Source organism: Salvelinus fontinalis, chromosome 36, assembly GCF_029448725.1.
Source record: "Salvelinus fontinalis isolate EN_2023a chromosome 36, ASM2944872v1, whole genome shotgun sequence".
Lineage (NCBI taxonomy): Eukaryota > Metazoa > Chordata > Actinopteri > Salmoniformes > Salmonidae > Salvelinus > Salvelinus fontinalis.
In genome coordinates this window covers 19,423,906-19,494,573 of record NC_074700.1, presented here as the reverse complement: position 1 = coordinate 19,494,573, position 70,668 = coordinate 19,423,906, and the positions used below count along the sequence as shown (strand labels likewise).

At 43.0% G+C, this 70,668-nt stretch overlaps 4 protein-coding genes and 1 pseudogene across 11 annotated transcripts; 2 read left to right on the top strand and 3 right to left on the bottom strand.

Moving 5' to 3' along the window:
• The first annotated feature begins 538 nt into the window (after positions 1-538).
• Positions 539-11,454, top strand: LOC129835371 (SLAM family member 8-like). Its single transcript, XM_055901007.1, has 7 exons — positions 539-749; positions 4,460-4,756; positions 4,866-5,135; positions 6,422-6,541; positions 6,774-6,805; positions 10,733-10,804; positions 10,953-11,454. Exons 1-7 carry the CDS (start codon positions 683-685, stop codon positions 11,028-11,030), a joined length of 936 nt encoding a protein of 311 aa, XP_055756982.1. The 5' UTR covers positions 539-682; the 3' UTR covers positions 11,031-11,454.
• Positions 11,455-11,539: 85 nt separating this feature from the next.
• On the bottom strand, positions 11,540-18,317 carry LOC129835372 (uncharacterized). Of its 2 annotated transcripts, none has more exons than XM_055901009.1 (6): positions 18,234-18,317; positions 15,818-16,126; positions 15,220-15,492; positions 14,872-14,982; positions 14,723-14,756; positions 11,540-14,434 (listed from the first exon to the last, which is right to left on the bottom strand). In XM_055901009.1, the coding sequence occupies exons 1-6, from the start codon at positions 18,280-18,282 to the stop codon at positions 14,326-14,328; spliced, it is 885 nt and encodes a 294-aa protein (XP_055756984.1). In that variant the 5' UTR covers positions 18,283-18,317; the 3' UTR covers positions 11,540-14,325. The 2 variants fall into 2 exon arrangements, with proteins under 2 accessions (XP_055756984.1, XP_055756985.1); XM_055901010.1 differs by having other exon boundaries at positions 11,540-14,404.
• A 4,314-nt stretch (positions 18,318-22,631) lies between these two features.
• On the bottom strand, positions 22,632-35,127 carry LOC129835370 (vang-like protein 2). The gene is made up of 8 exons (XM_055901006.1): positions 35,043-35,127; positions 30,309-30,570; positions 29,721-29,844; positions 28,804-29,411; positions 27,807-27,943; positions 27,373-27,508; positions 26,960-27,206; positions 22,632-25,411 (listed from the first exon to the last, which is right to left on the bottom strand). Exons 2-8 carry the CDS (start codon positions 30,377-30,379, stop codon positions 25,151-25,153), a joined length of 1,584 nt encoding a protein of 527 aa, XP_055756981.1. The 5' UTR covers positions 30,380-30,570; positions 35,043-35,127; the 3' UTR covers positions 22,632-25,150.
• Positions 35,128-38,388: 3,261 nt separating this feature from the next.
• On the bottom strand, positions 38,389-64,577 carry LOC129835368 (rho guanine nucleotide exchange factor 11-like). 7 transcript variants are annotated; one of them, XM_055901001.1, is made up of 43 exons: positions 64,509-64,577; positions 62,081-62,334; positions 60,249-60,263; positions 59,433-59,524; positions 58,753-58,857; positions 58,613-58,662; positions 58,443-58,500; positions 58,015-58,208; positions 57,620-57,691; positions 57,032-57,139; positions 56,849-56,897; positions 56,110-56,147; positions 55,873-55,956; positions 55,596-55,658; positions 55,369-55,473; positions 55,179-55,277; positions 54,984-55,026; positions 53,580-53,676; positions 52,746-52,868; positions 52,116-52,139; positions 49,926-50,055; positions 49,650-49,743; positions 49,429-49,458; positions 49,015-49,144; positions 48,696-48,902; positions 48,450-48,500; positions 48,186-48,334; positions 47,770-47,910; positions 47,420-47,496; positions 46,013-46,138; positions 45,805-45,922; positions 44,814-44,962; positions 44,327-44,402; positions 43,785-43,967; positions 43,469-43,550; positions 43,223-43,303; positions 42,979-43,037; positions 42,642-42,812; positions 42,281-42,514; positions 41,878-41,979; positions 41,206-41,537; positions 40,976-41,108; positions 38,389-40,790 (listed from the first exon to the last, which is right to left on the bottom strand). In XM_055901001.1, exons 2-43 carry the CDS (start codon positions 62,113-62,115, stop codon positions 40,732-40,734), a joined length of 4,368 nt encoding a protein of 1,455 aa, XP_055756976.1. In that variant the 5' UTR covers positions 62,116-62,334; positions 64,509-64,577; the 3' UTR covers positions 38,389-40,731. The 7 variants fall into 7 exon arrangements, with proteins under 7 accessions (XP_055756976.1, XP_055756974.1, XP_055756973.1 ...); XM_055900999.1 differs by lacking the exon at positions 64,509-64,577 and adding an exon at positions 63,739-64,354; XM_055900998.1 differs by lacking the exon at positions 64,509-64,577 and adding an exon at positions 63,787-64,354.
• Positions 64,578-66,073: 1,496 nt separating this feature from the next.
• LOC129835369 (myeloid-associated differentiation marker homolog) lies at positions 66,074-70,460 on the top strand (annotated as a pseudogene).
• The last annotated feature ends 208 nt before the right edge of the window (positions 70,461-70,668 follow it).

The window sequence follows — 70,668 nt, the reverse complement described above, 5'->3', positions numbered from 1 at the left end:
ATTATATACTATTATAGATAGACTAGAAGAGAAATGTCAAACATGTATTTAATCCAATTTAGAATAAGGCTGTAATGTAACTAAATGTGGAAAAGGTCAAGGGGTCTGAATACTTTATACATTCAGACAGACAGACTGACTGACTGACTGACAGTGTGTCTGTGTGTGTGTGTGTCACGGATATCACCAGACAGGAAGTGACACAAGATGTTACCTGAAACGTAGAAGGGGACCTTTGTCAGTATCTAGGACCCACTTCCTCCCAAAAACACACAAGTTGCCGGGTTTTTCAAGTACCTCAACCACACTGAACAATGAGCATGCAGGAGAACTCATGCAAACCCTGCAGGCATGCAACACCTACATGAAAATACACACACACACTGCTCTGATACCATCAGTCTGATCAGCTCAGTAACAGACCACAAACACACCCACTCCTGATGGTCTAACTCTCCAGCTGAGTGAAGGGGGATTTTCAGAGAACGACTACAGTGTGACTTCCTTTTCAACTAACATACAGCGAGTCTATTCTAGAACAGCAGCCCTCAACAAAGGAAGTCTTTCTCTTTTCTTTACTCTTCTCAGTGTGTGTTTGTGGGTCTAGCTAGCTACCAGTCAGTCACAGAGAGATAGGGAGGACGTACAGCCAGAGGAAACAGACATACAACTCCTAACAGAGATGTCTGGTGGTCCCCTCTCCTCCTTCTCCAAACAGGGAATACTCCTACTCTCTATCCTCCACTATGGTTAGTATTGTATGGAATCTTTACTTTCTGTTGCTCATGTTTTGTATCAATAACATTTGCTTGCTTGCATGATAAAGTTAGGATTAAACGGTTAACTTCCTTGTTGGTTTTAACTAACTTTAACCTTAACCTTTACGCTAATTATTATTTTAAACCTAACCTTAACTTAACCTTAGCAAGCAGATGCTTATCAAATGATAGTTTGTTGATAGTATGACCATCTGTAGATCATCTACAGTGCATTCAGAATGTATTCAGACTCCTTCCCCTTTTCCACATTTTCTTAAGTTACAGCCTTGTTCTAAAATGGAATAAATAAATACAAATTCTCATCAATCTACACACAATACTTTATAATGACAATGCGAAAACAGGTTTTTAATTTTTTTTTTTAAATATATAAAAAATAAAGAAACGGATTCCTTACTTACATAAGTATTCAGACCATTTGCCATGAGACTCGAAATTGAGCTCAGGTGCATCCTGTTTCCATTGATCATCCTTGAGATGTTTCTACAACTTCATTGGAGTCCACCTGTGGTAAATTCAGTTGATTGGACATAATTTGGAAAGGCACACACCTGTCTACATAAGGTCCCACAGTTGTCAGAGCAAAAACCAAACCATGAGGTCGAAGGAATTGTCCATAGAGCTCCGAGACAGGATTGTTTCGAGGCACAGATCTGGGGAATGGTACCAAAAAATGTCTGCAGCATTGAAGGTCGCCGAGAACACAGTGGCCTCGATCATGGCCTTGGTCATGGAGGTGACAAAGAACCCCATGGTCATTCTGACAGAGCTCCAGAGTTCCTCTGTGGAGATGGTTGTCCTTCTGGAAGTTTCTCCCATCTTTGCAGCATCTCACCAATTAGGCCTTTATGGTAGAGTGGCCAGACAGAAGCCACTCCCCAGTAAAAGGCACATGACAGCCCTCTTGGAGTATGCCAAAAAAAACACCTAAAGGACTCACAGAGCATGAGAAACAATATTCTCTGCTCTGATGAAATCAAGATTGAAATCTTTGGCCTGAATGCCAACCACCACATCTGGAAGAAACCTGGCGCCATCCCTACGGTGAAGCATGGTGGTGGCAGCATCATGCTGTGGGAATGTTTTTCAGTGGCAAATACTGGGACGCTAGTCAAGATCGAGGGAAAGACGAACAGAGCAAAGTATAAAGAGATCTTTCATGAAAACCTGCTCCAGAGTACTCAGGACCTCGGACTGGGGCGAAGGTTCGCCTTCTAACAGGACAACGACCCTAAGCACACAGCCAAGACAACGCAGGAGTGGCTTTGGGGCAAGTCTCTGAATGTCCTTGAGTAGCCCAGCCAGAGCCCGGACTTCAACCCGATTGAACATCTCTGGAGAGACCTGAAAATAGCTGTGCAGTGACGCTCCCCATACAACCTGACAGAGCTTGACAGGGTCTGCAGAGAAGAATGGGAGAAAATGCCCAAATACAGGTGTGCCAAGATTGTAGAGTCAAAACCAAGAAGAATCGAGGCTGTAATCGCTGCCAAAGGTGCTTCAACAAAGTACTGAGTAAAGGGTCTGAATACTTATGTATTTCAGGGGGGGGGGTTATATATAAATTTGCACACATTTATAAAAACCTGTTTATGTTTTGTCATTATGGGGTATTGTGTAGATTTGATGAGGGGAAAAACATGTTTTTATCCATTTTAGAATAACGCTGTAACGTAACAAGTGTGGAAAAAGTAAAGTGGTCTGAATACTTTTCTGAATGCACTGCATATGGAACTATCCAAATAAAGTGTGACCAAATAACTCTTGCGTAATAAGTTACACTGCAGGACAAGAACAACTGCTGTTATGTCCTACATACTAAAGTTTGCTTCATTGTAACTGTATTCTTTAATTCTTACTTAATGAAAGAAAACATTGTTTAAAGGTTAATAATATATGATTGATTGTAGACTGCCATGTATTTATAATGTTGCCCATGCAGTGTATGATGCATTTCTGGTGCATAATTACACTGTAAACACATTATGTAATAATAATAATAGTTCAAATAATAATAACAATTATAATAATAACAATAATAATATCAACTTTGGCATTTATATAGCGCTTTTCAAGGATCCAAAGTCTTTTACATGTGGTGTTTGCATTTCCACATAAACTCAGCAAAAATGAAACGTCCTCTGACTGTCAACTGCGTTTATTTTCAGGAAACTTAACAGGTGTAAATATTTGTATGAACATAGCAAGATTCAACAACTGAGACATAAACTGAACAAGTTCACATAGTGAACAGTGACTAACATAAATGGAATCATGTGTCCTTGAACAAAGGGGGGGTCAAAATCAATAGTAACAGTCAGCATCTGGTGTGGCCACCAGCTGCATTAAGTACTGCAGTGCATCTCCTCCTCATGGACTGCATCAGATTTGCCAGTTCTTGCTGTGAGATGTTACTTCCACAATGGCACCTGCAAGTTCCCGGACATTTCTGAGGGGAATGGCCCAAGCCCTCACCCTCCGATCCAACAGGTCCCAGACATGCTCAATGAGATTGGCTCTTCGTTGGCCATGGCAGAACACTGACATTCCTGTCTTGCAGGAAATCACGCACAGAACGAGCGGTATGGCTGGTGACATTGTCATGCTGGAGGGTCATGTCAGGATGAGCCTGCAGAAAGGGTACCACATGAGGAAGGAGGATGTCTTCCTTGTAACGCACAGCGTTGAAATTGCCTGCAATGACAACAAGCTCAGTCCGATGATGCTGTGACACACCGCCCCAGACCATAACATACTCTCCACCTCCAAATCAATCCCGCTCCAGAGTACAGGCCTCGGTGTAACGCTCATTCCTTCAACGATAAACGCAAATCCGCACATTCACGCAGATGAGCAGGGACCCTGGGCATCTTTCTTTTGGTGTTTTTCAGAGTGAATTGAAAGGCCTCTTTAGTGTCCTAAGTTTTCATAACTGTGACCTTAATTGCCTACCGTCTGTAAGCTGTTAGTGTCTTAACAACCGTTCCACAGGTGAATGTTCATTAATTGTTTATGGTTCATTGAACAAGCTTGGGAAACAGTGTTTAAAGATCTGTGAAATTATTTGTATTTTTACTAATTATCTTTGAAAGACAGGGTCCTGAAAAAGGGAAGTTTATTTTTATGCTGAGTTTAGTTGATTTGTACGTGAGCAGAGGAGCATATATTTATAAAGATCCACCCCCACTTCTCTTTTCCTGTAATCTCATCCTGTTCTGCTGAATGTGGGGGAGGAGTGGACTTTAATAAAGTAAAGTATGAAACCCATTAAATAATGAAATCTGTCACGTTCGTCAAATGGAGGAGACCAAGGCGCAGCGTGATATGAATACATTCTTATATTTATTTAACGAAGAAACACTAAACAAACTATACAAAACAACAAACGAACGTGAAGCTATATATGAAAAGTGCAGACACAGGCAACTTACACAGACAATAACCCATAACCCACAATAACTTACTCATAGACATACAAAACCCCTAGACAGGAACAAAAACACATACATCACCCATGTCACACCCTGACCTAACCAAAATAATAAAGAAAACAAAGATAACAATGGTTAGGGCGTGACAGAAATCCATTATTATCTATACACAGTAATAAGAGCCCTGTAGTGTAAAGTGTAACCATTGATCAATGTCAGGATGTCATGTTGTGTATTTGTGTGTTTCAGGTGTGGGTATTTCTCTGTTCAACAAAGCAGTTGGGGACTCAGTGGAGCTGCCCTCAGGCTTAGAAAGGGAAGGTATCAAGTCAATGGAGTGGAAGTATAAAAAAATGGTCATTGCAGAATTTGATGGGAACGTTTCCTTACCAAGATCACAGTTTAAGGGGAGACTGGAGATGAACGACAGTAACTTCAGTTTAATAATAAGAGAACTGACACTGCAAGACTCAGGGGAATTTCTAGTTTCTGCCGCATCAAACAGAAGCCAGATTCCAACAAAGACCATCCATCTTCAAGTCCATGGTAGAATGCTTTGTGCTTTCTCAAGGTTTTATCTTGTATAGTCTTTCTCCTGAATTTATGGTCCATTTAGAATGATCTCTCTCTCTCTCTCTTTCCATCTCCCTCTCAGAACCTATATCCAAGGTGATGATCCAGAAGGAGATCAAGCTATTGGCCAACCAGTCCTGTTCAGTGTGGCTGCTGTGCAACGTGTCAGTCGGCTCCAACCTCTCCTACACCTGGGAGAGAGGGAATGAGACGTACAGGCATGACCAGCAGATACACTTCTCTCTGTCACCAGCAGACGGAGACATCAGTGTAACCTGCAACGCCTCCAACCCAGTCAATGAGAAATCTGCCTCAACAACAGTAAAGTGTAGTAATGACACAATCACCCCAGGTAACTAAATATCATAATAATGACATTGGGTAGATGTAATATACATTATTATGTAATACATGTGATGAAATTGGGTAGATATAATATACAGTATTGTGTAGAACTTGTGATGACATTGGGTAGATATAATATACAGTATTGTGTAGAACTTGTGATGACATTGGATAGATAATATATACAGTATTATGTAATACATGTGATGACATTGGGTAGACATAATATATAGTATTATGTAATACATGTGATGACATTGGGTAGATGTAATATACATTATTATGTAAAACATGTGATGACATTGGGTAGATATAATATACAGTATTGTGTAGAACTTGTGATGACATTGGGTAGATATAATATACAGTATTGTGTAGAACTTGTGATGACATTGGATAGATAATATATACAGTATTATGTAATACATGTGATGACATTGGGTAGACATAATATATAGTATTATGTAATACATGTGATGACATTGGGTAGATATAATATACAGTATTATGTAATACATGTGATGACATTGGGTAGACATAATATACAGTATTATGTAATACATGTGATGACATTGGGTAGATGTAATATGCAGTATTATGTAATACATGTGATGACATTGGGTAGATGTAATATGCAGTATTATGTAATACATGTGATGACATTGGGTAGATGTAATATACAGTATTATGTAATACATGTGATGACATTGGGTAGATGTAATATACAGTATTATGTAATACATGTGATGACATTGGGTAGATGTAATATGCAGTATTATGTAATACATGTGATGACATTGGGTAGATGTAATATGCAGTATTATGTAATACATGTGATGACATTGGGTAGATGTAATATGGAACTGTGTAGGCTTTGGCATATTGCATAGTCTAATCCAGTGGTTCCCAGCTCCAGTCCTCCAGTAGCCCCAACAGTACACATTTTTATTGAAGCTCCGGTGACAAGCACACATGACTACTTGTCATTAATCATCAGGCCCTCAATTAGTTAATTAAGGAATAGTTTTTCTGGTGCTACAACATAAAATGTGTGCTGTTGGGGTACTAGAGGACTGGAGTTAGGAACCACTGGTCAGTGTTAATCCTGGTCCTGGGGACCCAAAGGGGTGCACATTTAGGTTAATGCCATAACACTACAGGAGTGATTCCACTAAGGTATGATGATGAGTTGATTAGTGGAATCATGTCTAGGGCAAGAAATAAAACGTGGACCCCTTTGGGTCTCCATGAGCAGGTTTCAGAAACACCAGTCTAATCACATCTGTGTTATAGAGTATGATACATGGATGAAGTGGTATAGGATCTACATCGTGGTACCAGTAGGCGTCACTGTGGTGCTGATCCTCACTGTAGCTGTGGCAGTGTATTACTGCAGGGGGCGCTGTAACACAGGTATGTACAGCATAGGGGTCTCATCTATACTTAAAGTGACATTTAAGGCTCTGGAAGTATTCTTAGTATCCCTTAACCCAAAATGTTGGCCTTGGGAATATTATGGATATCGGAAAAAAAAAAAGAGTGTGGAACCTCATAAGTGTGTAATATATTCATTCTTGGGTATGTTTGTAGATATCCGTTTTGGTATCTATCTGATTGGTTGATATTTTGTTCTTGTCATACACAGCTGATCTAACTGACGACACAAGAATAAAAGATGTGAGTATGCATTGCCGTTATTATGTATCTGAATGTGTCTAAGCCCATGTGGGTCGTTCCACCCACGGTTGCAAAGGGAGGGAATATTGCTGGAAACTTTCGAAGTTAACCAGTAAACTACCAGAATTTTGATCACTTTCAAGATTTTTATGTAATTTATGTAACTAGTGCCCCTTTTGGGTATTTCAGATTTTCACAGGTGTCTGTAATTATCTCTGGCCCCCTGTGTGGCCTTATAATATGTTAAAGATATGAAATAATTAAATAAGATGATTTTAAAATATAAAAATCGAATCACAAAGCTGTAAAAATGTATCTGAAATATAAACCATCAACTTAGTGAATAACATTGATGTTTAATATGAGGGTTTCAGCATGAAATATCCTTAATATGTGAGGAGTGAATATTTAATTAATAACAGAACGACGTAAATGCAGACACGGGAAGAAACTGAGGAAGTGACAGATATAGGGGAGGCAATCAATAAGTAATAAAGTCCAGGGGAGTCCCATGAAACACTGACGCGAGTAACGATGGTGACAGGTGTGCGTAATGATGGGCCTGGCACCCTCGAGCACCAGAGAGGGGGAGCTGGAGCAGGCGTGACATTATATTTGTTTTACACACTTTAAAAATAATAGGGTCATACTGTTGTCTGTTGTGAAAAATGTTAATAGAAGAGTTACAGAGTTAATTGCTATTTTTTTATTAATTACTCTATTTTCTCTTGAACCATATGGTCTATCCATTAGAAACTCACAGACAATATGTACACAGCAGAGGTGTAAAGTACTTAAAAGTACTACTTAAGTAGTTTTTGGGGGTATCTGAACTTTACTTAACTATTTATATTTTTGACAACTTTTACTTTTATTCCGCTACATTCCTAAAGAAAATAATGTACTTTTTACTCCATACATTATCCCTGACACCCAAACATACTCGTTACATTTTGAATACTTAGCAGGACAGGAAAATGGTCCTATTCATGCACTTATCAAGGGAACATCCCTGGTCATCCTTACTGCCTCTGATTTGGGGGACTCACCAAACACAAATCCTTTGCTTGTATTATGTCTGAGTGTTGGAGTGTGCCCAAGGCTATCAGTAAATTTAAAAAACAAGAAAATTGTGCCATCTGGTTAGCTTAATATAAGGAATTTGAAATTATTAATACTTTGAATTTTGATATTTTAGCAATTAGATATTTTAGCAATTACCTTTCATACTTAAGTATATTTAAAACCAAATACTTTTTATCGTAGTATTTTACTGGGTGACTTTCACTTTTACTTGAGTCATTTTCTACTAAGGTATCTTTACTTTTACTCAAGTATGACAATTGGGTACTTTTTCCAGGGACACAGATATATATATAAAAAGGAATACTATATGTAGTATATCTTTTTTAAAGTTATTCAAATATAAATTACCAAATTTACCATAGATTGACATGTATTTTCTGTTGACTACCAAATTTACTGAAGATTCAGAAAGCTTTGGTAAATTACCGGTAGTTTTGTAACCCTAGTTCTACCAATTCAGTGCCTTTTGAGAAAGCGTATCTTGGTCAAAAGAAAGTTGTAGATTTCACAACATTTTTCCATCCTGTCATAAAAAGCATGTTCAACTCCCTGAAAAACATGTTTCCAATCTCAAGAGGTATTTTTTTTAAATAAATACCATAGTAAGTGCATATTAAGTTTGTTTCCTCCAACACGTTGTTGCGGCTGGATTCCGGGTTAAGCGAGCAGTGTTTCAAGAAGCAGTGAAGCTTGGCAGGGTCGTGTTTTGGAGGACGCATGGCTCTCGACCTTCGTTTCTCTAGTCCGTATGGGAGTTGCAGCAATGAGACAAGACGGTAGCTACCAATTGGATATCACGAAAAAGGGGGTAAAAGTAAAAAATAAATAAAAATCTCCCTAGAAGTCACAGGGTGCACGAAGGGACATTTTCAATTTTGCCACTTTGGCAAATTTGTATTCATATAAAAATGCAGATTTATGGAATTCTCCACGTAGTCTAAAGGGTATTTCATGTAATATGAAAGCCTTTTAAAATTAAGATTTACAATTTACAATTTCTACATAAAATATTAATGGGATGTTCCTCTGGATTATACAGTTGAAGTCGGGAGTTTACATACACTTAGGTTGGAGTCATTAAAACTGTTTTTTCAACCACTCCACAAATTTCTTGTTAACAAACTATAGATTTGGAAAGACGGTTAGGACATCTACTTTGTGCATGACACAAGTCATTTTTCCAACAATTGTTTACAGACAGATTATTTCACTTATAATTCACTGTATCACAATTCCAGTGGGTCAGAAGTTTACATACACTAAGTTGACTGTGCCTTTAAACAGCTTGGAAAATTCCAGAAAATGATGTCATGACTTTAGAAGCTTCTGATGGGCTAAATGACATCATTTGAGTCAATTAGAGGTGTACCTGTGAAACTCACTGCATGACATCATGGGAAAATCAAAAGAAATCAGCCAAGACCTCAGAAAAACAATTGTAGACCTCCACAAGTCTGATTTATCCTTTGGGAGCAATTTCCAAAAGCCTGAAGGTACCACCTTCATCTGTACAAACAATAGTACGCAAGTATAAACACCATGGGAACACGCAGCCGTCATACCGCTCAGGAAGGAGACTCAGAGATGAACGTACTTTGGTGCGAAAAGTGCAAATCAATCCCAGAACAACAGCAAAGGATCTTGTGAAGATGCTGGAGAAAACAGGTACAAAAGTATCTATATCCACAGTAAAACGAGTCCTATATCGACATAACCTGAATGACCGCTCAGCAAGGAAGAAGCCACTGCTCCAAAACCGCCATAAAAAGCCAGACTATGGTTTGCAACTGCACATGGGGACAAAGATCGCACTTTTTGGAGATTTGTCCTCTGGTCTGATGAAACAAAAATAGAACTGTTTGGCCATAATGACCATCGTTATGTTTGGAGGAAAAAGGGGGAGGCTTGCAAGCCGAAGAACACCATCCCAAACGTGAAGCACGGGGGTGGCAGCATCATGTTGAGGGGGTGCTTTGCTGCAGGAGGGACTGGTGCACTTCACAAAATGGATGGCATCATGAAGGAGGAAAATTATGTGCATATATTGAAGCAACATCTCAAGACATCAGTCAGGAAGTTAAAGCTTGGTCGCAAATGGGTCTTCCAAATGGACAATGACCCCAAGCATACTTCCAAAGTTGTGGCAAAATGGCTTAAGGACAACAAAGTCAAGGTATTGGAGTGGCCATCACAAAGCCCTGACCTCAAACCTATAGAAAATTTGTGGGGAGAACTGAAAAAGCGTATGCGAGCAAGGAGGCTCGCATCTAACCAGACTCAGTTACACCAGCTCTATCAGGAGGAATGAGCCAAAATTCACCCAACTTATTGTGGGATGCTTGTGGAAGGCTACCCGAAACATTTGACACAAGTTAAACAATTTAAAGGCAATTCTATCAAATACTAATTGAGTGCATATAAACTTCTGACCCACAGGGAATGTGATGAAAGAAATAAAAGCTGAAATAAATCATTCTCTCTATTATTATTCTGACATTTCACATTCTAAAAATAAAGTGGTGATCCTAACTGACCTAAGACAGGTAATTTGTACTAGTATTAAATGTCAGGAATTGTGAAAAACTGAGTTTAAATGTATTTGGCTAAGGTGCATGCAAACTTCCGACTTCAACTGTATGTATCAACTGGTAACTATGGAGACTGTCTCTGATGTCCAGGCACTCTTTCGTGGAACGACCCATGTTTGTGTACTGTATTACACTATACTGTGTACTGTAATTGTTGATTGCTGTGTATTTTTTAGCAGTATTTTTATGTTTTTGTGCAATATTCATCCATTTTGTTTATGGGTTTAAGTACCTTTTGCTGTTTTTATTCCAGACAAGATCAAACAGTCAGGTAATGTCCATCTATGAGACCGTAGAAGATCTGGCTGTCCCAATACTGAACACGGTGAGAGCGAGACATGAATGGTCATACCTGATATCTTTGAACATAAATAAAGCAGTCTCTGTGAAAGGGAGACTATGTAGTCTACTTGGAAATTGTCTACATTTCATAATGCTGAAACAGTTTGTTCTTGGTTGCTTTTAACATTTAGCCGCAGACTCTGTATGACAAGATCACATTTGGACGCCAGCCCGAAGACCCCTCTTCCTCCTACCAGGAAGTACTGTGAGCTGAACAGGATGTGGTCATAAGCTGGGGTTCTATAGATATAGAACCCTCTGCATCCTCTGCATCCTACATGTGTACCTTCTGTAACAGATGTTTCATTTCATCACAACCTGCACATTTCTGTTTTTATTTTCTTACTTGTTCAGAACTGCAACCTTGTTCATGGTCATTGTGTGGTACAACTTGTTATTTTCAAGATATTCAGAGTTACATAACTTTTTGTTAGGTTCTATTGCATTCTATTGTTGCATTAACTGTTTATATTTGTGTAATAACGACTAATGGCAATTCAAAACTATATTCTTAAAGATGACCGGTGTTTCTGTTTGAAAACAAGTTATTTATGTTTGTATGTATTTTAGTTTAGATGTGCCTATTGTACAGTAAAACATTTTACATTCCACAGACATGCTTTGTAGAAATCACATAGGCCACATTCACATCAATTCATCATATGCTCACAAACCATCTTTTGTTGTTGTGTGAAATCAGACAGTGAATAGACCTTAATAATACAATAATACCATCTTTACATATTGAGAAAAGGGAGAGAACATCCTAATAAATACAACGATTTGTAGCAATCATAACGCATAAATCACATAATGATTCACAGTAAAGAAAAAAAGGCAGTATTTGAGAAAAGCTACCTTCAAGTGATAGAAACACATGAATTACAACAGAAATAAAAAATCAATTTTTCAGGTGTGTGAATAATAATAATATATGTATTATATACTGCACTTTCATTTAAGAACCTCAAAGTCACTGTAAAAAAGAAACACAAAAACAAAAGGATCTGGTAGATTCTTGGGCGATTGGCTTCAACAGCATCAGATGATAAGGCATTGAGCTAGTATGGGTAGGCAGTAGCTTGAGTGGGGGAACATACAGTGGCTTGCGAAAGTATCACCCCCCTTGGCATTTTTTGTATTTTGTTGCTTAAAATAGATTTTTGGGGGGGGTTGTATCATTTGATTTACACAACATGCCTAACCCTTTGAATATGCAATTTTTTTTATTATTGTGAAATAAGCAAGAAATAAGACACACAAAAAAGAAAACTTGAGCGTGCATAACTATTCACCCCCCCAAAGTCATTACTTTGTAGAGCCACCTTTTGCAGAAATTACAGCTGCAAGTCTCTTGGGGTATGTCTCTATAAGCTTGGCACATCTTGCCACTGGGATTTTTGCCCATTCTTCAAAGCAAAACTGCACCAGCTCCTTCAAGTTGGATGGGTTCCGCTGGTGTACAACAATCTTTAACTCATACCACAGATTCTCAATTGGATTGAGATCTGGGCTTGGACTAGGCCATTCCAAGACATTAAAATGTTTCCCCTTAAACCACTCGAGTGTTGCTTTAGCAGTATGCTTAAGGTCATTGTCCTGCTGGAAGGTGAACCTCCGTCCCAGTCTCAAATCTCTGGAAGACTATAACAGGTTTCCCTCAAGAATTTCCCTGTAATTAGCACCATCCATCATTCCTTCAATTCTGACCGGTTTCCAGTCCCTGCCGATGAAAAACATCCCCACAGCATGATGCTGCCACCACCATGCTTCATTGTGGGGATAGTGCTCTCGGGGTGATGAGAGGTGTTGGGTTTTCACAACTAAATTTTAGTCTCATCTGACCAGAGTACCTTCTTCCATATGTTTGGGGAGTCTCCCCTTTTTGGAGTTTGTGCTACAGGATGCACATTTCTGATTGAAAAAGCTAGCCTTTGCTTTCCTGATTAATGTCCTCCTTGCCTGGTCCGTGAGTTTTGGTGGGTGGTACTCTCTTGGCAGGTTTATTGTGATGGCATATTCTTTCCATTTTTTATTAATGGATTTAATGGTGCTCCGTGGGATGTTCAAAGTTTCTGATTTTTTTTATAACCCAACCCTGATCTGTACTTCTCCACAACTTGTCTCTGACCTGTTTGGAGAGCTCCTTGGTCTTCATGGTGTCGCTTGCTTGGTCGTACCCCTTGCTTAGTGGTGTTGCAGACTCTGGGGCCTTTCAGAAGAGGTGTATATTTATCTTTTATAAATGTTTTATTTATTTCACCTTTATTTAACCAGGTAGGCCAGTTGAGAACAAGTTGTCATTTACAACTGAGACCTGGCCAAGATAAAGCAAAACAGTGCGACAGAAACAACACAGAGTTCCACACGGAATTAGCAAATGTACAGTCAATAACACAATAGACAAGTCTATATACAGTGTGTGCAAATTAAGTAAGATTAGGGAGGTAAGAAAATAAATAGGCCATAGTGGCAAAATAATTACAATTTAGCAATTCAACACTGGATTGATAGATGAGCAGAAGATGAATGTGCAAGTAGAAATACTGGTGTACAAAGGAGCAACAACGAAAAAATAACAATATGGGGATGAGGTAGTTGGGTGGGCTATTTACAGATGGGCTATGTACAGGTGCAATGATCTGTAAGCTGCTCTGACAGCTGATGCTTAAAGTTAGTGAGGGAGATATGAGTCTCCAACTTCAGGGATTTTTGCAATTTGTTCCAGTCATTGGCAGCAGAGAACTGGAAGGAAAGGCAGCCAAAGCAGGAGTTGGCTTCGGGGATGACCAGTGAAATATACCTGCTGGAGCGCGTGCTACGGGTGGGTGCTGCTATTGCGACCAGTGAGCTGAGATAAGGCGGGGATTCACCTAGCAAAGACGTATTAGATGACCTGGAGCCAGCCGTAGAAAAATGCTTCTTGAAATTCTCGATTATCGTAGATTTATCGGTGGTGACAGTGTTTCCTAGCCTCAATGGGCAGCAGGGAGGAGGTGCTCTTATTCTCCATGGACTTTACAGTGTCCCAGAACTTTTTGGAGTTTATGCTACAGGATGCAAAATAAATTCTGAAAAAGCTAGCCTTTGCTTTCCTAACTGCCTGTGCATATTGGTTCCTAACTTTCCTGAAAAGTTGCAAAAAACTAAAAAGATCATGTGACAGAGGCTGGAGTTTTGGTTTGACTGCTTCGATGTTCAGCTCCTCTCTATAGGTAGGCTGGAGTTTTGGTTTGACTGCTTCGATGTTCAGCTCCTCTCTATAGGTAGGCTGGAGTTTTGGTTTGACGGCTACAATGTTCAGCTCCTCTCTATAGGTAGGCAGGAGTTTTGGTTTGACAGCTACGATGTTCAGCTCCTCTCTATAGGTAGGCTGGAGTTTTGGTTTGACTGCTACGATGTTCAGCTCCTCTCTATAGGTAGGCTGGAGTTTTGGTTTGACTGCTTCGATGTTCAGCTCCTCTCTATAGGTAGGCTGGAGTTTTGGTTTGACTGCTACGATGTTCAGCTCCTCTCTATAGGTAGGCTGGAGTCTTTTTCAACTCCCGAAAGTGTAGGACCCACCTTGTTGATGCTTTGACTCCTGTAAAAACGCCCCAAAACACCAACACACCTTGGTACAGACATGTGATGTACATAAACACTGGTCAAACACTGGTTGAATCAACATTGTTTCCAAAACAGTATGTGTGAGGAGATTGAATCAATGTGGAAAAGTGATTGGATTTGCAAAAAATCATCAACGTAAGGGCATTTCATCTTTTTTTCCCGCCTAACTTTGAACCTAAATCCAATAACATGCAGATTTTTAGGGGTTGATTTCATGTTGAATTCACATTAGTTGACAACTGATTGATATCTGTGCCCAGTGCGAAGTAGATTCTAAAGAAAAGCTACTTACTTGTTGAACCTGGTTGATAAGCATGTGAGGGACTCTATGATAGACATAAAACAAGGCAGTCAGTGATATCTGCTATTTTGCACCTAGTACACAAGGCACTGTGAAATTTGATAGAAATTAAAATGTGTTGTCATTTAATTCCCACTCACCTCTGAAAATATATGTTAAAAGACATCCGAACAGAAATCCTAAGAGCAACTTTACGATCCCGGGGACGCGGTTCTCTCCCTCCACCACCACGTCAGGCTTGGGCTGTTCATCTGAAGACATAGAGAGAGAAAAAATAGTATGGTAGCAAGGTAAGAACACAAATAAGGACTCACTTTGTTCAAAAACTCAACCGCAAGCATGACAAGCATCTACAATAATTCCTTCCTGTCTCACTGCATAGCTGGCTGGCGTAAGAATTCCCCGCCCAAAGGTTGATGAATAAACCAGTTTTTCCTGGTCAGGTCATGTGTTACTGAAATAAATCCTGGCCCTAGAAATGACTGTACCTTGGCATATCTCCCTCACAACCTTAGATGCGTTAGTGAGCCCGTTGCTGGCAGTACAGATGAAGGTGACATTTCTGTTGGGGCTGTAAGACATCCAGACAACAGAGACGTTGGCGTTGGGACTCCCCCTCCAGAAGGAGTCGTCAAACGAAGCCTCTGGTTCCCAAGAAAAGCTGGTGTCCTTCACCGAAGAGGAGCACTGAAGAGCCATCACACAGTGTCCGTCCTTCAAAACGCTGAAGACCTTTCGAACACTAGGCTCAACGAGACGCTCTGGACATTTGAAGAGAAACAAAGGAAGGTCATGTAAATAGATAACACATTTTAAAACTGGCAAGGAAATTTGAATAAAGTAGAGATAAAAATGAACAATTTGAAATTATTTTAAAGAACAGTTTTGCCTATAATAGGCTGGCAAACTAGTGAAATGTACAAAATGTAAAATTCCCAAACTGTGGAGGGTGATTTATGTTCAATTAGTTACATTTTTGGGGACCCTTGACATTTTTGCTCACTTTACGCCCCTAGAGGCAAATCTTGTATAGATCTTACAGAGTACACCTTTAAAACCGGGTACAGTTGTGATTGAGAGCCTTACCTGTCACAGTGAGCGGTACCTTACTGATCTGCTGCTCCCCCTGACTGTGTGTGAGGAGGACAGAGTAGACCAGTTCATCCCCTCTCTGAACATCTCTGATCTCCAAGTCACCAGACGAGGTGTTGAGACTCAGTCGACTCTTAAACTGCCTGAACCATTCTGTGTTGCTATTTTTGCCCTTGAATGTTGCGATCCAGGTGTCGTTGTTGTATATGGACCACGTTATCTTGGTGATGTGCCAGGATGGATTGGCTCCAGAGGATAAGGTGACAGACTCTCCCAGGTAACCAATGGTATCTCCCATCACCACTGAAACATAACAACCAATCTGTTACTGTACTAGAATGTCTGTTCTGATGGTGGTGGTAATGTGTACAGGAATAACTAGATGAAACATAATTTATATAATAGTAATATAACAGTATATGTTTCTCTTTGGATATAAAATAATAATCATCAATATTCTGATGGTATCAACATAAATTACTACATACATTATTAGCTAAATTAATTATTATTCAGCATAAAAAAACTGCATAGCAGGTTTTATGATAACTGTCCATTAATTGAAACAAGAAAAGTATAGATTTAGGACACATATGACATCATTCACATGACCATGTTTTTTAAATTTGGAACTTTCTCTGAGTTTCCTTTTTCTGTTTCGATCATGTGGTGAGACTTTCACAATACATATCAAATGGAGGATTTGGTATCTTAACCTTAAACACATTGTATCAAAGCTAGAACAATGTTGTCAAGACACAGAACTCTGTGGCCTTTTGAAAAACAGGAAACACATTTTTCAAAATGTATTTGCCTTCTCAAAACCTAAATGCATTCATCCAAACTATATTATACTTCAAAATTGCAAATACATTCATCAAAAGAACACGACTCCCTGCAACAAGATGAACGCAACCATACTTATCTCTTGAGTCCAAGCAGACAAAACAGTACGTTTTAAAAATCCCATTAGATCAATAAAAAATGTTTGCAGTCACTAAATCATGATGTTCAAAATTGGAAGTATAACTATTCAAAGGTGCAACATTATGGGAAATTTCTCATATATTTTATGCATAGATCACCAAACTATTTCATACACATCAAATCAAATATTATTACAGATTATTTTTTAAGTATTAAAATAAGAACATTGTGTACAGGATTCATTCATCAGTATCATCACAATTAAATTCCATGTATTCAAAACAAAGGTTGGTTTTCTCATAGTTTTGTAGACTTTCCATTGGCATACGGAAACACAATCCACAATAGAAATAGAAAGGAGAGGTGAATAGACTGGAGCAATACAACTGTGGCCTCGATCCAAACCAAAGCAAAGCTCTATAATGGAAGCTCACACTGTTGGACACTTAGGAGTAACCCAAAGTTACATATAGGTAACACAACTTGAGTCTCAGCATCCCTTCATGCCTAGATCTTTACATATATTGTACATGGTTTGACGCTGATGAGAGGATTTACAATTCCGTGCTGTAGTATTTACTGATTGACGGAAACAGTGAACACAATTGCAGACATTTCTCTTCTGATGAAAAAACAATGTCTTTATGTTCTGTGAACAAAACACTTAGCAGTGAATTGTGTATTCAGTTATGACATTTGCATTTAATATTTTGGAAAAGGTGGTCTAACATATGCAAGTCAGGTACGAAGGCAAGAAATTGATCAGAAGTTCTATACATGTATTTGATCAGTTGATCATTGCTGTTCTGCTATAGATACAGTACGTTAAACGCAATTGAGAAAAACTATAGTCACCCAGTTAAATTCTACTTGAGTAAAAGTCTAAAAGTATTTGGTTTTAATTAAATATACTTTAGTACAAAAAGTTAATGTAATTGCTCAAATTGACTATAGAGGCAGTAGGAATAATGTTCTGTCCTCCTGCTAAGCATTTGAAATGTAATAGTACTTTTGGGTGTCAGGGAAAATGTATGGAATAAAATGATTTCATTTTCATTAGGAATGTAGTGGAGTAAAAGTTAAAGTTGTCAAAAATATAAATATTAAAGTACAGTACAGATACCCCAAAAAAACGATTTAAGTAGTACTTTAAAGTATTTTTACTTAATTAAGTACTTTACACCACTGCACACCATTAGATTTCTTAAAGTGATAAGGATGACATCATGGCAAGTGCCCTCGTCAGGGTTTGAGGTCAATGCCATTTAAATTCAGAAGATAATTTAAAAGTCTAATTCAAAGATTTTCTTTAAATTCCAGTAATATAATTTCAATTGACATCCTAGATTGAAATGGAATTCACCCCAATCCTGCCTCTTGTAGCTAATTTCTCAAAGATGACAGACAATATCAACAACGACAGACATTTAGAGTGGCCCTCAACACTACCAAGCAAAATGGAAAAGTACAGTAAGCAGCCTACCTGATAAGACTGTTAAGAGAGAGAGAACTAAAAGTTCTACACGTATCATCTTCAACAGGACTTTTAAAATGGAGCCTATTCCTCTCTGACATTGCGTCTTACTTATAGCGTCAACTTCCTATTTCTGCTATTTACAACACCTCCAGAATGTGTTCACACCACTCTACTTTTTAGACATTATGTTGTGTTACAGCCTGAATTTAAAATGGATTAAATTGACATTTTCTGTCACTGATCAACACACAATACCCCAACTTGCCAAAGTGGAATTTTGTTTGTAGATCTTTTTTTTTTTTAAGTCAATAATTATTCCACTTTGTTATGCCAAGCCTAAATAATTTCAGGAGTAGAAATGTGCTTAACAAATTGCATAATAAGTTGCATAGACTTATTCTGTGTTCAGTAATAGTGGTTAACATGATTTTTGAATGACTACTCCTTCTCTATACCCCACACATACAATTATATGTAAGCTCCCTCAATCGAGTAGTGAATTTCAAGCACAGATTTAAGCACAAAGACCAGGGAGGTTTTTCAATGCCTCACAAAGAAGGGCACCTATTGGTAGATGTGTTAAAAATAAAACAAAATAAAAAGCAGCCACTGAATATCCCTTTGAGCATGGTGAAGTGACTAATTAGGCTTTGGATGGTGTATCTATACAACCAGTCACGACAAAGATAAAGGCGTCCTTCGTAAGTCAGTTGCTGGAGAGGAAGGAAACTGCTCAGGGATTTCACCATGAGGCCAATGGGGATTTAAAACTGTTACAGAGTTTAATGGTTGTGATATAAGAAAACTGAGGATGGATCAACAACATTGTAGTTACTCCACAATACTAACCTAAATGACAGTGAAAAGAAGGAAGCCTGTACAGAATACAAATATTCGAAAACATGCATCCTGTTTGCACAAGGCACTTAAGTAATACTGCAAAAACGTTGGCAAATAAATTAACTTTTTGTCCTGAATACGAAGCGTTATGTTTGGGACAAATCCAACACAACACATCACTGAGTACCACTCTTCATATTTTCAAGCATGGTGTTGGCTGCATCATGTTATCGGTATGCTTGTCATCTGCAAGGACTGGGGAGTTATTTTGTATAATAATAAATGAAATACAGCTATAAGCACAGGCAAAGTCCTAGAGGAAAACCTGGTTCAGTCTGCTTTACAACAGACACTGGGAGACAAATTCACAGAGCAGCAGGACAATAACCTAAAACACAAGGCCAAATTTACAGTGGAGTTGCTTACAAAGATGACATTGAATGTTCATAAGTGGTCTAGTACATTTTTTGTTGTTGCCTAAATCGGCTTTGAAAATCTATGGCAAGACTTAAAAATGTCTGTCTAGCAATGATCAACAATCAACTTGAAATAGCTTGAAGAATAAAAAAAAAAATAATAGGCAAATATTGTAAATTTAAACTGGGCAAAGCTCTTAGAGACTAATCCCAAAATACTCACAGCTGTAATCGCCAGCAAAGGTGCTTCTACAAAGTATTGACTCATGGGTGTGAATACTTATGTACAGTTGAAGTCGGAAGTTTACATACACTTAGGTTGGAGTCATTAAACCTTGTTTATCAACCACTCCACACATTTCTTGTTAATAACAAACTATAGTTTTGGCAAGTCGGTTAGGACATCTACTTGTGCATGACACAAGTAATTATTCCAACAATTGTTTACAGACAGATTATTTCACTTATAATTCACTGCAGAACAATTCCAGTGGGTCAGAAGTTTACATACACTAAGTTGACTGTGCCTTTAAACAGCTTAGAAAATTCCAGAAAATTATGTCATGGCTTTAGAAGCTAATTGACATCATTTGAGTCAATTGGAGGTGTACCTGTGGATGTATTACAAGGCCTACCTTCAAACTCACTGCCTCTTTGCTTGACATCATGGCAAAATCAAAAGAAATCAGCCAAGACCTCAGAAGAAAAATTGTAGACCTCTACAAGTCTGGTTCATCCTTGGCAGCAATTCCCAAATGCCTGAAGGTACCACGTTCATATGTACAAACAATAGTACGCAAGTATAAACACCATGGGACCACGCAGCCGTCATACCGCTCAGGAAGGAGACATGTTCTGTCTCCTAGAGATGAACGTACTTTGGTGCGAAAAGTGCAAATCAATCCCAGAACAACAGCAAAGGACCTTGTAAAGATGCTGGAGGAAACAGGTCCAAAAGTATCGATTTCCACAGTAAAACGAGTCCTATATCGACATAACCTGAAAGGCCGCTCAGCAAGGAAGAAGCCACTGCTCCAAAACCGCCACAAAAAAGCCCGAAAACGACAAAGATTGTACTTTTTGGAGAAATGTCCTCTGGTCTGATGAAAGAAAAATAGAACTGTTTGTTTGGAGGAAAAAGGGGGAGGCTTGCAAGCCGAAGAACACATCCCAACCGTGAAGCACGGGGTGGCAGCATCATGTTGTGGGGGTGCTTTGCTGCAGGAGGGACTGGTGCACTTCACAAAATAGTTGGCATCATGAGGAGGGAAAATGATGTGGCTATATTGATATATTGATCATCAAGACATCCGTCAGGAAGTTAAAGCTTGGTCGCAAATGGGTCTTTCAAATGGACAGTGACCCCAAGCATACTTCCAAAGTTGTGGCAAAATGGCTTAAGGACAACAAAGTCAAGGTATTGGAGTGGCCATCACAAAGCCCTGACCTCAAACCGACAGAACAGTTGTGGGCAGAACTGAAAAAGCATGTGTGAGCAAGGAGGCCTACAAACCTGACTCAGTTACACCAGCTCTGTCAGGAGGAATGGGCCAAAATTCCCCCAACTTATTGTGGGAAGCTTGTGGAAGGCTACCCGAAACGCTTGATGCAATTTAAACAATTTAAAGGCAATGCTACCAAATACTAGTGTATGTAAACTTTTGACCCACTGGGAATGTGATGAAAGAAATAAAAGCTAAAAATAAATTATTCTCTCTATTATTCGGACATTTCACATTCTTAAAATAAAGTGGTGATCCTAACTGACCTAAGACTATAATTTATACTAGGATTAAATATCAAAAATTGTGAAAAACTGAGTTTAAATCTATTTGGCTAAGGTGTATGTAAACTTCCGACTTCAACTGTACATTAGATACTTATGTATTTCATGTTTTATACATTTGCCAAAAAGTTCCTTTTGAATTATTCCTTAGCGTGAACTCTAACTATGAAAATAATTATCAATATCATCCCAATACTAGGCTAGCATAAACAAAAAGATGCTCATTTGAGAACAATTCTAGGGCACGTGTTATAACAGAAACGTTGGTGGCGTATAACAGAAGGCGTATAACAGAAATGTTCCTCTCCCACCCCCCTTTCACAGTAGTTAACCACAGTAATTTTCTGTTAAACTTGCACCTGCAAAATGTTCAGTGGTGGAAAAAGTACACAATTATCATACTTGAGTAACAGTAAAGATAACTTAATAGAAAATGGCTCAAGTAAAATACTACTTGAGTAAAAGTTTTTAAAGTATTTTGGTTAAGTATCAAAAGTAAATATACTTAAATATCAAAGTAAAAGTAATTTCAAATTCCTTATATTGAGCAAACCTGAGAGCACTATTTTATGCTTTTATTTACAGATAGCCAGGGGCACTCACTCAGACATAATTTACAAAAACAGCATTTGTGTTTAGTGAGTCCGCCAGATCAGCGAAGCATTCAAAATGTAACGAGTACTTTTGGGTGTCAGGGAAAATGTATGGAGTAAAAAGTTCATTATTTTATTTTGGAATGTAGCCAAGTCTAAGTAAAAGTTGTCACAAATTTAAAAAAAAAGGAAAAAATACAGATACCCCAAAAAACAACTTACTGTAAGTGGTATTTAAAACTATTTTTACTTAAGTACTTTACATCACTGAAAATGTTTACAGAGACGTGATGACGGCCCAGTGGAAGCAGTTGATAGAATATTTAAGACGATTAATGTATTAATATTAGCAGAATTGAGAAGTGTTTCAGTTGAGGAAGTAAGTATCTTCTGCGTGACCGGCGTAACGTTTCTTGTTTCCACCCACCCCTTTTTCTACAGAACTGACTGACATTTAAACAGCAAATAAATCATGCCCACACACACACCCACGCAGCGCCCACACTGGAGCTTCCATGACAATGTTTGTGGTCTGTAGGGTCTCTCTTCTGACGTGAAACTTCCCTCCTGTTCCAAACATTTTTGAGGTCAACTCTGCTCTCACTATGAACATACAATACATTGTGATAGAGAGAGAGCGAGAGAGCAAGAAAGAGCGAGAGGGAGAGAAAAACAGACAGAGAGAAACAGGCAGAGAAAGAGACAGACAGACAAGTGAGCAAGCGAGAGGGGGGTTAGGGGGCATTAAACAACGCCACATAGCATCATATCAAGAGAGATCATTTATTAAAAAGGCTGTAACAATTTTGTCCTAAAATTATCCAATATTAAAACATTTTTTCAACTTCAAATGTCTTTACATCACATTGGTCTTAAAAAAAAGTTAGGGACTTCACTTCGACATGAAATGAATCGCATAAATGTAGCTTTTCAAAACGTCATGTAACTACATGCATCAGGGTTCATAATGAAATGAAGGTCTAATAAACATATGGTACATATAAAAAAAGTGATAAAACCATTTATACACAACATAGGAAACTACTGTAGCTGTTAGCCGCCAAAAAGGACAAGAACCATTGTGTGTGCAGGACCTATCAGGACTGTTACTGATATTCACCTCAGCCTATGAATCAAACAAATCATCAAGCACAATGTTTCCATATGAGTCACACCGTAGTCACATCTTAGTCACACCACAAACTCAACACAAGAGGCTGCTGAGGGGAGGACGGTTCACAATAATAGCTGTAATGGAGAGAATGGAAAGGTATCAAATAGGGAAACCATGTGTTTGAGGAGTTCGATACTATTCCATTCCAGCCATTACTATGAGCCCGTCCTCCCAAATAAGGTGCCACCAACCTCCTGTGACAACTGTGTTTTTATTATTTTGTACTTTTGTGTTTTGGTCACATGTTCAGAACAGTAGTCATGTGGTACACTATGGCTGTGTCCCAATTATCGCTCCTTCCTCAAAGTTGTCACTTGACTTGTTCACGTCCCTTCACTGATTTGATGACTGGTATATGAAATATGGTGGAAACTCCCTCTAGCCCATGCCTTTACCAATCTAATGCTTTTAGACTTGTGGGAAGTAGAAAAACAATTGCACACTTCAGGAGAAAATCGATGTTATTGGGACGCGCCCCTGTATCTGGAATGGAGTGGGATTTGGCACAAAAAACTAAATAATGTCTCATGACAAGTGGTTCTGTTTTTGTATCTGTTCCTCCTCCTTCATTATAAAACCAACACTAGAATACACATAAAAAGTCCAACATCCATTAACGGCACAACAACATCTTCTTATTAAAAGAAACAGCCAGTTAGTGTTTCACCTAAACATTCGTCAGCTGTCTCTTGAAGAACCCACTTCCTTGGGACCAGTGAGCAGATTTAGTCCAATGAAAATAACAGTCCGTTTATTGGTCTATTCAGTGATATTTCAATCACCTGATTGGTTGATGTAGTAGCTGATTTGCAACTACAGTTTCTACATGAAACTTGACTTTTCAAGTTATTTTTCATACATGTAAGTGTTCCTATTCAAATGTATCTGTTCGTTGAGCCTATACTGCTTAACAGCCCATCAGCTTATTGGTTAGTAACATCAGATTAGGTATTAGAAGTGGGAGGGACCTAATTATTATTATTATGTTATTTTTTTGTCTGAAAAACACTCCAAACATCCTGCCCGACCGCTTGGAGGAGTCCGCATGGTCCTAAAGCACACCTTTTCCATCGTTTGTATCACATGCCAATGACAAAACGGGGGGGGACAAAATGCAATTTCAGAATGTGGGGGGGGACATGTTCCCCCCGTCCCCAGTGAAAGTTGCCCCCGGAGTAACATAGTAATGTCAACTTCAATTGGCTGGTTGTGAATTTAGTGCAGTTATTGCCAAGGAATGAGAAACATACAGGTCCCAATGACTGTAACAAAGTAACACACAGTTAATTAAACAGGACGGCCAGAGGTCTCTGCTCCAGCCCTTGGTGGCAGACGCCACATACATTTCCACTGCTTTGTGTGAAAAGAGATAGCTGTCTAGACAGTGCTACACCTAGGATGCGTCTGAAATAGCACCCCATTCCCTATATAGTGCACTACTTTTGACCAGGGCCCATAGAAAATAGGGTACAAAAGTAGCGCACTATATAGGGTGCGTATATATGGGAAGTATATATGCTGTGGAATGTAGAACAAAGAAAGTCTACTATGAGGTTTTCTAACCAAAATCCGGGGATCTTGAGAAAACAGCAATTGAGTTGCGTTGAACAGTCATCATCATCATCATCATCGTAAAGGGTTTGGGGTGGATTTAAATCACACAAGGTGGTTATTACACCGTTATAAACAGAGCTATGAGCTGTATTAAGGTCTGTGTAAGTGTAAAAACTCCCTAGGACTCTGCACAGTCTTGGTAACAGTATCAAGCTACATGGTGTCAACACGCTCAGGTCTAGGTGAAGCTGATGCATTGTGGGAATGATCAGCTCATGGGAGTGTCTGATTGGTCAGTCAAAAACAGTAAGAGAGGACCCAGAGAGAGTTGGGCTCTGAGTAAAATTGAAAATGTGTCGCTCTCTCTGTTCCTTTCCCCATCTCATATTCTCTCTACCTCTCTTCATTCTCTCCTCTCTTTCTTCACCTTTGTGTCTTCTCTCCCTCTCTCACACAGAGGTCAACGCTGAGAGTTGGGCTTTGAGCAAATTTGAAACATAGTCTCTCTTTTCCTCACTCGTATCATCTCTATCCTTTAATTTCTCGTCTTCTCTCCATTTCTACACAGAGGTCTCTGACTGCAGCCTCATGACAAACTTGTGGCTCTTGGGGTCGATAAACTCCTCCCCCAGGTGGAGGAATGGGAGGGGCGCCACAGTGACGACCAGGGAGAAGTCGAGTCGGCGCAGGGAGAAAACCAGACCCGGGCGCAGGGCGGACGTCACCGGCTCCTCGCTCACCAGGGTCCACTGGCGCCCCCTACCATTCTCCCGTTGGTACTGCATGGTAGGGCCTGGGGAGAGGTAGCGCTCTAGAAAGGCCTGAAAGAAACACACAGAGAGAATGAGATAAGACAGTCTGACAGGGTGCCACATCTTGTCATGGGTTCACTTTCTCTCAGGGGAATGTTAAGTAGGCTAGATATGATTCATCAAGTGAATCATGCTTGTTCTAATCCCGTTATGGTCATGAACACCTCAAGTTGAATATTAGGTCATGTATGGCTGTTATTTTTAGTGGTCATGTCAAGGGGATAGATATCACATCAAGAGTGTATGAATCTAAGGGGCCATGTTGTAAGTGTGTAGGGGTTATATTAAGGGTGTAGGGGATATATTAAGAGTATAGGGGCTCACCATGGGGGTCATGTTAAGGGAGTAGTGGTCAGGTTAAGGGTGTGGGGGCTCACCATGGGGGTCATGTTAAGGGTGCGGGGGCTCACCATGTAGGTCATGTTAAGGGTGTGGTGGCTCACCATGGGGATCATGTTAAGGGTTTAGGGGCTCACCATGGGGGTCATGTTAAGGGAGTAGTGGTCAGGGTTAAGGGTGTGGTGGCTCACCATGGGGGTCATGTTAAGGGAGTAGTGGTCAGGTTAAGGGTGCGGGGGCTCACCATGGGGGTCATGTTAAGGGTGCGGGGGGGCTCACCATGGGGATCATGTTAAGGGAGTAGTGGTCAGGTTAAGGGTGCGGGGGCTCACCATGGGGGTCATGTTAAGGGAGTAGTGGTCAGGGTTAAGGGGGCGGTGTCTCACCATGGGGGTCATGTTAAGGGAGTAGTGGTCAGGGTTAAGGGTGCGGTGTCTCACCATGGGGGTCATGTTAAGGGAGTAGTGGTCAGGGTTAAGGGTGCGGGGGCTCACCATGGGGGTCATGTTAAGGGAGTAGTGGTCAGGTTAAGGGTGTGGTGGCTCACCATGGGGATCATGTTAAGGGTGCGGTGTCTCACCATGGGGGTCATGTTAAGGGAGTAGTGGTCAGGGTTAAGGGTGCGGGGGCTCACCATGGGGGTCATGTTAAGGGAGTAGTGGTCAGGGTTAAGGGTGCAGTGGCTCACCATGGGGGTCATGTTAAGGGTGCAGTGTCTCACCATGGGGGTCATGTTAAGGGAGTAGTGGTCAGGGTTAAGGGTGCAGTGGCTCACCATGGGGGTCATGTTAAGGGTGTAGTGGTCAGGGTTAAGGGGGCGGTGTCTCACCATGGGGGTCATGTTAAGGGAGTAGTGGTCAGGGTTAAGGGTGCGGTGTCTCACCATGGGGGTCATGTTAAGGGAGTAGTGGTCAGGGTTAAGGGTGCGGTGGCTCACCATGGGGGTCATGTTAAGGGAGTAGTGGTCAGGGTTAAGGGTGCGGTGTCTCACCATGGGGGTCATGTTAAGGGAGTAGTGGTCAGGGTTAAGGGTGCGGTGGCTCACCATGGGGGTCATGTTAAGGGTGTGGTGGCTCACCATGGGGTCATGTTAAGGGTGTAGTGGTCAGGGTTAAGGGTGCGGTGTCTCACCATGGGGGTCATGTTAAGGGTGCGGTGTCTCACCATGGGGGTCATGTTAAGGGAGTAGTGGTCAGGGTTAAGGGTGCGGGGGCTCACCATGGGGGTCATGTTGTACGTGATACAGAACTGCAGGTGGTTGATAATGCTCTCCATGCTGTGATAGGGCTGCTGGCGCGTGGTCCTCAGGTACTTCTGCATGGCCCGGGCCATGGGGGCGAAGATGGCCTGAGCCGCTTCCCGGGGGTCCATCACCTCGCGGGGGTGTTTGGGGGACGAGGCGGCTGGCTCGTCATCCTGGAGACGCTTGATGTGCGTGAAAGCCTCCTCTACCGCCACCACCAGCCTTGGAGGAGGTAGGGCATGTGTTATGGATATGACGTTTTAGACTGGTATACACTTCCTGTATGTCTTGTCTTGGGGGCACCAATGGCATCCTTGTTAAGCATAAATGACAAGTTTTAAGTATTGCCATCGCTGTCTGACAAGCTCAGTTTGTCTCCTCTCCTCACCTGGCCTTACGCTTGCGGACCCTGCGCTCCATCTCTGCCTCCTCGTAGTAATAGTCGTTGTGGGAGTTGTCTCTCCTGCGGGCCGCCGCAGCGATCATCGCTCTGGACTGACCTGTAGAGTTATTGGTGCTGTTCTCTGGAAGATAAATCACCATCAAGAAAAACGCAATCAACATAGAAACGTGCTATTCATTGAGCAAAGAAATCATATCACTATTGGAAGACAATGAAGACAGGGGTGAAAAGTGACTGAGGGGAAAAAGGGATGAGAGGACGAGAGGAGGAGAGAAGGAGAGGAGGAGAGGAGGAGAGAAGGAGAGGAGGAGAGAAGGAGAGGAGGAGAGAAGGAGAGGATGAGAGGCTGAGAGGATGAGAGAAGGAGAGGAGGAGAGGAGGAGAGAAGGAAGGAAGGATAGTATCGAGTCAAGTCTTACCTTCTCCCAGAGTGTAGACTTTGAAGCCAGAAATCTTCTTAGAGAGGATGGACTTGGGCAGGTTGAGGAGAGCAGGGTTGTAGACTGGGAAATCACTGTAGTACTGGTCCAGCACCCACACTGCTGCTCTCTGGATACTGGACAGAGAGAGACACACGGGAACCTATAATAACCTGCCATTACTATTTCAAAATGTGTTTTATTAATTTAACTAGGTAAGTCAGTTAATAACAAATTCTTATTTGTTTGACCTACACCGGCCAAACCGGCACAACTGTGCACCACCCTATGGGACTCCCAATCACGGCCGGCTGTGATACAGCCTGGATTCAAACCAGGGTGTCTGTAGTGACGCCTATAGCACTGAGACGCAGTAACTTAGACCACGGCGCCACACTGGAGACCCAAGTGGAATACGTTCTAATCATCATCAACACTAAAATCAACATCATCCTCATCAACATTACCACCATTATCATCGTAATTATTCCTTCTGCAACATATTCAAACATTAGACAAGCGTTTAACCTTCAATAGTGGCACCTGTAGCACAGACTACAGGACAGATGTGGTACTGCAGCTATTATAGATCACCTGTCAGCTTCAGCGCCCCTCTAAACCCACTAGGGTGGGAAGCAGATAACTACTGGAGCAAACAACCTCTCCCATTGGACCATACTCATGAGTGCTATGCAACACTCACCATACAAATGACACACATATGCAAATAGCCCCAATGAACAGGCTGATGAGGTAATGCAGGTTTCAGTTCAGCTGACTGAATGATGGGACTAACCACGTTGCTATCATAACTGTCTCTGAAACTAACACCGAAGCTGAGATTATGGTATGAAACATGCAAATTAACATCCCCAAAAATAGCACCTGCAGATACAGGAAAACCACACCAACACACATGAACAAACTCACATTCCATGCTTTATGAAAAACTACACATGCACAAACAACATTCATGAAACGTCACAGACACACCCACCTGAGGTGTCCCACATTGTAGAAGCGACTAGCCCCATCTGTGGTGCGCACCACCTTGAGGCAGAAGGCAGGCTGTAGGTGTCTGACCTCCAGCAGCACCAGGGCCAGGTACTGGATGAAGAGCAGCGCGTCCACCAGCGACGCTGCGTACCCAACGATACCCCTGTAGTCCCTCTCCCGGGGCTCCAGCACGCGCACGCCATAGAACAGCCAGTAAGACGCTACGAAGAGGAAGACGAGCGCCAGCAGCAGGCAGCGGAAGACGTAGAGGCGGGGCAGGGTGGCGCCCGGCGGGCGCAGGAACAGAGCCCAGGTGGAGATGAGGAGGACCAGGAGTTTGAAGGCCAGTGAGACGTAGAGGCCCTCGCAGGGCGTGCCGCAGGGCTCCAGGGACTCACGCCACAGCAGCTGGGGCAGAGCCAGGAAGGCCAGGGGAGTGACCAGGGCGAAGAGGCCCAGGACGGCGCCCAATGCAGGGCCAAGGAAACGACGGCATTCCAACGGGGAGGACTCTTCGAGCTCCTTGGAGACACGCGTCAAGTCCTCGTTAGAGACGCTGTGTTCTGACGTGCCAGTCTGCACAGTGGTGGTCTCACCCCAGTTATCATCCTGGAGTGGAGTGGAGTGAGTGAGTGAGTGAGTGAGTGAGTGAGTGAGTGAGTGAGTGAGTGAGTGAGTGAGTGAGTGAGATAGAGAGAGAGAGGTAGAGAGAGAGAGGTAAATAGAGAACGAGAGATTATTTGAGCATTTGTTTGGAGGTCATAGGGAGAGGAAATATTACCTGAACAAATGAGACAAGAGGATAATGAGAAAGAGAAAGACAGATTAGAGAAGGACATAGAGAAAGTCAAGTAAAGGATGACAGAATACAGACAGATGGTCAGGGAATTGTATTGAAGGAAAGGGCTGAACTCTGACCCTGTCATCTCCACGGGTGGACTCTGTGTCCAGTGGAGGCTCTCCAGGGGCCTGGATGGTGACTGACTTGTCTCCACGACTACTGCCGTCTCTGCTTTTGGAGCGGTGCCTGTCCCGCCTATCCCTGAACATCACACACAGAGACAAAGGGTTAACCCTAAAACAGGGCCTACTTTCTAGAGGTTAACCAAACCCCATCGTCTAAATAATCACACACACTCAAAGCTTCTATAACGTAGGATGTGGTCACACGCAAGTTAAAGTGTATTTACAAGAGACTGAGTGTGTTCGAGTGTGTGTGTGCTCTGCATAAGTATACACTGAGTGTACAAAACATTCCTAATATTGAGTTGCACCCCCCCCCCCCCCCTGTATGGCACACACACACAATCCATGTCTCAATTATCTCAAGGCTTAAAACCTTCTTTAACCTGGCTCCTCCCCTTCAATCAGTGTAGATGAAGTGGATTTAACAAGGGACATCAATAAGGGATCATTGATTTCACCTGGGAAGTCTATATCATGGAAAGTACAGGTGTTCTTAATGTTTTGTACACTCAGTGTATATATCATGTATGTGTTACCCACCTGTGCTTCCTGGAGCTGCGGGAGTGTGAGGACTTATAGGAGTAGCCTGAATACTGCGACTCGTTGTCCATGTCAGAGGCCGGTGGGCGGGGTTTGCCCCTGTGGGTCCCTCCTCCCCCCGTGCCGCGCTCCCCGGCTCCGCCCAGCTGACTCTTGCGGTGGCTGATGGACTTGGAAGAGAGGGCCAGAGGCAGGCGGAGGAGCTCAACCTTACTCCTGAGGGAATCTATCTTGGAGGCCGGAGGAGAGGGGGAGGACAGACCTGACGGCAGGAGGGAGATAGGGAGGGAGAGGAAGAGCAAAGGGAGAGAGAAGGAGGGGAGGGAGGGGGAGGAAGAGAGAGAGGGGGGAGGAAGAGAGGAAGAGATATAAAACTGTTTATTAATCAATTTAAACTTTATTTGTCACATGCGCCGAATACAACAAGTGTAAACCTTACCGGGAAATGCTTACTTACAAGCCCTTAACCAACTGTGCAGTTCAAGAAGAGTTAAGAAAAGATTTGCCAAATAAACTAAAAGCAAAAAAATATAAAAAGTATCACAATAACATAACAATAACGAGGGTATATACAGGAGGTACCGGTACTGAGTCAGTGTGCGGGGGTACAGGTTAGAGGTCATTTGTTCATGTAGGTAGAGGTGAAGTGACTATGCATAGATAATAAACAGAGAGTAGCAGCAGTGTACAAAACAAATTGGGGGCCAATGTAATCATGATTAATTGTTCAGCAGTCTTATGGCTTGGGGGTAGAAGCTGTTAAGGAGCCTTTTGGTCCTAGACTTGCCGTTCCGGTACCGTGCGGTAGCAGAGAAACCGTCTATGACTTGGGTGACATAATATGAACATTTTATCACCATGTAATGTATTATATTACCATGTTATTAGTCCTATCAGATAGGCAGGCTGTCAGATAGGCAGGCAGGCTGAAGGGAAGGTGGTGGAAAACACCAGAGCTCAAAGGGATGTAACCTTGACGTAGCGCTCTTTAGATAGGATTCCAAACAACAATGTCTGTCTGGGATAGTGTCATGAAACTACTCAGTGAGTTGTCAGTTTGCTTTCATCCGATAAATTAGGATTATTTAACAACTCTCACAAGACACACATGGAAGGATGTTCCATCAATGGGAGCTGGGTTAGAATAAAGTCCTTTCTAGAAGCAGCTGAAGAAGCCTCACGATGAAGCTGTGGAAGGACTTCAGAGGTTTTAACCTCTATGGTATCCCCCTGTGGTACAAGCCCAATATTACCCCTCATATGTTAGTTCAGATGGAAAATACATACCATTTAACAGCAACAAATTAGTTTCACCAAGCTGACAGGAGCTTGTTACAGCCTTTCATATTCCCGTTTGTGCATGCACTACACACACACACACACAGACACTGCATTCCCCTACCATCCCCTGTGGTCTCCGGGGCAACAGAGCATGGCTATTACTAAGGGGATGAATGAGAGGCGATGGGTGAGAAGATGGGGGGCTTGTTGCCATGGTGACCTGACTATCAACTCCCCACCCTCTCTCTCCCTTGCCTCTTCGTCTAAAAGTACTCGATCAGAAACACTCCCCCCCCCCCCCCCACACACATTTTGATTCCGCTAGAATGTGTTGGAAAGATCACGTCCAATGCCATTTTAGCTGGACCAGTATGTTTCTCTCTTGTCAGAAAGGCACTGATTCCTAATGTGATAATGTGTAGTGAATAACCACCTCTTGCACTCTATTTCTGTCGTTCTCCCTCTCTCACTCCAATTCACTCAACTGTTTATGGGACCACATAATAGGTTTCATGTGAGAGTAAGACATGAGCTCCCTGGTAAAAAAAAAAAAAAAAACACACACACACAATTCATACAAATGCCAATGACATTAGCTGGAATTCGACACAGGGTTTTTAGAGGCCTAAGAGGCATGATGTGAGTTATGACCAAACCATTTAAAGAGCAACGAGAACACAGTGAGGCCTTTTGCAGAAACACATACCCAGAAAAATCACCTGTGTGCCCAGGCATTTTAACCATTGAATGAAATCGCTGAAGAAGAATGAAACGCAACCCACATCTAAAAACAGACGTGGCCATGTATCACTCCCAGGGGAAAAAGAGTTGTTTTGAGAAGAACTGAGCTACACGAGCCTCGCAGGAATCATAGGTCTAATCAAACTGATCACAACAGACAGCTTTTGAAGCAGGACGATGCTGGGAAGTTATACATTGGGTTATTAACATTGCTGACAGAGGGTGAAAGTTAGTAGTAATGTCAGCCGTAAAGGTTATAACTTGAGGGTGCCTGGACCACCATTACAGAGTTCAATCAGAGTTCACCCTCTGAACTGTTTCCTAGATGTCCTCCTCTGTCAGAATGGACTACTGTTGATTACCTCCACACGCCTCCCCCACTATGGGCTCTCTCTCCCAAAAGCAAAACTGACTTCATTCTTGACCTGATTTTCAGCTAAAAGTAGTATGACCCCCTTAAGTTTGGTTTAATCAATGATTCATCCAACTCAGAAATGAACTCTTCAAATAAGCCTACAGCTCTCGGTGTCTCTCTCACAGACACACATCCTAATTAGTGGCTGGCATTGCTTCCCAAGCAGCAAGGTATTATTGTGATGGGTGTGTGGTCATGGGTGTGTGTTGTAGCCTATTGAGGATATTACATGCACTATTATTCTCCATTTCCTCTGACCCATTTAAACCCAAACACCTGTTAGTTCATTTTTTAAATTTAACTAGGGAAGTCAGTTAAGAACACATTCTTATTTTCAATGACGGCCTAGGAACAGTGGGTGAAATTCCTTATTCAGGGACAGAACGACAGATTATTACCTTGTCAGCTCAGGGATTCGATCTTGCAACCTTCCGGTTACTAGTCCAACACTCTAACCACTAGGCTACCTGCCGTATTAATACAACGCAACAACAAAAAGTCTAGAACCCAACCACCAGTTTGTGGGACTAGTGAGCGTGGAATTTTGTGTGTTGTAGGCTCTGTGTGTGGGTGTGGGTGTGTGTGTGTTCCAGCCCTCTGCAACCATTTAACTGTAGGTCCCTGATTTAGGCAACACACAAATGCTCTGAGTGGTCCATCTAAAACCTCAACAGATACCACCTGTGACTTCAAAATTGTTTTTTGGGCTAAAAACAACCAAATTTGGGTTATTTAGTAACCCAGCGCTGGTTAAATAGTAGACAGAACATGCTATTTTGACCCAGCCAGCTGGGTTGCGTTGGGATTACCCAGACATGGGTTAATTTAACCATCAGTTGGGTATTTTTATTTTCACGCTGGGTTGACCTAGCAGCTGGGTCTTTTTAATATAACCCTTAGGTTCTGTACAGGAGGCGTGCCTTATTAGGGGTGTCTTTCAGCAAGATCTTATTGGTAACTCATGAGAGTAAATGTCATTCCCATTCATCATGTTAAGTTTACATAGTGCAAATGCAGACTTTATTATTATTAATCATTTTTACACATTATAATAAGGTACACCACCTTATTGTATCCCAACAATAGGCTTTTAGGGAATTCATACACTTCTGTAAGCATCATTAAAAATGTCCATGTTCAACCTTAGCATATGATAACTATGCAACAGAACAGATGAACAGGAATGACATTTAGTCTCATGGGTGGCTAAAAATAACTATCTGAAAGCCACACCCCTACTAAATTAGGCCTCCAATCTTCTGATCTGACCTGCTGGGTCATACCTCAATAACCGAGCAGTTTTTTTTAAAGAAAACAACCCAACTAAGTGACCCAACACCTGCAACCCAGCAGTTAGGTCAACCAAACAAACCAGCTTTTTTTTGTGTGTAATAGGCTTTAAAAGTTCTACAGTCCCAGGTGGCACTGCTGTGTCTGAATGCCTGCGGTTCCCATCTCTTCCACAGGCCTAGATGAAAGCCTCGGTGAGGTAACCGGGATCTGGGGCGTGGCGGCGCCTCAGCACAGAATAACTAAATTAATCGAGCCACAGGCTTCATGGGGCCTATCCATTACGCACCGGCTCATTCCTCTGGTTGACACAATGAGCCGCATGCAACTCAGACACGCAGGAATTACGAAAGGGTGAGATTAGCCTATTTTACTGTAAACCTATTATTGGAGTTTACCCAAAATATTACGTTTCTCAGTAAAGGTTAATGGGAGGCGACATGTTAAACCTCGACTTGAAATAAAGTATCAGGTCTCACGCCCATGCAGCAGCACGGAGATGTGGGTTGTCGATACAGATTTTAGGGGACTAGGCTACATTGAGTCTGGTTGGAAACCACAGTATGCTGCATTCATCAATATAAACTATTCTAAACCAGTGTTATACATGTGCGCATATTTGGCACACGTACGTAAAAGTGCCATTTGGGTGGAATACTTAATGTTGTTGCCTGGAGACATGCAACTCATCATGAGATTCAAATCTGACATTAATTTTTCTGACTGAACCGCAAATCAAGCCAGATTGGCGCATTACTGTAAAACAATGCCGAAGGATGAAGTTATAATTAAATATGCAAATAAGTTGGCCAATTGTCCTTTCCATCAATGCCACTTATTCATTAATCATAAACAACCAGCCAGCAATTCAAGGACTTCAATTTAAAAATGAACGGTGTCGGAGTGCTTTAGAGGCAATGAATGACAAACCTGGCAGGAGAAAGAAAACATATTTTAAAATAAATTTTACCAAAAAAATAACGCTCCGAGCAGTTCAGAAAGCTTACCTTTATTTTCAAATGTCCTACCCAAATTGGTAAAAAGGGAATTGTAGCCAAAAAATCTCGACACAAAGAAAATCCCAAACAGTAATTCAAATCAGGCGGCTGGGATGTACACATATCCACATTCAGTTTCCTTCCCAACTGCACCTTCCAGGGACGAAGGGTTTGTAACTTAATCGCTCTTCAAATACGATATCCTTTTCTCAACTGAAAATCATCCAGGCTATACAAAAGACATGAGACGCATCCCATTCTCGGTTTCTGCATCTGTTCTTCGCTGGGAACCCCGCTGCGTGTGTGAATACGGACATTCATCACCGAGAGGGGTACGCAACACAGTTAAACGCTCCACATGATACGCAAAGCTTTTGTGTTGCATTAATAATCACAGAATAAAATTCATAGAGAAAATCCAAGTGTATGTTATATCAGGTAAATTATATAAATTCCATTTTGCAGTTATGAGAAGTCAAAATATATTGCGCTTTTGTTCTGTGGTTCCGTTTAACGGCAAAACACCGCCGCCGGGTTTGGGACAAACGCTCGCTACCCTATCCAAAGGGCGAAAATCCGCTGCAAGGTCCCTTCAGCCACAGTTTTTTGTTTGTTTCTGTGTCCTAGTATGGAAACGGTTACCCTCTCACTCTTTCTGGATAACTAGGATTCGATTCTTTTTTCATTCATTCAAAACCCTCTTGCTCTTTGCTTTCCAACCGTAAAATCAATGGCCGGCCTCCCTCCACTCTCTGGAGTCCTCAACAACGATGCTCCGCCTCTTTACTCCTCCACCGCCCCCTCTATCTCTCTCTCCCCTCCTCCTGGTTCTGTTCATTCTCACCTTCACTTTCGCTTAGACGAGCCGAGAGTGCAAGGCATAATCCTTGCTCCCATTTCACCTCTATGAAGGACAATCACAGAACTGCAGTTTGTCCAATGAGTTTTACTACAGACGCTTAGACCTAATCCTCCCCAAACTGTGCGTTTAATTTAAAGCTGCCTCTGACCCGTGGATGCTCCTCAATTTCGCAAACCTAACAGATGTAGGCCTATTCCACGTATTCTGTGCTCCAGAATTAGGCCTATGATCCAAAACCCTACACTTTTGTATTAATTAAATGTCTGAGCTCTTGAATGTAACCGAATATGAATTTGGAAAGACATATAGATAGGGCTCAACCCAAAGGAATATAATAAATACATGTTGATTTCTATGGCTCAACAGCTCCAGTGAGAGCGTGATGGCGTGTGCAGCAGTGCACTGAATGTGATTTCTCATGCGTCAGTTGTAGTGCAACAACACCTGTGTCGCATTATAAAACACATCAAGTTTAAACACACTTTACTTTGACATGCATTGTCTGCTCGACTGGAAAGTGCTAGGCCTACTTAACAGAAACCTACCACCCATGCACAAATCCCCATAAAGGGTTAAATATATCCTCTTCCAACTCCAGCATGTGAATCTGAATTGTTTTTCGCTCTCCTCACCTCCCTTTCAAAACGCATGTGACCTTAGACTTAGTCTAAGGCACTGCATCTCAGTGTGAGAGGCGTCACTACAGTCCCTGGTTTGAATCCAGCCTGTATCACATCCGGCTGTGATTGGGAGTCCCCTAGGACAATTGGCCCAGCGTCGTCAGGGTTTGGCTGGGGTAGGCCATCATCGTAAATAAGAATGTATTCTTAATTGACTTGCCTTGTTAAATTAAAGGTTAAAAAATATATAAAAACATTTAAATTGGAGAAAGTCTGTGGTTCCTCCCCTCATACACTACATGACCAAAAGTATGTGGACACCTGCTTCCATTCAGCCACAAGAGCATTAGTGATGTTGGGCACTGATGTTGGGCAATTAGGCCTGGATCGCAGTCTGCTTTCCAATTTATCCCAAAGGTGTTCGATGGGGTTGAGGTCAGGGCTTTGTGCAGGCCAGTCAAGTTATTCTACACCGGTCTCGGCAAACCATATCTGTATGGACCTCGCTTTGTGCACAGTTGCATTGTCATGCTGAAACAGGAAAAGGCATTCCCCAAACTGTTGCCACAAAGTTGGAAGCACAGAATCGTCTAGAATGTCATTCTATGCTGTAGTGTTAAGATTTCCCTTCACTGGAAATAAGGGGCCTACCCCGAACCATTATTCTTCCTCCACCAAACTTTACAGTTGGCACTATGCATTTGGGCAGGTAGCGTTCTCCTGGCATCCACCAAACCCAGATTTGTTCGTCAGACTGCCAGATGGTGAAGTGTGATTCATCACTCCAGAGAACGCGTTTCCACTGTTCCAGAGTCCAATGACGGCGAGCATTACACCCCTCCAGCCGACGCTTTGCATTGTGCATGGTGATCTTAGGCTTGTGTGCGTGCGGCTGCTTAGCCATGGAAACACATTTCATGAAGCTCCCAACAAACAGTTACTGTGCTGACGTTGCTTCCAGAGGCAGTTTGGAACTCGGTAGTGAGTGTTGCAAATGAGGACAGATTATTTTTACACACTACTCGATTCAGTGGTCCCGTTCTGTGAGCTTGTTGCGGCCCCATTATACCACTTTGCTGGTTGCTCCTAGAGGTTGCTACTTCACAGTAACAGCACTTACAGTTGACCGGGGCAACTCTAACAGGTCAGAAATGTGACAAACTGACTTGTTAGAAAGGTGGCATCCTGTGACGGTGCCACGTTGAAAGTCACTGAACTCTTCAGTAAGGCCATTCTACTGCCAATGTTTGTCTATGGAGATTGCATAGATGGCTGTGGCTCGATGGCTGTGTGCTCGATTTTATACACCTGTCAGCAATGGGTGTGGCTGTAATAGCCAATTCCACTAATTTGAAGGGGTGTCCACATGATTTTGTATATATTGTGTACCTTCTCCTCCAATGCATTTTGAGAAGGAAGCAAGGAGAGGACGTGAGCAGTCAGGCAATACAATTGAGATTCACCCATCATGTTAGTGGACGAAGGTCAGTTCAGATTTCCCCTACTGAATATAATATTTCCTGGCCCTCAACATCAATACTTGGCTTACTTGACTTAAGCCCTTGGCTCCTTTCCTATAAGGCGAATACAGTAGGCCGTTCAGGGCAAGTTTTCCCAGGTCAAACCAATTGAGTCTGCTCACTGTCACCTCCACAGCTCTCCTCAAAGTGGTCAACTTCAATGATACGGGAGGCCCTAAAAGACAATACATTTGTCGGGCCCTTGAGAGAAATTGGCCCGATATTTCTCTACTCAAGAGTGGATGTATAATGTGTGAATAAATATGCTTACTAGTAGCTTCAGGATCTGTAAATGTTCAAGGTAGAGTTAGTTTCTTTCTCATATCAACAAAGGTGGGCGAGTTAGGACTCAATCCTTTTTTCAAACAGTTCTTTTTAATGTCACAAAACACATGAATCTGCAACAAGACTTAAATTGTCCTTCACAGCTAACAATCTCACCATTTATTAAAACGTGAGAGAAAATAATGTACACTTTTTCTTCGTATCTACAAAAATCAAAAGAAAGGACTAAGGCTTTACAGGTAAAAAACAAAAACGATTGTGATTTCTATATTACATAAGTGAACGAGATTAAAAGAGAAAAGGATCATTAAAGACATGTGTATGCATACCGTAGTTTGTTGTGCAGCGGTTTGACAAAGGGAGGAACCATCAGTTCTAACCTCTATACGAGAGAGATGGTTAGAGAACTCAAGACAGAAATGTAGGAAAAACAGACTAAAGACCAGAAGAAAAATAACGTACTCAAAAGAGTGGGTAAATGAAAGTCGAGCTAAGAGACAGAATGAAAGTAAGAGTCTGGAATCGTCCACCGTGCCAAGGTAAATTAAAAATCTGCATCCCCTCTGGAGCTCCAACACACAAACTGTAGTGTCACACAGACATATCGTATACTGACCACACACACACTGTAGTGTCACACAGACATATCGTATACTGACAACACACACTGTAGTGTCACACAGACATATCGTATACTGACCACACACACACTGTAGTGCCACACAGACATATCGTATACTGACCACACACACTGTAGTGTCACACAGACATATCGTATACTGACAACACACACACACACTGTAGTGTCACACAGATATATCGTATACTGACAACACACACACTGTAGTGTCACAGACATATCGTATACTGACAACACACACACACTGTAGTGTCACACAGACATATCGTACGCTGAACACACACACACACACACTGTAGTGTCACACAGACATATCGTACGCTGAACACACACACACACACACTTAGAGGGTTAACAGACTTCCTCTCCCAATGAATACAAGTTGTCTGTGCAAAAGGTGTCTTCCAGTTCAAACCTATGCTACTCTGTATGAAGTAACATCCCTTCATGTTTTTTTGTGGCAGTACAGCAAACACTAGTCATGGTATAGTAGTATAGAGGGGATTCACAGTATTACACACAATACAGTAGAGCGTTCTTTAGGAAATGATGACGACATGATAGACAGACATCTGTGTATTCATTGAACATGTATCCTTTTTTGTAGTGGTCATCGCTGTATGTCTAGGAGTAGCGCTGTAGACGAGACAACAGCCATTCAGTAGAGAACAGTGCGGTAGTAGTGTTACCACGGCGCGTTACTGAGGTCACCGGGAATATGTTGTCGCTACAGACAACCCATCCCGTAGCTTAGCAGCTGTACATACATGCAGGACTTGCTGCATACATCAGAATGACCGACCGACCGCCATCTTGGTTATCCCTTAACAACAACCAACCTCTTCCTTCATGGCGTTTCTCTCCTCTCGTGTGTGATTATCAACCATATGTATCACATAACATGAATGATATTATGGATGAATGAGGACTGTGCATGTTGTGATCTCTTTACTCCTTCCTTCCTCTTGACCCAGTGCAATAAACCTGAATATATAGATATATAGACACAGTCCTTCGATCAGCCTCCATGGCAGGCATACTGTAAAGCAACCAGCGGTAAAGAACTACCATCTTGGCTCAAACTAGGTGCAGCTTTGACTCACAATGGAGCCGGTGATCTGTCCAGTGTCCTTTCCCTCACCAATCCAATCAGTTTTGGCGTATGAAGACATGACAGAGGATGCATTGTGGGTAAAGTGCTGGGTTCCTTCAGTTGTCCAGTCGTTGTTATTTTATCAAAACATCTGTCACTTCTCAACTCTCTCCCTTGAACCCCGTGTTCTTTTCAAAGTATACTAACTTTTCCTTCCAATGTAGCCAACCTTATTTATTCCATTCAACATTTCATCCTTGACATTACTCAATTTAGATTCCTCTCACTTCTAGTACTCTCTTTGCTTCTTCACACAACCGTTTCATCACTGCTTCTCTCCGTTTCCCCCCTTCATCTGTCCATCCTCTCGTCCCAGGACTCCTTCCTGCTCCGCAGAGGTCAGAGTTCACCCTAACCCCATGCAGGGGGCAGCCCCTTGGGTGTCAGGGGCATCAGTCCTGCATCAATTCCTTGTCTCCCAGGGCAGCGCCAACAACATCCCGGTACTTCCTGGATTCTGCTCCCATGAGCAGTGTGTGCTGGGATTGGGCTGATGGTGAGGGGTGTGCGAGGAGGTTAGGGGGTAAAGGCTGGGGTCCCAGTCCATCAGTGTGTGTGTGGGTATGTCTACGGCAGGATGGGGGGTAAGTCTTTTAAGTCCTTGCTGAAATGACAACGTTAGAATCCAGTGGAGAGGATCTTCAGCTTGGCTGGCTCTGCTGGGCTCGCCTCCTTTCCTGGAGAGATGTCAATAACAGAGCTGATGTAAACACAGACAAACACAAACTAACAACCAGAAAGGTCCATATTGAATTTCAAGGTTTAAGAAATGCCTTTAAGAAAATGTGGTATCCAGACCAAATCTTTCCACAAAACCTCTTCTGTATGACCCTGACCTCTTCTATCTAACCCCTGAACTCACCGTCCCCCGGGTCCCGGTCCAGAAACGGTGTCCTGATGACGGTTGCCTGGATACGAAAGAGGTCACCAGACTCTGGATTGACAGGCGGCTCTCTCAGTGTTTTCAGGAGCTGGTGATGAGCTGTCTCTATGTCCTGAGGGGGTTATGAGGGGAGAAAACGACAAGATTAGCATGGAAATAACGTCCAAGTGTGTGTGTGTGTGTGTGTGTGTGTGTGTAAACCGCCTTACCCTCAGCTGGTGTAGCTTTCTCATCAACTCCTCGATGGTGTGGAAAATGTCATCCACGTTTTTGATTATATGGCTCTGGAGGCTCTTTCGTGACTGACTCTGCCCTTCCTGCCGACTCAGATTTCCCCTCTCCGATTGATTGTCCGCAGACATGATGGAAGCGACCTGCCCTTCTTTCTCATGAGTCTGTACGGGCGATGAAATCACTTCCTGTTCCAGATCAGGAAGTTCAGTGGTGGTCGGGGTGGGGGGGTCGTTGACCTCATCTGTGTGACTCTCGTCCAGCAGTCCCTCTCCCTGCTCTGTAGGCATCACCAGGTAGAACACGTTTCCTGCAGCACAGTGGGTTTACAGAGTTGCAATGAGCACCCGTGGGAACAAAAGTCAATCTCCATGTTAAATTGACACTACAACTGTGAAATCTTATAGTATGCAGCTAGAGGGTTGTGTTCATTAGGTATGAATTGGGAAACGTTTAAAAAATGGAAAAACGAAGGTGAGTGTCCTTATTGGACAAATTCAGGAAGAACCATACGATCTGCGTTTCAAAATAGTTCTCTGGAAACAACTCTGGTGTAGTAGTCACAAACCTCAGACAGAGAGACTTGGACCTAATGGAAGATATTCATGAAGGTTTGAAGAGGACAACTAGACTGACGACTGGAGCATTACCCCGTACACTGGCCTCGCCTCTCGGCTCAGGTGATTGGTCAGAGTGGAGGGTGACATCTTCAGTGATGTCAACAGGGATAGAAGGGGAGCCCGCAACCACAGCTGTGCATAAGAGGACAGACGGAGTGAAAGAGTGAGTGTAAGTGGAGGGAGGTGATATTGTATGAGAGTGTGACAGACAGAAAGAAAGAGATCCGAAAACCAGATCAGTTGAATCTAACTTAGGAGTGTGACCATGCAGAAGGTAAAAGGTGTATTATCAAACATTCAGATGTCATTCTGTAGAGTCTGACTTCATTTGATCATATTAGACACCAACGTGGCTCCACAAAGACACAAGCAGTAATTTAATGAAAATGGACAACAATATTAGGTTACTGTCTAAATCTTCTGTCCTCGTTACCTTTCCTCACAACATGCACACTGGGGGACTCCATCTCCGAGGGCGGGGCTTCTGCGTGCTCAGCCTCCCATTGGCTGGGACTGACGCTAAGGAGAGTCTCAGAGGACGTCGGCCTCTGTTGGTCATTGAACGGGCTCCTCTCATTGGCTGCCTCGTTTGTGGGCGTGCCATCTGAGCCGTGACTCCACCGATCTTCTTCCAGGTCGCGGAAAATCAGCTGCCTTAGCGTCTCCACTGAAAAGGCAGAAAAGTGGTATTGAATAAGTGGAAAGTTGATTCTCAACCAAACACATTCTAGTGACGCTAGTACATACGTATACAAAATAATATTTTAATATGTTCAAGTCTCTTGCTTTCTGACCATCTTCCAGAGCGGCCTCTGCTACTCCAATTCGTCGCTTGACGTAGTCCCGCCCCTCCCCGCAGAGGAAAGCTCCTGATTGGTCCGTTGGTGTGGTGCGTGCGAGCTCGTTGTCTTCATCGTTAGGGGAGTCCGTCTCCATGAAAACCACCTGCTCTGTCATCGAGTCGTCTAGGGAGATTAAAGATCATCAATGTGATGAACGACAGAGCAGAGTAGGGGAATGATAGAGAATATTACTGTACAGAAATATCCTACAGAAATAAATATTTATATCTGTAGTTACTATAATCCACTCCAAAAACATACACTTCCTTACTAACACAATTTGTCTCACCTGATTGATAGACATGGCTGCCAGCTGAGACAGGGGAAGCGTTGCCAAGACTTGGGGAGCTGAGAGAGAGATAAAGGAGAGAGAGGGAGAGAGGGCGAGGAAAGAGTGAGAAGAAAGAAGAGAGATCAATGAGATGGAATCAGCACTGCTTAGGACAACTATAGCAAATGGTCTGCAATGCTATCAGAGTCTACAGGTCTTCAATGTTAATTAATAGAAATGGGCCAAGGTAAGGATTACTCACAAAACAGGTGTGGATCTGTTATTGGTCGAAGGTGAGGAGCCAGCAACCAATGAGATGGTCTTTTCAAGTTGGTCCTTCCAGCTGTGACATAAATAAATAAAATGGCACTCAAAACATCCACCAAAGCTTTTCCATGTGATGAGTAAAATGCTGTGGGTTAAAATCCTGATGAACCTCTATCGTGTATATTATCTGTAAACTAATCTATATTCCTGGTATAGATATAGATGATGTAGATGTGCTCACATGTTTTTCTCTGAGGACGTCCCCGCTACCAGTTCATAGATCTTTCTCTCTGTGGTGCTGATGATGTACAGGGCCTTGTTGTCTGAGGAGGGAATCAGACACAATCAAACCATCATCATCATCACCACCACAGGGATAATAAAGCCATTATCTTATAATTATCTTGCAAAATGATTGAGATCCCATTTTCTGTTATTACATTGTTGTTATAGCATTAAACTGTTGTCTAAATCTAACCCAGATCACTGATTAATCTATACACAACCATTGGCCACTCCACACTTTGTCCCATAACCCCTGACCTCTAACCTCTTACCTGTGGCCACAGAGCGCACCAGGAGGGAGTCTAGCTGGACCACGGGGCTGAAGGAGGCCTTGGTTTCCCCGCTACCACCTCCTCCTCCCCCCAGCCAGCGGGAAGGGCAGCGTAGCAGCAGCCGGTCGTCTGGACCTCTCTGGAGCAGAACCAGCAGGTCTGATAGCAGCAGGGCCTGGATCTCTGAGAGATGAAGGAGAACCAGAACCATATGGTTAGAACCCTTACAGAACACTGAACACTAGAACTTAGAACCTGCAGGTCTGACAGCAGTAGGGCCTGGATCTCTGGGAGAGGGAAAAGTAATCAAGTCGAAGATAGTCACCCAAAAAGTCAAGGCACAAATGATTCAACTCCCAGTGTATTATCTCGTGACTGAAGCAACATTACAGCAGAATCAGAACAGTGACTCCAATATGGAATACATGTCTGGGACAGTGTCTCCCGGGGTTTCTCACAGCTGATTCCTTTTAGCTCTGGACAGAGTAGCCAACAGAATCTAAAGCACAACGGTTCTATCTGTGGAGTGTTGTGGGTCTTACCTAAAGTTTTGTCTTTATTGACTTTCCAGGTGAGAGGACCCTCATGGATCATTGTCTTACTGGTCAGGTCCAGACTCTGACAGGACAGAGGACATCATCAGAACAAAGATATTATACTATGTGTTGGAGGAAGAGACTAACTTTGAAGAGGAGGAAAATACTAACTTTGAAGAGGAGGAAAATACTAACTTTGAAGAGGTGGTCAATACTAACTTTGAAGAGGTGGTAAATACTAACTTTGAAGAGGAGGAAAATACTAACGTTGAAGAGGTGGTAAATACTAACGTTGAAGAGGTGGTAAATACTAACTTTGAAGAGGAGGAAAATACTAACGTTGAAGAGGTGGTCAATACTAACTTTGAAGAGGAGGAAAATACTAAAAACTCTGAAGAGGAGGAAAATACTAAAAACTCTGAAGAGGAGGAAAATACTAAAAACTCTGAAGAGGAGGAAAATACTAAAAACTCTGAAGAGGAAAAGGAGGTACCTTGAACTGTGGCGTGGGGTCCAGCCTGCGCTGGTATTGGTTGAGCCGTTGCCGGTGTTCAGTCTCCCTGACGACTTCATTGACGGCCTGCAGAATCCCGCGGCAGCAGGCCTGTGCCTGTTGGAGAGGCGGGAGGTCTGTGGAGCCAGCTGTAGGAAGACGTTGCACCCAGTGACATCACAACATCAAATAGGACCCGTTAGTTCAAAGCAGTAGCTATTCTTAAAACACTACTAAGACTAAGCTACTCGCCTAACTACTAAGACTAAGCTACTCGCCTAACTACTAAGACTAAGCTACTCGCCTAACTACTAAGACTAAGCTACTCGCCTAACTACTAAGACTAAGCTACTCGCCTAACTACTAAGACTAAGCTACTCGCCTAACTACTAAGACTAACCTATCCCCTAACTACTAAGACTAACCTATCCCCTAACTACTAAGACTAACCTATCCCCTAACTACTAAGACTAACCTATCCCCTAACTACTAAGACTAACCTATCCCCTAACTACTAAGACTAACCTATCCCCTAACTACTAAGACTAACATATCCCCTAACTACTAAGACTAACATATCCCCTAACTACTAAGACTAACATATCCCCTAACTACTAAGACTAACATATCCCCTAACTACTAAGACTAACATATCCCCTAACTACTAAGACTAACATATCCCTAACTACTAAGACTAACATATCACCTAACTACTAAGACTAACATATCACCTAACTACTAAGATTAACATATCACCTAACTACTAAGACTAACATATCACCTAACTACTAAGATTAACATATCACCTAACTACTAAGATTAACATATCATCTAACAGTAACGTAATGAAGACCACTGGTGCTAAACTGTCAGACTATCAGTGTGTGTGATGTTGTCCAGTAACAGAGGGTACTTGATGAGTGTGAGAGATTCTCTATATAAATAAGAGAGAGAAAGAGAGATATGGAGGCGGATGATGGATCCTACGTACCCTCTGTGTGTTTGATGATGTTGTCCAGTAACAGAGGGTACTTGGTGAGTCTCTGTGTCTCAGACACCAGCAGGTCCTTCAGCTGCAGCCTCCTACAGTGAGGACTGGCCTCACACTCCTGACAATACATCAAACAATCAAATCAATTAACGGAAAAGCCATTGTGACTGCATGTATGTGTGTTACCTGGGTGATGCGTGTGTGTTACCTGGATGATGTGTGTGAAGCGAGGGTCTTTGCGCTGCTTGTTCTTAATGAGTTCCAGAGCCTGAGACTGCTGGCTGCACAGGTGGGACGCCTGCTCCTGAAACTCCTCCCCCGCCACGCCCTCAAACTAACACACAGGTACACACCGATATCCCAGTCAAAACACAACACAATATATACTGAGTGTACAAAACATTAAGGACACCTGCTCTGTCCATGACAGACTGACCAGGTGAAATCTATGATCCCTTATTGAAGTCACTTGTTAAATTCACTTCAATCAGTATAAATGAAGGGGAGATAGGTTAAAGAAGGATTTTTAAGACTTTTTGACAATAGAGACATGGACTTTAGTTTAGTTTATTAATTTGACCATTTAAAAAATAACAAGCACACACAAAACTTGAAAAAGCCATACATACACATGAATAAAATCATTGAGGATAACACACAAAATCTGGGACTTATTTCCATTGTGGTCCTCTTGAGACAAGATCGAACACGTGAGTGAAATAATTAAACAAAAACAGAGGAGAAGAACATCTATCTCATCATTCCAGTTACATCATAGGGGTTATACATATGGGCACAGAAGACATCAAACATATTTTACTTTATTTTTAAAGCTGCCCAGAGAGGATGTTGTTTTTATGGGCAGAGGCAACTCATTCCATTCTGAGGCTCCAGTATACATGGATTGTGTATGTGTGCCATTCAAAGGGTGAAAATATTTAAGTGCCTTTGAACGGGGTATGGTAGTAGGTGCCAGGCGCACCAGTTTGTGTCAAGAATTGCAACGCTGCTGGGTTTTTCACACTCAACAGTTTCCCGTGTGTATCAAGAATGGTCCACCACCCAAAGTACATCAAGCCACCTTGACACAATTGTGAGAAGCATTGGAGTCAACATGGGCCAGCATCCCTGTGGAACGCTTTTAACACCTTGTAGAGTCCATGCCCAACCAATTGAGGCTGTTGAGAGCAAAGGGGGGTACAACTCAATAGTAGGAAGGTGTTCCTAATGTTTTGTTCACTCAATAAGCATATGATTGAAAACTATTGGACAGGTGTTATCAACAGCTGAGCCCTCAAACTGACCGCTAACAACGTAACACTCCATCTCACTGATGAACATGCCAACACTGCTAAATATGTAAATATGCGACCAATAACATTTGATTTGAAGGGATAGTAAAACAAAGACTGAGGAAGGGATGGAGAGATTACATTTTCTACATTTTAGTCATTTAACAGACACTCTTATCCAGAACGACTTACAGTAGTGGGTTCATACATTTTCATACTGGTCCCCCTGGGAATAGAACCCACAACCCTGGCGTTGCAAGCACCATGCTATACCAACTGAGCCACACGGGACCGGGATGACGTGATTAGCTAGTTCAACTCACCCTGGCCAGTATGATGTCACCGATGCCCTGAACGATGGGAGATTCCCTTTTCTTCTTCATGGCTTCACACAGGCTCACTGCAACGCAATAACAACGGTGGAACAACGTTGATCAAACACAATAACATTGAGCTTAACGTCAATGAGACTGACTACCAAATCAAAGTCAACGCTAAAACAGTGCTTCTCTACCATGCAGCACCTAAATCCATTAAAACATATTATATTTACACAGCGATGCCACAAACGGAGAATCTCTTTAATGCAACACAATCTTATCAGATCTTTAGATTCACATTTGCCTGAATACCTATTGACAGAACTGAGTAACACACAAGCACACACACTGACCATGTAGTTGGTAGACCTGAGGCAGGTTGGGGAAGATGCAGGCCAGCTCGTCAGAGCTCAGAACACACCTCATCTTCTGGAAAAACACCTGATCCAAGACCCTGAGAGTACGCAGGTGAGACGCCTCTGTCGTCAACAACTCTGAGGAGAGAGAGAGGGGGGGGGAGAGGATGGAGGGAGAGGTGAGAGGAAGGGGGAGACAGAGAGAAGAATGTAAATATAACAATCTAATAATATTTACTTCTGAAAATAACAGAATAGAAGTTGTTAGTTCCAGTCAGATATACAGTGGCTATGTTTAGACAGGATATAGGCCCAGTTGTAGATGCATAAAGTTTTCACGTGTTCCTCTAGGCCTGAATGTATCCTTGCACATTCCTCTGCTGCTACCCAAAGGTCAAGCAGTGTTTGTTTACCGTAGATGATGGCCTGTCGATCCACCTCTCGGGGACAGAGAGTAGCCAGGACCTGAGGGGCCACTGTCTCCTGCCAGTTATGACTGTCCACCACGTCATCCTCTAGGGATGGGGCATCAGGGAGCAGGGCCACCGGGGACTCCTCAAACCTACACACACACGTGCGCGCACAGGAGCACAGAGAGAGAGAGAGAGAGAGATGTTTTAATATACTTCCAGGTCCATCAAAGTTGAAGACCTCAGTAGGCTGTAGTGATGACTTACTGTCGTCTAGACGACCGAGGGGTGCATGGAGGCGTGGGGTTCTCCAAGGATCTGAGGAGGAAAAACCAATCAGATCTGGTTCTATTCTGTTTTCTTTATTCTGTGCTACAATGCTGCTGCTCAACCACCCCATCAGGAGCATGTGGATCCTACAGTGTGTTCCGAAACAGTGTCTGTGTGTGAGTTTGTGCAATGTATGTGGTTTCAGATATGTGTCTGTGTGTGTGTGTGTGTGTGTAGTCTCACCGTGCTGAGCTACTGGTGGCTGAGGAAGAGGCGCTGTGGTGTAGGGGTCTCAGGCCCGGCCCCTCTATCTCCTCCCCACAGTCCTCCATGTCCACGTCGCTACGGGAACGAGGGACTGTCTCCACTCCTGAAGCCCCGCCCCGCCGACGCCCCTCCCCTTGCGCCTTCAGAGACTCGCTACGAGCCAGACGCACCGACACCATAGGGCTGAGAAAGAGACAGCGAGAGGAAAAGAGAGAAACACATAAGTAAACATGTACAATCTTGACACACAAACAATTGTGCACAATAGACCTGACACACTCTCTCTCTCTGATACCTGTCCATACTGTCCTCTCCCAGGCTGCTGGAGGACAGTCTCTGGAGGTCTCCCTCGTCCCCCTCCTCCCCGGGGATCTCTGGGTGGTTCTCAAACTGCTGGATGATGTTCCTCACACTGCCAGGACGCACTGAGAGGAGACGAGACAAGGTACACACACACAGAACATCAAACCAATCAAATGTATTTTATAAAGCCCATTTTATAAATCAGCAGTTGTTACAGAGTGCTTTACTGATACCCAGCCTAAAACCCCAAAGTGAAAGCAATAACAGTACATCAAGTCTCTTTGGATAAAAAAAGTTTGCTAAATGGCATTTATTATTATATATTATCATGTTTTAAAATAAGCTGAGAAAACACTGAACAAAAAAATGATAAAATATAAGATATTCAAAATAATAAATGACATACCTTCAGTGGGCGACAAGGGGATATGGAACGCTGGGAAATCAAAGTGAAGCAAAAGAAAACATGAGACAAAAATGATCAACGAGGGTCAAAACGAAGGATGAGGTAACGGGAATTAAATCATACTGTTACGATGAAAACAGAATGGGTGTGTGTTTGTCTGTGTTTGTGTGTGTGTGTACCCGTCTGTGTGTCTGTCTCAGTGTGTGTGTGTGTGTAGTTACTGGACTGGGAGGTGCTCCTGGGCTTGCCGATATACTTCAGGATGGGGTTTCTCTTCCTGTCCTCTCCATCCTTCTCTTTCTTTGCACTGCTCAGCTGTAGAAGTAAACAACAGTAAAGCTCTGTAATGTAAAACAATCATTTCAAGCACAACTTGGACATTGAGAACGTTTTTTTTTTTTTGCATAGTAAAAATTCAAGCAAACGTTTCTTATTGGACAAGTGCCTACTGAATAAGACCCAGAACACAGTATTCGACCTTTGACTCCAGCTCCTACCTTCTTGGTCTTGGGGAAAAAGGCGAGCCACTTCTCCTTCTCAGTGCTGAGTCCTGGAAACACCCTGGAGTCCCTCAGCTTAATGCCCGAGTGACGGAGGTACAGCAGCACCGCAGAGGCTAGAGGAGAACTGAGGAGGGAGAGGGAAGAGAGAGGCAGTGTGAGGGCGAGAGAGGGGGGAGAGGGAAGGAAAGAGAGAGGCAGTGTGAGGGCGAGAGAGGGAAGGAAAGAGAGAGGCAATGTGAGGGCGAGAGAGAGGGTGGAGAGGGAAGGAAAGAGAGAGGCAGTGTGAGGGCGAGAGAGAGGGTGGAGAGGGAAGGAAAGAGAGAGGCAGTGTGAGGGCGAGAGAGAGGGTGGAGAGGGAAGGAAAGAGAGAGGCAGTGTGAGGGCGAGAGAGAGGGTGGAGAGGGAAGGAAAGAGAGAGGCAGTGTGAGGGCGAGAGAGAGGGTGGAGAGGGAAGGAAAGAGAGAGGCAGTGTGAGGGCGAGAGAGAGGGTGGAGAGGGAAGGAAAGAGAGAGGCAGTGTGAGGGCGAGAGAGAGGGGGGAGAGGGAAGGAAAGAGAGAGGCAGTGTGAGGGCGAGAGAAAGGGTGGAGAGGGAAGGAAAGAGAGGCAGTGTGAGGGCGAGAGAGAGGGGGGAGAGGGAAGGAAAGAGAGAGGCAGTGTGAGGGCGAGAGAGAGGGGAGAGAGGGAAGGAAAGAGAGAGGCAGTGTGAGGGCGAGAGAGAGGGGGGAGAGGAAAGGAAAGAGAGAGGCAGTGTGAGGGCGAGAGAGAGGGTGGAGAGGGAAGGAAAGAGAGGCAGTGTGAGGGCGAGAGAGAGGGGGGGGGGAAGAGAGAGGCAGTGTGAGGGCGAGAGAGAGGGGGGAGAGGGAAGGAAAGAGAGGCAGTGTGAGGGCGAGAGAGAGGGGGGAGAGGGAAGGAAAGAGAGAGGCAGTGTGAGGGCGAGAGAGAGGGTGGAGAGGGAAGGAAAGAGAGGCAGTGTGAGGGCGAGAGAGAGGGGGGGGAAGAGAGAGGCAGTGTGAGGGCGAGAGAGAGGGCGAGAGAGAGGGGGGGGGGAAGAGAGAGGCAGTGTGAGGGCGAGAGAGAGGGGGGAGAGGGAAGGAAAGAGAGGCAGTGTGAGGGCAAGAGAGAGGGGGGAGAGGGAAGGAAAGAGAGAGGCAGTGTGAGGGCGAGAGAGAGGGGGGAGAGGAAAGGAAAGAGAGAGGCAGTGTGAGGGCGAGAGAGAGGGGGGAGAGGAAAGGAGAGAGGCAGTGTGAGGGCGAGAGAGAGGGGGGAGAGGGAAGGAAAGAGAGGCAGTGTGAGGGCGAGAGAGGGAAGGAAAGAGAGGCAATGTGAGGGCGAGAGAGAGGGGAGAGAGGGAAGGAAAGAGAGAGGCAGTGTGAGGGCGAGAGAGAGGGGGGAGAGGAAAGGAAAGAGAGAGGCAGTGTGAGGGCGAGAGAGAGGGTGGAGAGGGAAGGAAAGAGAGGCAGTGTGAGGGCGAGAGAGAGGGGGGGGGGAAGAGAGAGGCAGTGTGAGGGCGAGAGAGAGGGGGGAGAGGGAAGGAAAGAGAGGCAGTGTGAGGGCGAGAGAGAGGGGGGAGAGGGAAGGAAAGAGAGAGGCAGTGTGAGGGCGAGAGAGAGGGTGGAGAGGGAAGGAAAGAGAGGCAGTGTGAGGGCGAGAGAGAGGGGGGGGAAGAGAGAGGCAGTGTGAGGGCGAGAGAGAGGGCGAGAGAGAGGGGGGGGGAAGAGAGAGGCAGTGTGAGGGCGAGAGAGAGGGGGGAGAGGGAAGGAAAGAGAGGCAGTGTGAGGGCAAGAGAGAGGGGGGAGAGGGAAGGAAAGAGAGAGGCAGTGTGAGGGCGAGAGAGAGGGGGGAGAGGAAAGGAAAGAGAGAGGCAGTGTGAGGGCGAGAGAGAGGGGGGAGAGGAAAGGAGAGAGGCAGTGTGAGGGCGAGAGAGAGGGGGGAGAGGGAAGGAAAGAGAGGCAGTGTGAGGGCGAGAGAGGGAAGGAAAGAGAGGCAATGTGAGGGCGAGAGAGAGGGGGAGAGCGAACGAGTGTGAAAAAGGTAACGGGAAAGAGAAAGAAACGTGGGAAAGAGACAAAGAAAGAGAGGAAGATGAATAACAGAATGGAGAAGAGTACGTTTACACAAACAAACAAGCATTATTATTCAATCACGTTCCAGCAACAGACATGAGACGCGCCGACTTTTATTACCTTCTGTCGTCTTCGTGCTTCGAGCTGCAACACACAGAGAAACAACTGTTAGCTTCTTCACTCTCGCACTCTTCTGCACAAAAACAACAACCTCTCTGTTAATAAGGTCTCTGGCTTAGTTCCAAAGTGGCTCGGTCCTGTTGAACAAGGTGCAAAAAAAATTAATCCTTGCTGGTAAAAAAACAAGGTGACCTGTTTTGTTTCTACCTAGCAGTGAGTCATGTGATAGGAGTGAGTAGGTGTGTGTAACAAACATCATGTGGGTAGGGCGGCCGCGGCTCGAGGTTACCTGCAGAGCCTCCCGAGTGATCAGTGATCACATTCTGACCTTTGGTACGGTGAGATGTTGAGGCTAGTTGAGCTCCCTCTACTGCCAGCTGGCTCGGTCACTGTCCTACCGTAGTTACTGTTTTGCTATGCTAACACTGAACCATCGCAGCAAAGCACAAAAGTAACAATGTGTGTTATTTGTTGCCATCTTTTTATTTGTTGCCATTATTTGTTGCTATCTTAGCATCTTATTTACTGTGTCTCCCTTAGAATGCATTGCATATATAGGGGCCCAGAGTTTTTCCTGATAAGGTCACATGGGATAAACATGTTGTGTCATAGCTAGACGTTCCAACTCACAGCATCTCCCAGAGAGCAGTGACCTGTCTGTCCACCACCTGTTTCTCCTTGGCTGGGTCTCCATCCAGCTGCTGCAGGTCTCCCTCTCCAAACAGAGAGCCCAGACCCATCATCTGCTTGTTCCTACACAAACACACGCGCCATACCACACAAGTTCAAAGGTCACACACATAACCTTCAATACACACAAACTACAGCTGGGACGATAAACTGAAAATGATCCAAACCGACCGATCCACTCGTCGCAGGCATTATGCTGATATCGTTCCCGAGCTGACAAGGCAAAATTACGTCGTTCTGCCAGTTAACCCACTGTTCCCCGGGTGCCGATGACGTGGATGTCGATTAAGGCAGCCCCCCCCACCCCCCCACCGCAACACTCTGATTCAGGAGGGTTGGGTTAAATGCAGAAGATACATTTCAGTTGAATGTGTTCAGTTGTACAACTGACTAGGTATCCCCACCTTCCCTTTCATTACGATAAGTAGCCTATAACAGAGAAATGTGAAGTTTGAAATGAAATAGGTTTGATAATATGGGTGATTGTTAATGGGACAGTTGATGGCTACAACCATCAAACTAGTAGTAGTTTAAAGGATCGTTTAAAACCTGTGGTGCACATGAATGTTCTAAAGTTAAATCGATCTATTCAGGCAATTTATCAATCTGTTTTTTGTCCATATCGCCCAACTCTAACAAACACAATAACATACACACGGCCATTATCTGCATTTAGCACAAGCCTCAATGCACACACCAATGGGTTTCATATACACACACACTGTCAAACACAGACACCCCTCCAGATGATTCAGCTTGTCCCATAGACTGTACCTGTAGTCCTGTATTTGGTCCTGAATGTCAGGCAGCAACTGCTGTTGGAGATCAGACAGAGGTCCCCTGATGTCCTCCTGGGCATGGAGACGACTCTCTGGGACAGGACACAACACCTCACAGTAAGACTTACTACAGACTGAACTAGAATCACAACCCTGTACTGACAGAGTTAAGACTGACCACTTTACACAACTACCATTACTGGTCATGCGCTGGAGGGGTTTGTAAACTACCAGTCAAATCGAACCCAGTGTGTTAAGGCAGATGGCTGTAAATCTGACACCATAGAGCTGCAATCAGGTGTTCCTCAATGATCCATTTTAGGTCCCCTGTGGTTTATTATCTAGATCAACAACATTGGGAGCCATATTGAGACTAAAGGTGTACATTTTTATGCAGGTGATACTGTTTACTTATTAAGTGGCAGCAATTTCCCTTCAGCTTTTGACAAAGCTCAAACAGCTTTAAAACATCATTCAACAGAATCTGGAAGATTTGAAGCTTGTTCTGAATTCCTGTAAAACAAAATGCATGGTATTTCCCAGGAGTAAACACTCTGAAAACCATGTAATTAGTACCTGGGAAGGACATTCTATAGAGCATGTCAAAACATACAAATAACTGGGAGTTTGGGTGGATGAGAAGTTGAGCTTGTTTTTCCTTTGCCGCCAGAAAATAGTTGATTAGTTGTGCTTTTCTCTCCGTGTTGGACTCTGGTGATACTGTTCATGTGCAATCCTCAAGCTCTATACTGAAGGCTCTTGACTGTGTATCATGCAGCCTTAGTTTTGTCACCAATCTCTACAGTGCTGTCAGGTGGACATCACTAGCAACATGCAGGCTCAAACACCGCTCATTTTATCTATCCTCTCTTCTAGCTCGAAATTAAAACAAGCTCAGATCTTAATCTTGTTTTATGCTAACAGTCCCAAAAATGTTTACAGAGCATGGAAAAAGGTCATTTCATTACTCAGCCCCCTGGTCGTGGAATTCCCTCCCAGCCAACCTAAAACCCCCATGACCTGGTGTCCCTGGAGGAGGTCAAAGTGCAAATAGATGAACAGGTTGTTGAGACATGTAGCTGTTTATAGTTGTCACCCCATGTCACTAGTTTGCGTTGCCTTCTGTGAGGAAACATGTTTTACTTCACACACATGCCTACACACACACAGTTTGTTTGCTGTTGTATTTGTGCTGTTGCCAGTCTTCTGTCTGTGTTGTCTGTTTTGTCTTACATTGTTGTTTTTTATTGTAACCCCCATCCCCACAGGAGGCCTTTTGCTTCTTGCCAGGCCATCATTGCAAATAAGAATTTGTTCTTAATTGACTTGGCTGGTTAAATAAAGGTTAACTCAAAATAAAACCATCACAGTAACATTAGTATGTTGAGTTGGATCTTACCTATATCAGTCAGGTACTCTTCTCGTACTCTGATTTTTAACAGCTGAAAATTAAATAAAAAATGTAAGGAACCGTAACTACAACCGTTACTACAAGAGTACTTTAAAATCTTGCAAGATTATTAAATGGTCCGGTCTAATTGATTAAGACTAATTCACTGAATTAATTAACTGAATAAACCAATGAGAAACGCACAGCGTCAGGGTCCAGGAAGTGGGAGCAGATCTGAGGCGCGAGGGCACGGGCGTCTTTAGGGCTGGAGCCCAGGTAGGCCTCCACCGACAGGTAGAACAGCTGTTGTAGAGAGACGACACACACACCAGATAAGTTCCCATGTAAGAGGTGGAACAACAGTCAATAGCAGTCCTTAGGGTCAGACACTGACCAGTGAGTTGGGATCCAGTAGCTGGCTGAAGACATATCTCATGAACACCATCATATGGGCCGGTCGCGACTTGAGAAGCTCTATGTCCTGAAATGGACCGTCCATCTGAAGTAGGGAAAGAGAGAGGAAGGGGAAAGAGAGGGAGAGAGATTCATATAGTTCCACAGATGTGAGATGCAGGATACGTAGATGAGGTAAGTGATGTTTGCTGATAAAGACGGTCTCACCTCATTGAGTGCATAGCTGTCGTCCTCTTCCTCCTCGGGGCCAATGATCTGAGTCTTCCCAGCCTGCCAAGAGACATGTCACAGAGGTCAGGATTAGGAAAATAAAACCTTTGGCATGTGTGTGTGTGTGTGTGTGTGTATTTGTGTAGGAGACATTGTTCACATCACTGACTCAGACTAGAGGGTATATATGCAGTGCATGTGTACAAATCTTCTCACTGAATCAGAATGCGTGTGTGTGAGTGGAAGAGTGTGTGTGTGTGTGTGTTGGTATCACCGAGTCAGAGAAGGTGTGTGTGTCGGAGCCCTGTCGTAGGGGGGTCCTGAAGAAGGAGGGGGAGGAGTGGGGGCTCTCACAGGTCTGGGGGAGGAGAAGGACACACTCTCTCATATATATATATATATATATATATATATATATATATATATATATATATATATATATATATATATATATATATATATATATATATATATATAAAGGTCTGGTGCATCTGGTGCTAACATTACTTACCTGAATGTCTCCTTCACTTGAGTCCACCGACAGCCGAGCTGCCGATAAAGGAGAAATTATATACATTTGTAGTGTTGGGAAAAGTACCCAATTGTCATACTTGAGTAAAAGTAAATACACCTTGGACACTGATCCTGATAGAAAGTGACTCAAGTAAAGGTCACCCAGTAAAATACTACTTGAGTAAAATGATTTGGTTTAAAATATACTTAAATATAAAAAGTAAATGTAACTGCAAAAATATACTTCCGTATCAAAAGTTAAAGTATAAATCGTTTAACATTCCTTATATTACACAAACCAGAGGGCACAATTTTCGAGTTTAATATTTTTTTTTACTGATAGCATAGGCTCCAACACTTAGACATAATTTACAAACAAAGCATTTGTGTTTAGTGAGTCCGCCAGATCAGAGGAAGGAGGGATGACCAGGGATGTTCTCTTGATAAGTGTGTGAATTACACGATTTTCCTGTCCTGCTAAGCATTCAAAATGTAACGAGTTCTTATGGGTGTCAGGGAAAATGTATGGAGTAAAAAAGTACATTATTTTCTTTAGAAATGTAGTGAAGTAAAAGTTGTCAAAAATATAAATAGTAAAGTACAGATACCCAAAAAATCTACTTAAGTAGTACTTGATTTATTTTAATTGTTTTACTTAAGTACTTCACATCAGTGCATTTGTATCATAAAAACGCACACAACTCAGAGAATCATAGACAAACAAATCCTATACAAACCATCTCCTGCTATTACATAGTTGGACACAGCTTCGGGGCGAGTTCCATCCTTGAGAGACATAGAAATAACAAAGACGTTATAAACTAAGGTAATGACAATCTAATATATAGTATCTAGTGGGGAAATGAGAGATCTAGTTAAGCGTTGTTAGGGTTCTGTTGTCATGCACACAGGCATCTCACCAGATCTTGCTTGATTTTAACCCGCACTTGTTGGGCGCGCCTCTTGGCACTTTCGATTCGCTCCTCCAGTGATGGGGAGGGGTTCCGTGACAGCTCCTCCATCAAGTCCTGCGGGATTGGTCAGAGTGACACTATCAGAGGCACTGATAATGGTCAATGATGATTGGTCAAATTAAATAGATACTCTCATAAGCAGTGTCCTTACCATTGCATATTCAGTGGGCCACAACATTACAGCTAGAAATGCAACATATAGAACAGGTATGTCTATATTCCAGATCAGTGTCCATTCTAAGTGGGTTTGATTGTATGGGTTTGCAACATTTCTCCATATTCCCAGGTTTTCCAAAAATCTTGGTTGGAGATTTACAGATTTCCTAATAATTCTCTACTGATTCTGGGAATCGTTTAACAGACTTGAAACCCTGTGACTTAAATTAGAAGAAAAAAAATTCTCCGAATTTTCACTTCCTTGTTTATATTGTCACGATCAGCAAGGCCCCGCCCCAAAGGAATTTTCCACGGGTGGGAAAAACCAGACCCCGCTCGAGCGCACCCCTGAAAACGAGCGCATCCTATGACTGTTACCTGGAGCTCAGCCTCTCCCTGTTCCAACATGTTCCTGAGGATCTCTGTGGCGTGTTTCTGTACATCTAGGTTCTAACACAATGGCAGAACAATGGCAGAAGAGGAGAGGGAAAAGAAACGTTAAGCTCATAGGCTCATGTTGACCCATGTTATACCACATTGGTTTGAACATCTGGTCAGTATTATGGTCAAGCTGGTATACCAGTCAGTGTTTGTAAGGCAATGGTCCAGGAACAGTATTTATAAAGTGTCTGAGAATAGGAGTACTGATCTAAGATCCGGTCCCCCTTGTCCATATAATCTTATTCCTTATGATCCAAAAGGTATAACTGATCCTAGATCAGTACTCATTGTCTGAGACGCTTTATGAATACAGACCCAGATGTGGTGCTCACCTGTAGTGGTTTGTTAATTCTTTGGGAGGGGGTGCTGGTAAGTCCAGGGGGCAGGGGTGGAGGTGGTGGTGGTGGGGCTTCACCTTCCAGTGACGTCATCTGATTGGGTAAGAGGTCAGCGGGGAGGGGTTGTAGGTCGAGGGCGGCTGCTGAAGGGGGCGGTCCTTGAAGTGTCAGGGCAACATACGGCCCAGCTGGAAAGAAAGAAAAATAAAAAGAGAGAAAGAAAGAGAGAAAGAAGAAGGAAAGGAGAAAGAAAGAAAAGAAAGAAAGAAAAAGGGAAAAAAGAGAAGGAAAAAAAGAGAGAAAAAAAAAAGAGAGAAAGAGAATTTAATAAACAGCTGTTGGCAACGACATTTTACTGACAGCATAGACCTAAAGTCATCATAACCTTAACCATCATCGTTACAGAAACCAGTGACACTCACATTTGATGAGCTTCACCACCTCCTGGTGAGACATGGACGACACCAACGAGCCGTTCACCTGAGGAAAAAAGAGAGAGAAGGAGAGAGAGAGTAAGAAAGAGAGATTGTATTGAGTCTCTGATGACCTAGACAGAGATGGTTTTTAGTTCAAGTTTGAAATGAGGAGTAACCTTTATGATTCTGTCTCCCTCGTGGACCCCTGCCTTGACCGCTGCACCACCTGCATGAAGAGACAGGTGAGAAACATTCCAGAACCATCATATAAGACATGTAGAAATGAAGTCAGTTACTGTGTGGATGTGTGTCTGACCTGGTCGGACATTCTGCACCAGCTTGATCCTCTCGCCACACACGGTGAAGCCAAACCCCAGCTGGTCTTTCTGTACCACCACACATCTCTGAACCAGACCTGGACCTGAGAGAGGGAGGGAGAGAGGTGAGAGATGCGAGAGGGAGATGGAGAGAGACAAAGAAAAGGGAGTTGAAGAGAGCGATAAAGAGGGAAAGAAATAGACAGAGAAGTAGAGAGATGAAGAGGGAGAGAGAGAGAGCGAGAGAGAGATTAAGAGAAGACCATTCAAGTCAGTTGGGCATACCATGAACCAGTACTAAACTGCTATATCAAATCACATTTTCAAATCACATTTTATTTGTCACATGCGCCGAATACAACAGGTGTAGACCTTAGCTTGAAATGCTTACTTACAAGCCCTTAACCAACAATGCAGTCCAAGAAATAGAGTTAAGAAAATATTTACTAAATAAACTAAAGTAAAAAAATGTAAGAAACAAAATTACATAACGAGTCTATATACAGGGGGCACCGGTGCCGAGTCAATGTGCAGGGGTAGAGGTTAGTCAAGGTAGTTTGTACATGTAGGTTGGGGTATGCCACATCTGTGCTACAAACCTAGCCTCATAATTACCTCAACATTCATGTAAACTTGTGAGATCAGGTGGCTTGTGAGGCTACTAAGAAACCCCATGTACCTGTGTTCTCAGTGGGGACGTCAGCAGGAGGCTCCCTCTGCTGGCCGCTGGAGGTGTTGCGCTCCGAGTCTCCTATCGTCAGGCTGCTTAGCCTGGAGGGAAAGGCAGGACATGAGGAACGTGAGACAGAGTAGGGTGAAGTCGCCCCTAGACTCTGATCTTGGGTCCGTTTAGCATTTCCCCCACCAATGGTTAAGGTTAATACTGGGGGAGGGGAAGCTGATCCTAGATCAGTACATAAGGGGAACGTAACCCCAGAGCATGTGAGACACAAATAGGCTACACTGTGGAAGGATTAATCAATCAGGATCACTGGGAGGGCTGGGGAGAAGGAGAGGGATGTCTGGCAGGAGGTAGGAGAAGGAGGGCGTGAGGAAAGAAGGAGCAAGAAAGGAGGGATAGACAAGATGAGATGGAGTGAGGTAGTAGGGGGAGAGAGTAAAGAAGAGTGGTATAGGGCAGGGACACAGAGGCTGCATCTCAAGTCGCCTTTCCCTGGATCCTATCTCCTTGCCTCCTTCTCAAACATATTGGAGAAGGTCCAAGATCCCTCTCCACTCAGACCTTCTTCTCCAATACATTTTGAGAAGGAGGCGAGGAGAGAGGATGTGAGCAATTGAGGAAATGTTTATTGAGCCAGAGCTATAGGTAGGTGGGGGTGGAAGGAGAAGAGAGGACACCAGAGGGTAGATAGATGGACAGAGTGCCAGAGCTTGGAGGAGAGATCATGTGAGGAGAGACTGCTGGAAGTAAAGTGCAGTATTGTAATCTGTGCTTAGTTTCTACGAAGCTCAACCAACTGAGCAGAAAACTCACCAAGCAGCAAAAGGGCTGAAAGCGAAGCGTCAGAAAGAGAGGGAACAACAGAGAATACAGAACGGGACCAAGAGAAAAAAGGAAAGAAAATCAGTTTAGGATAAAGTAGAAGACTTAAAGTGGAGAAACTTTGACAGACAGGAGATAGGGCTGGGAGATGTGGCCTAGAAATCATATCTCCATTATTTCAAACTTATGAGCCATTCACAATATATAAAGATATTAAAAAAATGATGTTCTCTCTAAATAAGCGTTGTTGTACAATTAAAGGTCAAATACACTGCATTTCAAACAGTCAGCAATAATCTAATTATTTCAGGGTTTGTGAAGTTATACCTAGGCTAAATATAAGCCTTCCACAACAATAAGACCCACTAATAATTTTATGATTTTATCAAAAATAGTTTAACCTCTCCAACTGTCTGAAAAGCATGTTAGCCTGTCCACCTTGTTCAGATGTTGAAATCAAGTGGCCTACCTTATTCCTCAGAATGAGAACGAGTTGCCAATTCCTTATATAATTGTTCTGTATGCTTATTGCACATTTATAAAACACAGACTAGACAGCTAGTAGAACAGTATTTGGCTAAAACGCTGCTAGCGGTACGTGGTATCCCAATGCAGATTATTCGTTATCCAGAATCAATGTTAATTGATACTCTTGTTTTATTAGTGTCTGTTCTGTGGGCAATTTGAGGAGTTGAGACTTAAAATGGAAGAGTTAATTTATCCTCTATTACAGCAAAAATAATGTCTCAATGTGTTTTGGGGTCCATATGACCTACTCTGTTGGACCAAACCTCAAATGCAAATAGAGGAAGATGTGATTTCTCAACATCGAAGAATTTGTTCTTAACTGACTTGCCTAGTTAAATAAATGTATAAATAAATTGTTGGCGTGAGGCAGGGGGAGGGGCTTGGTGTGTGTGTAAACCATAGAGGAAGAGGCTAAGCTAGAGGTTTCACTCTCGCTAAAATATGTCCAAAGTAAGCGGCGTTTCTATAGGCTTATTTTGGACCTAAACTTGTTGCCTGCCTTCCTGACTTTGGGACAACGATTCCCAGACAGACAGACAGGCATGCACACAGAATAATGGGCAGTGAGCCATAAAGAACTTCACATCAAAGGTGATAAAGCTGCCTCCCAGCTGAGAATAGCCCTGTACAGAAGGCTAAGCTGAGGGGATCCCAATTTAACACAACATCCAACAGAGATGCACAAGCTTACAACTAGGCCTTCAATTTGTAATGGTAGAAGTAATAGGCTAATTAAGCAATAAGCCACGAGGGGCTGTGTGTGGTATATTGCCACGGCTAAGGGCTGTTCTTAAGCACGACACAATGCAGAGTGCCTGGATACAGTTCTTAGCCGTGGTATATTGGTCATATATCGCATACCCCTGAAGTGGCTCTTTGCTATTGTAAACTGGTTACCAACGTAATTAGAACAATAAAAAGTTATTTGTCATACCCAATCAGCATTCAGGGTTCAAACCAGTTTATAATATATTATGTTCAAATATCAGGGTTCTCCCCAGGATTGTTTAACAAGGTGGTACTTATTTATTTTCATTACAAAGTGGCACAGGTAGTCCACAAGGTGGCGCAGTGTCACTCTTACACACTTTAGGGAGAACCCTGATAATAGTCACTGGCTGCCTATCTGCAGTCACTGCCTCTCCCCTTCTCAAAGCACATTGCATTTCCCTCCCCTCTGATATACTCCTCCAAGGCATTTTGGGAAGGATACAAGGAGAGAGGACATGAGGAATCGAGGAAATACATTTGTCCCATCTGTCATTAGCACCACCAACACCAGCAGTCAGTCCTACCTGTCCAGTGTTGAGGTGGGGGTGCGGAGACTCATGGCTGCAGACGGCTCGAGCACGTCCGTGTCCTCTCCTGCGGTCCAATTATGTCACAGCAGGGTGACCATCTCCTTTGTTGTTCAAATTTCTTTCGCAGAGTTCCACAGGGCTGCCGCCTGCTACGTTTCAACTCCTCACGTCAGCTAGTGGGGAGCTTATTCCGTTCCAAGAGCGCTCTGAACATCTTCCTCATGTTTTCACAGGCAATCTCCAAGTACCTTACAGTAGACAGTTGAAATAGGGACCCCAGCAAATTGATACAGTGTTAGAACTATCTAGTGCCACAGGAAAATATTAGAAATAGCTGGTGGGTGGGGGACACCTTCAAGCAAGATGCATGAAATTCAGACACCACTGACTGTGCAATGTCTACTTTGTTCATTCAGTCTTAAGACAAAGTGTCATTGCATAGCAATCAACACTAGCAACATGAACAAAAAAATACAAATAAAGTTTTTTTTTTTTTAAAGGTTAAAGGCTTGTTGTTGGGTTTCCCCGTCTTTTTTTACTGTTGTTTTTTCTCTTTACTTATCTATTGTTCACCTAATAGCTTTTTTTACTTAAAAATTGCACTCTTGGTTAGAGCCTGTAAGTAAGCGTTTCACTGTAAGGTACCTACAACTGTTGTATTCAGCGCACGTGACAAATAAACTTTGATTTGACGTGATAGCTGTCACAATAACTTCATCAATTATGACCTAGTGACAGTGATGCTTGGTTCACTGTCTGATATCTATGTAAACAGCTCCTATTCTATTTTCTGAGATACATCAACTAGTAAGCATCCAAAACGAATGACACAAATGCAATTCAAACTAGTATCTCAACATTAATATCATTCAAATCTAAATAACGTCTAGTTGATTACGTTGACACTGCCAAGCCAATTAACGTCAGACAACTCTACTCGCATTATCCTCAGTAAATTGGTTTCCATCCCCTGCGAGCTAAATTTAGTTACAGAATCCTTAATGCTAGTTTACTGGTGTGGCTCTTTCAGAAGACCAATAGTACATGTTTGTCTGTTTTAAGAACTTGGCTAACGCTCAATGTGTTCCAGTGAACTGTTCCAAGAAGCTGGCTAACTGCAACGTTGATATCGCACAATTCAAAGTCTCGTTCAATACATACACTGGTGCAGATTACCTAGCTAAGTGTCCAGTTTGTTATCTAGCTTGTTTGAGAGACGGCTATCCGCTGTAAACAGAATGGCATGTGACCTGACTGGACGTTGCACTGCAACACTACACCACTAGCTTGCCATTGTGGCTAGAAGCTGGAGCTTGTGTATTGCTAGTTAGCAATGCAAAGTTAGTTAGCTACTTTGCCAGGGCTAGCTGTTGGCATGTCAGTGAACGATGCAACGAAATGTTTCTGATAAACTATCCCAAGCAGACAAGCGACTAGCTAGCTGATGTTATTGACATCCAGGATAAAATTCAGTGATGTTTGCCAGCTGACTAGTTAACTAACGTTAGTTAGCGCCTTACATCAAGTTAACCATTACCATAAGGCTGGCTTACCATCATTTCAAGCTCTATAGACAAATATTGTTTTGATGTAAATTTGATGTAAACACTTGCTGTTGGCAACAAAATGACGGTTATTACTGCAGCACTCACTTGTGTAGAGAATACTTGTTTTTTGATAAGCAAATAATGGCTGGTTACCTAGTTAATTCTGATAGAGGCCGAATGCCATCCGCGACATCACGTACGCTCTGTGACTGGGCACAAGCGCGTTCTCGTCGTCTATAACGCTGACGCGACAGGGGTCTAGCTGAAGCTAAATAATTAGCCTGCCACTCAAATGCATTCGCAAGCTAGAATCTGAAACGCAGCGACTGAGGCAAGTTATCCCTCTGGAATGTAATAATATGTCCAGTTGCCTCTTATTCGTACAATGTGTTCATTAAACTTGCATTCATTTCTTTATGGAAAGACAGTCCATTCGATTCGTCGTGGCTTTCCAAACAACTCGCTTCATATGATCAAACTGGTTCATTCCATTAGGTGAGGTCCTATATTTCCTCGCATTCCCTGATTAATCCACATTTCTGATTGCATTAATATGTTCATGTATTTAATTGCAGCCTTCAACCCGATGTTCCATATTATGTTGTTATTAACCAATCTAAATCCATTAGCTAGCTAGTCCTCTCCCAGACAGTATTTGGTAGTTGTGTATGGATATCACACCATGTCCGAAGAGCAAGACAAACACAAGACGTCACCAACTGGTCATACTCCAGTATTGCAACAGTCCATACAGAATGACCGGTCACCAGAATGACCGGTATTGTATCAATACAGCCTATTAACAGCTAAAACGTTATGTATAATTTGTTATTTATTAATGTTTTTAAAGAACAGTGTATCGAGATGGAAATTACCTTTGCGTTGGTGCAGTCAGATCTATAGCAGGCATGCTCTCTGATGGGAGGCAACAAAGTGATTAACTGTTTGTTCCATCAGAAGATGCGTCCCCATCAGAACATTCCCTCAATGAGCTTCCACCACTTCTCCACACATTTAGGCCATGTTCAGTTGCCAAACGTTGTTGAACGTTTCCATTAATTAACACAGACACATGCATACACACACGATAACATACGCACTAGAAACACGTACACATGGATTTTGTGTTGTGGATATGTGGTACAGTAGTAGAGTAGTGGCCTGAGGGCACAGCACACACTTAATGCATTGTGAAAACTTTTGTGGACGTATAGTAATGTTTTTAAAATGGTATAACTGCCTTCATTTTGCTGGACCCCAGGCGGTGTAAGATCTGACCTGCGTCAGCAACGCCTAGGCACAGGAATGTGACCTATGTCTGCAACTGGGGGCTGAACCAGGACACAACGTTTTGGAACGTTTAGACATGCAGTATGTGTTAACATGCCTCGCCGACATGTAGAACAACGAATCATTGTCAGTTCTATTTGTATTTGTATTTAAACTGAGCAATCAGGGGAGAAGGGCCTTGGTCAGGGAGGTGACCAAGAACCCGATGGTCACTCTGACAGAGCTCCAGAGTTACTCTGTGGAGATGGGAGAACCTTCCAGAAGGACAACCATCTCTGCAGTAATTCACTAATCAGGCCTTTTTGGTAGAGTGGCCAGACAGAAGCCACTCCTCGGTACATGACAGCCCGCTTGGAGTTTGCCAAAAGGCACCTGAAGGACTCTCAGGCCATGAGAAATAAGATTCTCTGGTCTGATGAAACCAAGATTGAACTTGTTGGCCTGAATGCCAAGTGTCACGTCTAGAGGAAACCTAGCACCATCCCTACGGTGAAGTATGGGGGTGGCAGCATCAAGCTGTGGGGATGTTTTTCAGCGGCAGGGACTGGGAGACTAGTCAGGATCAAGCGAAAGATGAACGGAGCAAAGTACAGAGAGATCCTTAATGAAAACCTGCTCCAGATCGCTAAGGACCTCAGACTAGGGCGAAGGTCACCTTCCAACAGGACAATGACCCTAAGCACACAGCCAGAGCCCAGACTTGAACCCGATCGAACATCTCTGAAGAGACCTGAAAATAGCTGTGCAGCGATGCACCCAATCCAAGGTGACGGCGTTAGAGAAGATCTGCAGAGAAGGATGTGAGAAACTCCCCAAAAACATGTGTGCCATGCTTGTATCATCATACCCAAGAAGACTCGAGACTGTAATCACTGCCAAAGGTGCTTCAACAAAGTACTGCGTAAAGGGTCTGAATACTTATGTAAATGTGATATTTCTGTTTTTTATTAGTGATACATTTTTTTTTTTTTTTTATGTTTTTGCTTTGTCATTATGGGGTGTTGTGTGTAGATTGATGAAAAATAACAATTTAATCAATTTTAGAATAAGGCTGTAACTTTAAAAAAAAAAATATATATATATATAAATATATATTTTAAAAAATCTGAATGTACATTATAGCAATCCGCAAGTCTATGACGTGCACGCAACCATTGGTTGATGCATGCAACGTCTAAGCACGGGAGCGCGACCATAACCTACTCTTTAAATACAAGGGGACATTCCAGAACATCGCCGATGGGGGCATGAGGATGAAGGCATGAATTCATATCATACTACCAAATGTCGCATGGGAATTTGTGAGAAAATCATTTTCGCTAGCTAGATGAAGTGGTTGCGCTGCGTAAAAGTGCGCGTCCCGGCTCCGAAAAGGTAACGGGAAGAAATATGAAAATGCGAGATAAAACAAGTAGGTAAGAATAACATGTATTATTTTTATATTGCTATTCATATCCCAGTGACATCTAGATGAGAGAGAGATGATTTGGGCATGTACCACACTTCTATCTCATCTCAGTTTGGTTGTTTCGCTCCCTCTACCTCTAGATATGAGTAACTAGGCCCCCATTGAACAGGGGGATGGAATACGTTATTGACACTATGGGACAGTTTCCCAGACACAGATTTAGTTAAGTCCTGGACTAGTCTAGGAGTATCCTTGGTCTATCTGAGTCCGAGAAACCAGCCAAGGTGGTCCATTTGTCTTACCCAGTTTTATATCACAAACTTGTCATTTCTGTGTGGACCCGGTCTACAGGACAGTACGCTATATTTGTATCTGGGCCACATGAGATTGGTGGCATTTTAATTGGGGAGGACGGGCTCTTGGTAATGGCTGGAGCGGAATCAGTGGAATGGTAACAAAAACACATGGTTTCTATTTGTTTGATGCCATTCCATTTGCTCCGTTCCAGCCATTATTATGAGCCGTCCTTCCCTCAGCAGCCTCCACTGGTCTAGGTCCCTCTAGATCTGAGATGTAGACATTAGTTCAGCTTCCTGTGTATTTCTCCCTCGCCCCAGAGAAGAAGGGAGGCTCTTAAAGAGCTCTTCTCTGGCTAATAGACCCAGTAATGAGGGACTTACAGTAACAAGGCATTAGGGAAGCCAGGCTTAGAGCTAAACACACTGAAGAGGAATGTGTTGCTGAGAAGCATATGATGAGGATGATTGTGAAGTATCAGACTGATGCTATCAGTTAATTGAATGAAAACATTTGATGAGTATATTAGATGTGAGTAAAACTATGCGTCCCAAATGACACCCTATTCCCAGATATAGTGCACTACTTTTGACCAGGCCCCATATGGCTCTGGTCAAGAGTAGTACCCTATATAGTGAATAGGTTGTCGTTTCAGACACCGGCAATGTCTAGGAAGGCTAGTTGATTTAGGAGAATCTTAGCTTTGGCCCAATGAAAAAGGATGACGCTGAGAGACTAGTGGTGAGCTGTGAGACTGACAGTAAACACCAACGCCACCAGAGGGCGACGACGTCAAGGAAGACATGCCTTCTTCTTTCAGACTGAATTCAAGGAGTGCATCTCAATTGTAATTTCTTGACTCCTCTCATCCTCTCTTCTTGCCTCCTCAAAATGGAGGAATCAAGGAAATACAATTGAGATTTACCCCAGGGCTTTCTATCTCCTCATTACTGTGTGTATACTGACTAGCCTAGTACAAGTTACAGCTGGAAGAGTTTTCTCTCTCTGACTGTCATATCATCATTAGTGTGAGAATAAATGTACTGGAGTAGAACATGTGACTAGGAGGGCGACGTGGTAATCAATTAACAGGCCTAACAACCAAAATAAGCTGGGTTGTATTTGTTAGTGCATAACGTAGCAAACATGTATTGCACCATAGCAAAAGGTTATACACCGTAGCAAAAGGTTTTACACCGTAGCCAAATGTTTTGCAATGGAAAACAAGTTTCTGTTTAGACCAATTGAGGTAGTCCCTCTCAGTTTCAACCCATTTGCTTTAGTGTCGTCCTAGTGAATATGACGACCCTGCTCTCAGGCATATAAACATTTACTGAGAGTCATGTTGATGGAATGTGTGTACCAGACTAGGAGAGTATGTCCTCAGGTGCAGACAGAAAATAAGTGGCTGGGAACCATTTCCAAGAATTGCTCTCATGTATAGAAATGTAAAACAGAAAGTCATGTTAATAGTTTCAGTTTCCCAGTTCTGGATGCTCTGTGAATCACCTGGCCCTAAATCTCTCTTTGTTTCTTTATGTCCTTGCAGAATACTGGATGAGGACAGGATAACACTGATCCCCTCCTCAGACACAACTAAAGACTCTGAACAAGTGAACTGCTACGGTATTCCTACTGTATTGATACTGTATTACAGTACATGTTCCCCAGTCCCCTGTATAACTTGACCGTAAAACACCTCCCACCATGCCATTGATAGTGTTGCCTACGTGTGGCTGCCCTGTTGTTCTCCTGTGTCATCTTCACTGTGGCAGCCCACGGCCTCACTCTCCCTGGTGGGAGACTTTTGTGTGTTCTACTGGGCCTTCAGCGTCATTGGGACCCTGCTGGTGCTGCTGGTGGAGCACTTTGGCCTCCAGGCCCGAGGCCCCGTCTCCTGGAATAACGTCCACATCACCATGGCCTGCTACGCCACCCTGCTCTGGCTCTCTGCCTCCATCATCTTCCCCGTCTACTTCCTCAAGGTCCAGCAGAACCACAGTAGGCCTTGACAGACGCATCGCCTCCAATGTCTTCTCCTACCTGTAGGAGGTGACCCTGACACTGGCGCGGCAGGGCGAGGTGGAGGGCTACATGGCTGAAGCTACAGGCCTGCTCAAGTTGTGAAAGACTTTCATGGCCTGCGTCATCTTCATGCTGGTCAGCGACCTGGTGTCGTACGATCAACACGCAGCTCTCAGGTGGTGCATGGCAGTCTACTGTATCTGGTTCATCCTGTCAGAGGCTGTGGTGGTGCTGTGTGTTGGGGAGTGTATCGCCTGCTTCCCGTGCCCCTTTACACAATTCCTGTCTGCCTATGGTCGCCTGGCTGTTGTCATGTACCTGACCGCCACCATCATTTGGCCCGTGTTCCAGTTTGACAAGCGTTCCAACCAAACCTGGCAGCAGCCCACACTGGTGACAGTTGCCGTGCTCACCGCCCTCAACTTCATGCTCTACCTGGCCTACTCCGCACACCTGGTGTTTGTCAGTGTGTGAGAGAGGAGGGAGAGGAGGAGGAGGGAGAGAAGCTACTGTGTAAAATTCATTCAGTTGCTCTTTCTACATTGCCTTTATCTTCACCAAGCAAATGAAAAGACAGCTCTATAATATCTGACTATAGATAATGTATTATGTGGGCTACAGTTAGGATAATGTATTTTTTTTAAACAACAATGCTGGAATGTGAATATACCTGCACCATCAGAGGCATATTTCAGAAATGTCACCTATGTATTTCATTACATAGGTTATTGTTAGGTGATTGTCACATTAACGATGTACCGTTGCAACAGAACAGGCATTTTGAAAGTTATTTCCCACCAAGGTATCTATGTGATGTGATCAGCCTGACAGAGTGTCTGAGTGTCTGTTTGAGCTGCTCTGCTAGTGTGTTGCTAGTGTTTTGAAGCTAAAATGAATTTTTCTGCCGGGTTTGATGCTCTTTACCTTTCTGTGTCACCAGAGGATTTTAGCTCCACAGATAAATGATTAGACTGTATTAGTGATCTAAATACTTGAAAGGCTCACAACTTCGTCCAGCTAAATCAAGACAAGACAGAGGTACTTATTATTGGAGCCAAAGCACAGAGACAGAATCTGGCCGCACATTTTAATTCATGGGCAAAAAAGATTAAACATCAGGTAATAAACATAGGTGTAATTTTAGATTCTGAACTCAATTTCAAATCACACATTAGAAATGTTTCCAAAATAGATTTTTTACAACATGAGGAACATTGCCAAGGTGTGATCGTTTCTGATACAGAGAGACTCATCCAAGCTTGTATTACAAGTAAGCTTGACTACTGAAATGCTCTCTAGTCTGGTCTACCCAAGAAAGCCATTGGTCAACTGCAAAACATACAGAAGGCTGCAGCACTGGTACTGACCAAGACCAGACGGAGAGCATACATTACACCGGTTTTAAGGTTTCTGCACTGTCTGCCTTTTAGAATTAATTTAAAGATTCTTCTATTGGTTTTCAAGTCAATCCATGGTTGTGCACCCCAATACATATCAGACATGCTTTAAGTTATGTATCCAGTAGGTAACTCAGGCCCTCTGGCACTGGCCTTTTAACTATCCCAATGCCTAGGATCAAGAGGCATGGAGATGCAGCTTTTAGTTACTATAACCACTACCTCTGGAATAGCCTGCCTGAGAACCTGAGGGGGGCGAAACTGTGGACATATTTAAAAGGGATCTTAAAACACACCTTTTTATCTTTGCTTTTCCTTCGAGTGCTTTCTAGTCTTTCAACTGTAATATTTGTATTTAATTGTTTTATGTTTGCTGTGCAGTAAATATTAAAACTATTCTTATTTTTTTCTGCATTGTGTTGCCTTCACGTTTGAAATATGCTATATATATATTGTCACTGTATATATACACTGCTCAAAAAAATAAAGGGAACACTAAAATAACACATCCTAGATCTGAATGAATGAAATATTCTTATTAAATACTTTTTTCTTTACATAGTTGAATGTGCTGACAACAAAATCACACAAAAATTATCAATGGAAATCAAATTTATC

Excerpts from the sequence above, each read along its gene's own strand:
- LOC129835368 (XM_055901001.1), bottom strand. The coding sequence starts at position 62,115 with ATGAGTCTCCGCACCCCCACCTCAACACTGGACAG. Across the intron at positions 53,677-54,983 it reads AGAGTACCTGACTGATATAG|AGAGTCGTCTCCATGCCCAG; the intron begins GTAAGATCCAAC and ends GTCCTGTCCCAG. Across the intron at positions 47,911-48,185 it reads TCGACAGGCCATCATCTACG|AGTTGTTGACGACAGAGGCG; the intron begins GTAAACAAACAC and ends CTCTCTCCTCAG.
- LOC129835371 (XM_055901007.1), top strand. The coding sequence starts at position 683 with ATGTCTGGTGGTCCCCTCTCCTCCTTCTCCAAACAGGGAATACTCCTA. Across the intron at positions 750-4,459 it reads ACTCTCTATCCTCCACTATG|GTGTGGGTATTTCTCTGTTC; the intron begins GTTAGTATTGTA and ends TGTGTGTTTCAG. Across the intron at positions 10,805-10,952 it reads CTGTCCCAATACTGAACACG|CCGCAGACTCTGTATGACAA; the intron begins GTGAGAGCGAGA and ends TTTAACATTTAG.
- LOC129835372 (XM_055901009.1), bottom strand. The coding sequence starts at position 18,282 with ATGATACGTGTAGAACTTTTAGTTCTCTCTCTCTTAACAGTCTTATCA. Across the intron at positions 15,493-15,817 it reads GGTACCGCTCACTGTGACAG|AGCGTCTCGTTGAGCCTAGT; the intron begins GTAAGGCTCTCA and ends TCAAATGTCCAG. Across the intron at positions 14,435-14,722 it reads TTATCAACCAGGTTCAACAA|GTGTGTTGGTGTTTTGGGGC; the intron begins GTAAGTAGCTTT and ends GTCTGTACCAAG.
- LOC129835370 (XM_055901006.1), bottom strand. The coding sequence starts at position 30,379 with ATGGACAACGAGTCGCAGTATTCAGGCTACTCCTATAAGTCCTCACAC. Across the intron at positions 27,944-28,803 it reads TACAATGTGGGACACCTCAG|TATCCAGAGAGCAGCAGTGT; the intron begins GTGGGTGTGTCT and ends CTCTCTGTCCAG. Across the intron at positions 27,207-27,372 it reads GTCCGCAAGCGTAAGGCCAG|GCTGGTGGTGGCGGTAGAGG; the intron begins GTGAGGAGAGGA and ends ACCTCCTCCAAG.